Here is a 60,207-nt window from a genome sequence, read left to right on the forward strand (position 1 = left end):
GGCTTTGCTGAGTTGTTAATATAGCTGATTTCTGTTCCCTGTTTGGTTGTAGTCAGGTGATGCCTGGCAACTGTTTGATAAATGTTTGTTGAATGAACTGATGGAATGTGTAAGTGGCAGGATGGAACTCCATTCCCTTCTCTCCAGGCTTCTAACACACAGTTGAGAGTTCACACGTAAAATGGAGACACCTGATACAGTCTGAGGGCAATAAACACGTGTCTGTTCTGTGGCTCAAGTTCCCAGGGACTTCCACTTACATGGTGATTTATACCCACCAAAGGTGTCCTCCTTCCCAGAGGAGCAATATAAAATAATATAGAATATCTGAAATATACAATATGGTATGGACATGATGTCCGTTAAATGAAGAGTAGGGTGATTTCTTCAACTCAAGAACAGAGAAAAGGTTCAGACCACAAAATACGAAATGAACACTGAAAATTTTCACTCATATAGGTTATGGTTTTAAAGGACCATACTGAATGAAATGAACTTAGAGCTACTAACCATGAATTTACAACATTGATATGACCTTTATTATAATTAATATTGTATTACTCATAATATTATATATGAGGTAAATTTGATAGAACTACCTTTTAATTATACCTATGGTTACTATCAATTTCACAACTGCAGGTTGCAGTGGTTCATGACATTCATTATAATTACGTTTCCACTGTGCAAGTGTTAGAGGAACTCCTTCAAATTATGAGATGTGATGTGTGACTTACAACACTCTGGGGACACCCATTTGTCTCTCCTTGGAGATGCCTTCACGGATGGAGCTCAGATAAATATCAGAACAGTCCCAAAGCTCCCTTACCATGCCCCACCTTAAGGAAGTGCTTAGTTGTTTATAAATTTGTCCAAACTATAACTTCTTAAGGACAAGAATTCCAGGATCTTCCTCCCTGGGTTTCCCAGCAGGAGATCTGTCCAGACTGAGTTGTCATAGTACACTTCCTCTTGACGCAGAGCTCCCCCTTTGATGATCTCCAGGGCACATTCTTCCTTCGGAGACGCATCGATGTTGAGTATCCCAGAAACGGCCTTCATGGCTGTGTCTGTAGAATTATGAGAGAAGAGTGGGGTTATCCAAGACCAGTAGAGTCTACAAGGTGGAAAGTCTGCAGACAGTAACAGCTTAGCTGTTAGGGGCTGTTTGCCAGTACTTGTTCTACAAGGCCCACGGGCCCTCTCAGGAGACTGGGTACATTTAGGGCCTGCTGTGCAAAGAGAGGCTTAGAGTTAATGTGGGCCCTGTCTTCTTGGATGAAGATCTGGGGCTGGAGGGAGGCAGTTAGAGGTGATTGCGAGATTTAAATCATGCTTCTCTCTTGAGTATTTTGGTGGGGGTGAGGGAGTCATATGGGGGAGCAGAATGAGGATAGAAGTTATATCAAGACCCACTAGCTAATGGAAAGTGTCAGTGGGCAAAGCCGAGTGCTGTATGACAACAATTTTCTAATTTGTAAAAGGAAGAAATGGACAAGAATCCAGGCCTTTGCTTTCTGTCAACACGAACCACTTTGATTTTGGAAGGGAAGTTACTTTATCTCTTCCAAATTTCCATATCCTTCTGGCACAGCTTCTTTTTCTCTTTCTATCCTTGTTTCACTGTGTGTCTTTCTTTCTTGTTCTGTAACTACTACTCAATGTACTCAATTACTCTTTCAATAAAGTTTTCTTCTTGTACCTATTCTAGATAAACTTGCATTTGGACTTACAGAAAAGTTGTAAAACTTGTGCAGAATATTTCCTTGTAGGCTTCACCCTGCTTCCCCTAATTATAACATCACACATAACCACTGTACAATTGTCAAGGTACAATATAATTAGGGCAATTTTACTAACTAAAACACAGACCTTATTTTTTGCACTAACATCCTTTTTATATTCCAGGATCTTAGCCAGGATTATACTTAGCAGTCATTTCTTCTTATTTTCTCTCCAATCTGTGACAGTTCTTCATTCTTTCCTTGTCCCTCATGGCCTTAACACTTTTGAAGAGTATTGATCAACTGATTTGTAGAATGTCAGTTTAGGTTTGTCCATTTTTCTCTCTTTTTTTAAAAAAAAAAGATTTTATTTTTAAGTAATCTCTGCACCCAACTGGGACTCAAAGTTACAACCCCAAGATCAAGAGTCTTCATGCTCTACTGACTGAGCCAGCCAGGTGCCTCTGTCCATTTTTTTTTCTGATGGTTGGAGTGAGGTTTGCATTTTTGGCAAGAATATCACAAAAATGATGTTGTGTCCTCAGTGCATCATATCAAAGAGTTTATGAGGGGCACCTGACTGGCTCAGTCAATACAGCATGCAACTCTTGATCTTGGGGTTTTAAGTTTGAGCCCCATATTGGGTATGGAGATTACTTATGAAAAAAAAAACGTTCATGATATCAATAGTTCTTATTACTGGTGATGGTATTAAGAGTAACAAACTTGTACTTGATAAGCCTCAAAAAGGAAAGTAATGGCCATTGAGTGTTCTTGAGGATATGAAGGGTTCAGAATAGGGTTAAGTGATGAGTCTGGTGTCACTCGGCACCCTTGGTGGTCAGAATGGAAAGAAGTATCAAAGGATAGTCAGAGGCTCTCCTAGTGACAGAAGTGCTTCCTTAAGTGGAGACTGGTGGTCTCACTGGCTTTTAGTGCATTACACACGAGTCAAGGAGTTCAACGCCTTCTTGACCCACAATGGTAAGGCAGGCAATCATCTGCAGGCTGTTTATTCCACTCTCTTCACCTTACCTGTGTTTATGAGGCCGAGGATACAGAGAGTGATCGAGACATTGACCTTGGTCACTGAATGTTCCATCCTGATAGAGGAGAAAAACCCATCCAGAGCAAACTTGCTTGCAGAATAGGGTGCAACAAGTGGACTAGCCATTTTCCCTAAATAATAAGGAAATGGGTTAAGAAGGTGACCCATTTTAGCTTTTACAGAGATGATCTTTGCTTTATCTGTAGTAGGATTTGTGACCCCTATGGACTCCTTTTACTCTTTGAGGCACAGTTTCTCTTTACTCTTACAGAGATTATCATGCTATGTTGAATTTCTGAAAGAAAAAAAGATTATTAAGGTATCAAAGAAACTCCCCTTGAAGAGACTGGGGTGCGAAGTGGGGTGGGCTGCAGGAAAGGCTTCACTGAGGAAAGACTGGTTAGACTTTAGTAAGGGTGGTAAATAAGTGGGACTACAAAAGAGCCATGTAATCCCACAGCCGCTAACTCTGTTACCTCTGACCCAAGACAGCAGAGATCTTAGGGTTTGGCAAGAGCTCTCTGCCAACACAGCAACCTATTATTGTCTTTCTATACAAGGGAAATGGAAATCCTTGTCTTTGCTTTTCTGCTTAGAAGTGCTTTTCTTACTTTCATCATTCTGGTTAATTCTCAGCCAGTTTGGGAAGGACATGTGGACATAGGCCCAATAGGGTGACCTATTCATTATAACCTTTCCAAGAGGAGGGATTAGAAGGGGCCTGAGACCTTAGACTCTTTGCTGAGCAAAGAGTTATAATAGCTACTTTAAAATTCTTTTTTTTGAAAGATTTTATTCATTTATTTATTTATTTATTTATTTATTTATTTATTTATTTAAGAGAGAGAGAAACAACATGAGAGGGGAGAGGGTTAGAGGGAGAAGCAGGCTCCCCGCTGAGGGGGGAGCCTGATGTAGGACTTGATCTCAGGACTCTGGGATCATGACCTGAGCCGAAGGGAGTCACTTAACCAACTGAGCCACCCAGGCGCCTGCTACTTTAAAATTCTTGTCAGCTAATTCTGAAATATGGGTCATTTAAAGATTGATCTCCATTGATTGCCTTTCCTCCTGAGTATCAGTCATATTTCCTATTCTTGTATGTGGAATAATTTTGCAATGTATTCTTGATATTGTGAATGATACATTGTAGAGTCTCTGGATTCTGTCATATTCCTCCAAAGAGTATTGATTTTTGTTTTTGTTTGTGTTTTTTTCAGGTCAGCATTTAACTTGGCTGAAACCCTGTGTCTCTTGCAGTAGGTTCCAGCTAAAGTCACTGTTGAATTATTTAATCTTAATTGACTTCTTGGTATATACATTACCCATGAGTAATTCGAGGGAAAAATAGATTCTGTTAGAGTTTATATATAAAATTTGGTACTCTTCCACTGTGGCGCTTGCCTTTCCAGGATGTTCCCCCTCTACTTTCTGGCTGCTACAGAAACCCTAAACTCTTCTTTCTGGTTCTTTAAGGTAGTAAGATGGCAGATGTCTATCCCAGATATGGTGTTGATTGTGGACTGCCCCTAGGCATAAGTTATAAAACTGGGAAACTCACCTAGTGTCAGTTCCCCCTTTCCCCTTTTCAAGTGTCAACAACTCTCCAGTTTTTGTCAGCTTTTGCTTTTTCTCTCCAGTGCTTTCAGTGGTTGCTTTCTATATTTTGTCTAAAGTTTGATCTGGGGCTGGCTGATTTGTTAGGTATCACTCTGCCATTAATGGAATTGGAAACTCTATAAGTTCTTAAATGAAGTTGCTTGCCAAATCAATGGAAAAAAATGACTTATTCAATAAAGATGCTGGGAAAGTTGGTTAACTCATTGGAAAAAATTATTAGCTCCTCGTTCTATATCATATATCCAAAAAATTCTAGATGGAAAGTATGGCAGATGTTATTGTCTACCCAATATCCATTTCCCTCTTTTTAACAAAAAGGAAAAAGGGAAAAAGGAAAAAAAATACGATTTTTTCTCAGGACAGCAGTGTGTTCAGATAAAAATATTTATTTCCTCAAGATTCTCTTGCTCTTTTGTGTGGCCAAGTGATCTAGTTCTGGCCAATGAGAAATCTAACAGAGGGGGGTCTCCAGGAAAGATATTAATTTCCTGATGAAATAGGTGGATTCAGGTGGCATGCAGTTTTTACATTTTGCCTCTCTTCTTTCATCCTAAATATACTTCAGATGTGATGCCTAGAATTGCAGTGGTCATTTGTGAACTTGAGAAAAGGTACATGTTAAGGATTATAGCACAGAAATGTGGAGTGAGCTTGGATTCTTGAAGATATAGTAAGTCCACCAAACCAACCCTGAACTTATTCCCTGAGAAAAAGGAAGCCCTATTTAAGTGATTGTAAGTAAGTTTTTGTTATATGTGTAGCAGAATGCATCTTCTGACTGATAAAAAATAATTCAACAGGAAAGAAGATACTACAGGAGAATATTTATCAGATCCTTGGTTATGAAAGATCATTCTAACAGAAAAGTAAAAAAAAAAATATGTAAAGGCACAGAATATTTGATGATATAAAATGTAAAACTTCTGTATGTGAAAGCAATAGCTATAATAACATCACTATAAAGGTAAAGGGTATGGGGCGCCTGGGTGGCTCAGTGGTTAAGCGTCTGCCTTCAGCTCAGGTTGTGATCCCAGGATCCTGGGATCGAGCCCCGCATCGGGCTCCCTGCTCGGTGGGAAGCCTGCTTCTCCCTCTCCCACTCCCCCTGCTTGTGTTCCCTCTCTCGCTGTGTCTCTCTCTGTCAAATAAATAAATAAGATCTTTAAAAAAATAAATAAAGGTAAAGGGTACATGATAAACTAGAAAACAATTTGTAACAAAAGTTTAATATCTTCAATCTGAACTTCAATTCTTCATGTATTAACTCTTCAAGAAAAATACAAACAAATCTCTTTAGGGAACCACTCCACCTCCATTCTCAATCATGAGTTTTGGCTTGGAATGACTCTACAGTCAAGTTCCAGGAATGGGTGTGTGTGTGTCACAAGATGTCCAAACAGAGTATCTGATACCACTGGGTTGTTGACTAGTCTAGGACTGGACCAAAGACTCCATCAGGGCTTCAGGACACACTGTTGGTTGCCTAACCAGAATTTAGTTCCCCTTTTTTCCCCTGTAACTGAACCCCAGTTGAATTCATGTTTCCACCTGTTGTGGAGACTGCTAGCATGCTCTCAATATATCTTTTGCTCTTCTTCTTTAGTAGTGGAATCTCTGATGTGATCTGGGCAAATAATTATCTGGGATAAAGTCCACATTTCTCAGCTTCTTTGAGCCAGATGTTGCCAAATGACTAAATGCTGTCCAATGGGTTGTAAACAGAAATGTATTATGTGATTTCTGGGATATGTCCTTAAAAGAAGAAATCAGTCTCTTCCTTCCACTCCTTCCTCCTTCTTGGTGCCTTAAGGTAGATATGATGGCTGTGGCTCCAGAATTATCATGAAGTAGAAGCCACATGTTGAGAATGGCAGAGCATTGAGAGAGGAGGGAAACTGGGTAACCATGGAGCATCCATCCTGGCCCTACTTCCAGGGTACTGCCTACCTCCAGATTGATTTACCTTTTAACTTATTTAATCTACTTCAATTTTAAGTTTTCTGCATTAGAGAGCTGAACCTAATCGTTACTGATAGTCCTTCTTACTTTTATGCTGCCCATGTTCCAAAGGAAAGTTGATACTATCTCTAACACTAGGGGTGGGTTTGTATAATTGATTTAATGCAATCTCCTGGCCCATAATTGACACAGGAATGAGCATGTGCTCCATTTTGGACCAATGTCTTGAGGAGAATTTTGTTGGAGAGTCTGAGAAAATTCTTTATTCTTCTGGGAGAGTTTCTTAAAGTAGTCATTTTGTTTCTCTTCCACTGGAATTTTTGTGCATGGGTATGGGGGCTAGAATTACTGTAGCTATCTCACTATCAGCCTGGGGATGAAGTCATACATGGAAGGGAGCAGAGCCAAGAGAATCATGGGGACATTGAGCTCGAGCCAAGTCAACCTTAAATCTGGACTTCCAGTTATGTCAAAAATGTTTTCTATTATTTAAGCTAAAAATAGACCCAAATTATTTATAAGAGTAGCATAGTGGTTAAAAGTATGAGTTCTACAATTAGATGACCTGAGTGTGAATCCCAAGTATGCCATTTCTTAACTGTTATATGTGGATAATAATACTAAGCTGAAATAATCCATGTAATATACTTAGTGCAAACTCTGGCACGTAGAAAGTAGTATGTGCGATCGTTATTCGTATTCATGTTTCAAATTGGTGAAAAAGTATGAGCTATTCAAAAGATTATGTTGGGACAAAGAGGCTACTTGGAGAAAAGTGCCCTTCTGGGCACCTGGGTGGCTCAGTTGGTTAAGCGACTGCCTTCGGCTCAGGTCATGATCCTGGAGTCCCAGGATTGAGTCCCGCATCAGGCTCCCTGCTCAACGAGGAACCTGCTTCTCCCTCTGGCCCTCCTCCCCCCCCTCCCTCCTCTAAAAAAAAAAAAAAAAAATCTAAAAAAAAAAAAAGAATGGTATTGTCTTAGAAAAAAAAAAGAATGGTATTGTCTTAAAAAAAAAAGTGCCCTTCTAATAAAAAAATTCAAATTAGGGACGCCTGGGTGGCTCAGTCGGTTAAGCGTCTACCTTCGGCTCAGGCCATGATCCCAGGGTCCTGGGATCGAGTCCTGCATTGGGCTCCCTGCTCAGCGGGGAGCCTGCTTCTCTCTCTCTCTCTCTGCCTTCCACTCTCCCTGCATGTGCTCTCTCCCTCTCTCTCTCTGACAAATAAATAAATAAAATCTTTAAAAAAATTCAAATTATATTAGATAGTATATGTGGAAAGTAAAGTAAAAAAAATGAGGGTCAACATATGATCTCAAGGTAAGAGATACTTTTTAAAGCATGAAATTAAAGCCATAGATTATGAAAGAATATATAAGTAAGTTCAAATATATAAAATTTAAAAGGCTTCAGAGTTCTGGAAATGCTCACCATTGCCTTCCTACACACATACCCTTCAAAAAGATTTTGCCTTCCCAGCCATAGAAGGTCAGGCTAGTGATAGCCAATATGCACAATGGCTTGAACATACATCATGATCTCTCTCAAGATATTGAAATAAGTGATGCAAGGATTCTAATTAGCTGCTGTTAGATTTTGAACTAAAAAGTCATGTAAGGTTGGGACTGGGGTAGCCATTTCCAGCCATGGAAAAGGATAAGCAAACAGAGAAGTAGCCGTATAGAGCAAACAAAATAATCACAAAAATTGGAGCTAAATAGGAGCTAACATTTACTTAGCTCTTATGTGCTAGTCTCAAGGCTAAATAATTGCCTAAAGTTGCATAGTTAATGAGTAGGAGAACCAGGAGTCAAATCAGGATTCAAATTTGACTCTAGTGGCTCACAATTTCAAACAATAAGGGATATTTTCTCAATAGAAGCCACTGTTGTTTTTTTTTTTTAAGATTTTATTTATTTATTTGACAGAGAGAGACAGCAAGAGAGGGAACACAAGCAGGGGGAGTGGGAGAGGGAGAAGCAGGCTCCCCGCTGAGCAGGGAGCCTGATGCAGGACTGGATCCTAGGACCCTGGGATCATGACCTGAGCCAAAGGCAGAAGCTTAACGACTGAGCCACTCAGGCACCCCAGAAACCACTGTTCTTTATTTTATTTTATTTTAATTCCAGTATAGCTAACGTACAGTGTTATATTAGTTTCAGGTGTCCAATATAGTGATTCAACAATTCTATACATCACTCAGTCAGAAGCCACTCTTCTTCATTTGAGTATTTTTCAGAAGCCATGTGTTAAATCCAGCCATTCCTGAGTTGGTGAAGATTCTCTCTGCTTGACAATTAAGCCCCCAAATAGGCAAAACTTATGAATAGTGTTATTATTTTCACTTCTAAGCTGACAGATGAGGCTACCCATAGGGCTACTCACTACTAGTCCCTTTGTGTTAGTTTCCTAGGGCTGCCATAAAAAATTACCATAAACTTGGTGGCTTGAGGAGACAAAAATTTATTCTCTCATAGTTCTGGAGACTATAAGTTCAAAACCAAGCTATCAGCAGGGCCATATTCTCTCCAAAGGCTCAAGTGGAGAATCCTTGCTTGTCTCTGCAAGCTTCTGATGGCTGCTGCCAGTCTTAGGCATTCCTTGGCTTATCGATGCATCACTCCAATCTCTGCCTCCATCTTCACATGGCGTTCTCCAATTTTGTCTGTGTCTTACTTTTCTTATTAGAATGCTTGCCATTGGATTTAGGCCCACCTATATAACCTGGGATGATCTCATTTTGAGATCCTTACCTTTATTACATCTGTAAAGACCTTTTTTTCATATAAGGTCATATTCACAGGTTCCAGGCTGACATATCAGCTCACTATGCCCTTCTAGATGATAATAAAGATATTGTTTATGGTATTTTATGTATCTGTCCAGGTAGCGACAGGGATGCAGAAGCAAGAGACCATGTGAACCTATAGTCTGAATTCCTGTAGCAGTGATTTTTGTCCCACTATGGGAACTTAGTGTATCCCACTTTCTGCTTTAATTATGCCTTAGGTTATGGTCAAAGCACAAAAAAGATCTTGAATTGTTTTGCACAAGAAGAGGAGAGATTTTTGTTGGTGGTGGTGTTTTGTTTGTTTTTTGTTCCAGAGAAGAGGGTGAGAGAAGAGAGAAAGGGAAAGAGGAAGAGAGGAGAGAGGTAGAGAAACAGCAGGACATGGCAGAAAATTTCCTGAAAAATTCACCAGATAGATGCATGGCTTAAAAAAATATTTTTAAAAGATTTTATTTATTTATTTGAGAGAGAGAGAAAGAGCACGAGTGGGTAGAGGGGCAAAGGGAGAGGGAGAAGCAGACTCCCTACTGAGCAGGGAGCCCGATGCAGGGCTCCATCCCAGGACCGCAGGATCATGACCTGAGCTGAAGGTAGACGCTGAACCGACTGAGCCACCCAGGTGCCCCTAAAAAAATATTTTTAAATGGTGAAGAAAAATACTGAATTATTGGACAAAGGTCAAGATTGGACAAAGACTATTGAAAACTCTTTAACCTTTACTTTGAAAACTATGCATGAGGTACACTGCAACTGCCATTGACATTCATTATAACCAAATTTTATCTCTTAGATTTTGTGACCTGCCATTGATCTGCAAACCTTTAAACCAGTAATTCTCATATTCAAATATGGAGAGATAGGGCACCTGGCTGGCTCAGTTGGTAGAACACGCAACTCTTGATCTCAGGGTTGTAAGTTCAAGCCCCAGGTTGGGTATAGAGATTACTTAAAAATAATAAAATCTTAAAAAAAACAAACAAACCCAAATATGGAAAGAACCTGCAGATTTGAGTTTATTCCCCTCCCAGAGTCTTCTAGTCTGTATTCTTGGGTGAGGGCTGCGTTGAAGGTCTTTATCCATAAAGCATATTTATGGTGGGCTTTGAGGGTGGATGTGGGCGCAGGAGATGCATGGTGACATAAACTCATTGAACCTGATCTAGGAACTCCCAGAAGAAAGGGGGAGGGAAGGTCTTTGGAAGGGGCTGAAGTCTTATGATAGCAGCTGGGTGAGTTATCATTAAATTATGAGTTATTGTATCTCTTTAAGGCCCAAACTAGTGTGACCTGGGAAACCATGTGTCCCAAATCTAAACTGGATATTTAGGTGAAGAAAGATATTGGACTAGCCAGGAAACTTCAGACTTCACCTTCAGGAGGTAGGTTGTGAACTCTGCTTTGATGACAGAAGGTACAGAAGGGCCAGGGAAGTGGGGATGGCTTGTACAAAGACTAGAGGTGGGGATGAGTTAGTTCCAATGAGAAGCTAGTAGAACAAGAAAAATAGTAACACAGTTCATTATATTTTCTCCTCTTCGAAAGTATAGGCTAATAAGCACTTGTCCAAAACCCATAGGGCCTGATGTGTTAAGGAATTCAGAATTATTTTTGGATTTTAGGAGGTGATATGGGGTTTATACTGTATATTACATAACACTCCCAGTAGAGTCTGGGGAGGCATGCTGTAAGCAAACACATTATTATTTCTGCACTAAAATATTTGAAAGTTCACATTGAGATAAAAGCTTTAAGTAGCTTCCCTTCAGTTCAAGTTAAATTAACTATAGAGAATTAATTATGGGGAAAAAATCCTTAGTGTTCTGAGCTCCCCCCGACCCCAACCCTGACCCCCAGCCCATAGCTTTTTGGATTTTGGAGTTGCAGATAAAGGATTTTGCAAACCAGTCTAGGCTCACTAAAGAAAAGCTGAAACATGTCAAAAAGTAGAAAAAAGAGATAAGAAGGGAGAAACACTCCTAGGTGCTTGCTATTCCAAAAACAACCCTGGTGCGTTTCATTCAAGTCTGTTTTCTATTCACGGAGCTGTTCTTAAACATTTTCCCACATAATGCTGTTTCGCTTGTGTGAGGGAACCTCTGCATTCTGCTATATGTAAAATATAATTAGAAGTTTCAGAAAACAGAAGAGGGCAAGGCCCCTCTAAAAACCCAGATTTTTATTTTTTAGAAAGGTTCTGTGAGTTAAGGGGCCCTGGTCAAGATGGAATAAATAACATGTAACAGGATGTTAAAAATTGACTTCTCCTGCTCTAGTTTTAGCCGAGGTTCAAAGGCTGAGAGCAAACTGGCAAATGCCTCCATCTTCTGAAGGGAGCTTCCAGACTGCCTGTGTGCTTACACAGTATGTGGTAACACAGATAAGCAAAAACCCGAAAAACCGCAAAACCAAAAATGTGTTTGCAGCATGTAGACCCTCAACCACCTCGAGGGAAGAAAGGGCCTGAAGGCGCAGAGGCCAGAGGGAATGGAGTAGGGGGAGGAAATGAGCCCACGTCTCAGTGACCTTCCAAGGAGAAAGGGTGGGCCTTCCCCTCCTGTCCATTCTTGTGAGAGAAGCTCCAAGGGCAGCTCATGGAGAGCTTGTCCCGAGGAGTTTGAGGGGCACCAAGGACTGGGGTTTGACGCAACCTGAGAGGTTCTGCTTACAATGGGCAAGGCCACTACAGAGCGGGTGCCAAACTGTGTCATACAGAAGGGAAGGAAGGCTTCTATCCAGCCCACAACTCCGCTTGCCGCCACCCTAGGGGCTTTGTCCTAGCGCTTGTCCCTTCTTCCCCAGAGTCATTTCCAATCCTGTCCCAAAGGACAGCCCCAAGTGGTGAGTGTATCCCCCTGTATTCCCACTGAACTCCCAGGGCCTCTGAGGGAAAGACATCACATAAGCACCTGCTGCCCAAATCACAAGAGAACTAGCAGTGTTCCAGCAGAGGGCTTCCTAAAGAACCCACAAAAACACCCATGCAAGAGTCGGGTTCAGAGAGCATGAGCTTTGAACATTTGCTGTGGTCAGAGCTCAGTGGTAGATTAGCCGGGTGCCAGCCACGTAAGGCCTTACCTATCCTGAACCTCCCTTCTTCCCTGTGCCCCCCTCTTTTCTTTCAAACAAGAGGGGCTAGAGGGAGTTTGGTAAGTGAGGAGGAGATAGGGAATGGGAGGAAAAGCTGAACCCATCTCTCTTTCCTAGAGGCAGGCTCAAGCTTGATCAGGGGAGAAGCTTTAGTGAAATTACTTGTGACTGGACGTTTTAATTACTGAAGTGAGACCTTTCTTGAGACTAGAGGCAGCCAGAGGATCTTTTATGATCCTAGAGCACTGCCATCTGCCTGCCATCACATCCAGGTTCAGGGATGAGCTAACCCATAAATGGGTCTGCGGGAACAAATAAAGTTGTTTTCCGATTGCAGCCCACAAGATTCACTTGTTCAACTACCAGTTAGAAAACATGCCAGAGTATGAGCTTAATGAAATCAAATGAACAAGTAAATAAATGTACTAATTTGCATGAAACTGTCATGAAAGTGAGGGGGTAGAAGCCTGAGTGCTTCTGCCCAAGGTTAAGTTTTGTTTACGGGGGGTAGTGGCGGGGGGGAATGGAGTCATCACAGCAGAACAGATCTATGTCAGCTCCATTTCTCTCCTGGGAAGTTTTAGACCGCAGAGAAACAGAGCTCTGGCGATCATATTTTCTGAAGCAAAATATGGGACATGGAGTCTGACAAGTAAGAGTGCAGACTTGGTGATGAATGGGACATACTGTTTGCAATTAGCTCTGTCCCAGAAACGCTGGGACTTCGCCACTGTAGGAACAGCAAGAGCCAGAGGGCTGGCAGCTTAGCTGTGTGCTGGAGCTTGTTAGCTGAGAAGAAGAGGTCAAAAGCAGGCCTCAGTGCTTTTGTTCATCCACTCCACACCCTCCATCCCCAACTGCCCCGCTGAGATTTTGAAATTACAGTATTTCCATTTCAAAGGCAGATTTTAAACTGCTTGAATTGAGAGCTCCAAAGAAAGTGTGCAGGATGTAAAAGCTTCATTTCTGCCTGCCTTCAGACTTTCAGAGTGACCCCAGGCAAATGCGCCACGTCTTCTACTGAGCGAGCCCCAAATTGGGGTTCACCATGCCCTGGTGGCTTCGAGGCTGGGAACTCATCCTGGATTCTGCCCCTTTTATCCAGCTCTTCCTAAAAAAATGTCCTGAGCTTGGCCCCTCAGGGTCTAACCTCTTTAGTTGTTTGGGTTGAATTGGGTTCTAAAGATAAATCCATCTTTGTACTCCAGGCTTTGGAGAACCTGGGGTGTCATTGTAAGTAGTGAGACAACCCACAGCCCAGTGGTAATTGAAGCAATGGGCATGAATGGCGATGCCCAGAGAGAGTATGTTGAGTGAGAAGGGAAGAGGGCTCAAGATGGAAAGAATCTTAAGGAAACCCACAGTAAGACTTCGGGATGGGGCGCCTGGGTGGCTCAGTTGGTTAAGCGACTGCCTTCGGCTCAGGTCATGATCCTGGAGTCCCGGGATCGAGTCCCACATCGGGCTCCCTGCTCAGCAGGGAGTCTGCTTCTCCCTCTGACCCTCTTCCCTCTCTGTCTCTCATTCTCTCTCTCTCTCTCTCTTAAATAAATAAATAAATAAATAAATAAATAAATAAAACCTTTAAAAAAAAAAAAGACTTCACGATGAAGAACTGAGACAAGGCATTCAGGGTGGCCAGAGGACATGACACCCGGGGCCGGGGGTGGGGGAGGTGGGGGACTGTGGGGGGTGGGGGGGGTTTGGCTGAACACAAAAGAGGAGTATGTGGTGTTGAAACAGTGCAAAATGCAGCAGAGATAAGTAAGATAAACCTGTTAACTGGGCTTTTCAAGGCAAAAGCTTTTCTGTGAAGGTACAAGGCCATGAAATGTGGTTCCTCCTATTGTCCTGAGCATGAACGCATCTCCCAAGATGAGAATAAAAGAGTAGATTTCAAGAGCCCCCACAGTTGAAGGGTGGGCCCTACTAGTTCCACTAGCATTACCTAATCACCCACATCCAGCCTAAATAGTTGTGCTTGGAGAAAGGAGAGATGTCATTATCATGTGTGTTCATCCACTGGGGGTCAAGGAGGCATTTGCATTCCCATCACAAAAGAGCCTTTAAGATTATTTGGAGGACTTTGCAAGTGTCCACTGGAGTTTGGGAACTAGTTGAGTGCATTGTGGGATCAAGTGTATCGATAAGCATCAGGCTTCTCAGAAACCAAATGTGGAGCCCGTGGAGAGGAGCTGGCCTGGGGTTATCTGCCCAGGGATGGTGGGGTGGACTGGGCCAAGGGGGATGGGCTGATCAAAGCCTTGGAGCTGAGGAAGCCAAAAGGAGTGAGCTGGAGGAAGTATTAGCACATCTCCTACAGGAGATCTCCAAGGACCCCATGAGAAAGCCCCACAAAATCCACCCTCATACCTCTTCCAAGTCACTAGATCCCAGGAATTTTTTTTCTTTTGAAATAATTTCAAACTTAAAGAGTTGGAAGAATAGTACAAAGGACCTCTCCCTTCCCCTTCCTGAACCATTTGGGAGTAATTGCTGTAATTGAGGTAATTGCTGACCCAATGTCCCATGGCCCTCAATATGTTAGTGTGCATTTCCTACACAGAGGGACATTCTCAGACAAAACCACAATGCAACTATCAAAATGTGGAAAGTAATTTATTGGTTTCCTAGACCTGCCGTAACAAATTACTACAAGCTGGCTGCCTTAAGAGAACACAAATTTATTCTTTCACAGTTCTGGAGACCAGAAGTCTGAAATCAAGGTGTTGGCAGGGCTTCATGCCCTCCAAAGGTTCTAGGGGAGAGAGAATCCTCCCTTGCTTCCTCTAGCTTCTAGTGGCTGTCAGCATTCCTCATGGCTATATCACTCCAAACTCTGCCTCTCCCTTCACACAGCTCTCTCCTTCTGTCCATGTCTTCTCTTCTGTCTAAGGACACTTGCCATTGGATTTAGAGCCCACCCAGGTCATCCAAGATGAGCTCATCTCAAAATCCTTAACTTAATTACAGCTGCAATGACCACTTTTCTGAATAACATCACATATGTAGGTTCAGGGAGTTAGGACATAGACACATCTTTTTGAGGGTCACCATTCAACCTACTACAATATTTTGTAGGGTGGTAGGGTGTTTTTGTTTTTATTTAGTTTAGTTTAGTTTAGTTTTTTAAGATTTTATTTATTTGAGAGAGAGAGAATGAGAGACAGAGAGCACGAGAGGGAAGAGGGTCAGAGGGAGAAGCAGACCCCCCGCTGAGCAAGGAGCCCAATGTGGGACTCGATCCCGGGACTCCAGGATCATGACCTGAGCCGAAGGCAGTCGCTTAACCAACTGAGCCACCCAAGCGCCCTATTTAGTTGTTTTGTTTTTATTTTTGATAATGACCACCCCAAGAGTTGTTAGGTGCTATCTCATTGTGGTTTGGATCAACATTTCTCGGATAATTAGTGATGTTGAGCATCTTTTCATATACCCATTGGTCATTTGTATGTCTTCTTTGGAGAAATGTCTATTTAAGTCCTTTGTTCATTTTTGAATCATTGTTTTTCTGTTGTTGAGTAGAGTGGCACTTAAGACTGTATAAATACCGTGTTCTTATTAAACTTTTACCTACTAGTTTTGGCATCCATTGATGCTTTCTGGCTGAATTATTACTATTTTTTTTAATTATTACTAATTATTTCTAATTTCATCACTCCTCCTAATATTTCTCATTTAGCTTTCCACTATATGGAAATGCCTTCTCCACTCCCCATTTGTTCATGTATTTATTTATTTCATCATGGATTTTTATTGTATCTTACAGGTTATAATCTGTTATTGTCATTATTTATTTGAATGTCCTAATGGTTCCAGGTTCCAGATTGACTTATAAAATTCAGAAGATACCTCTTCTTTTGGAAGGGGGGGATTTGGAGTTGGGAGATTGAGAGACTGGGAGGGCTGGCCATGGAGCAGAAGTTCAAAGTATATCAAGAGCTGTTAGGCTGAAGAAAGGGCTGTGGCAGCCAGGTTGAAGCAGGTGCCAAATGAAGCAGAGGCTAATGGTGGGAGAAGAAAGGGGAGCAGGTGTGCTGAGACAAGCAGGTATGGCAGAGCCATGATATCTCTGGGAGAGCCTGGCCTGGCCTGACTGCCTGGCAGTGTCTCAGCTACAGGTGCCATAAGGCCAGCTACCTCCCCAGGGATGGGCTGAGACAGGTGTATGTCCAATGTGGGCCAGTGATCTGGCCCCCCTTCAAAATAATATTCTTTAAATATTGTTTAATCTTTATTTAATGTTACTTGCTTTTCTAATGCTAGAAATAAAGGATTTAATATATGCACCTATTACATGGGAGTTCCTGAACCAGACAACTTTGTGGAAATAGCAAATAATTTAAAACCTGTATAATAAAATGGACTATGCATTCAATGGATCCTGAACTTTCAGTTGGCTGTGATGGCCGATTTCAGGCACACATCAGTGGGCTGTTTTTAGTGTTGGTAGCTTTGCTTGCAGATTGGTAGACAACCTGGAAAAAATCCTCCAGGAAATGTTTTCCTACATACATCTGTGACTGGATTGATGGTTATATCTTGATAGATTCTCCACATTATGTCTGCTGAATGAAATGATGGAAGCACTTCAGAGGCTATTGATACATATTGCCAAATTGCTTTAGACAGAATGAACAACGAGGAACTAGGCTTTTAAAGATCAGTGGTGGAAACCACTTAAAACAAAACAAAACAAAACATACTCTTCCCCACCAGGAGTATATGAGAGTGTCCAGCTCACAGCTACTCTGTGGAGGGAACACAGTTCTCAGCAACTGACAACTTTGTAGGCAAACAAACACCCAAACAAAACAACAAAAATCAACACTCCACTCCCACCATGGCATTTAGTAGTTTGAATTTGGTAATGCAGTAGTTTCAGTCACTTGAATTTGCTTGTTTACTTGTGAGATTGAGCACAATCTCTGTCCTCCCCTCCCCCCGCCCAAGTCCGCCATTATGGGAGGAGAAATATTTTGGTTCCAGTTACCATATAGAGCCCAAACCCTTACTTTTTGTTTTAAAAAAAAACTATTCTAATTTTTCTAATTATCCCAAGCTCATTGTGTAATAAACAGCTCTGAAGTCTATAAAATGAAAGGTAAAAGCCCCTTTCTTTAAACACAGTTGGGTTCATGCTATATATACTGTTTTCTAAATTACTTTTCTTTCGGGGTGCCTGGGTGGCTCAGTTGGTTAAGCGACTGCCTTCGGCTCAGGTCATGATTCTGGAGTCCCGGGATCGAGTCCTGCATCGGGCTCCCCGCTCAGCGGGGAGTCTGCTTCTCCCTCTGACCCTCCCCCCTCTCATGTGCTCTCTCTCTCTCATTCTCTTTGTCTCAAATAAATAAATAAAATCTTTAAAAAAATAAAAATAAATTACTTTTCTTTCAAATATTATTTTTATAGTCAGTATGTGTAAAAATTTACATAGTATTTCACTATAATTTAGAAACCTATCGCTGGGGATGGATATTCAGATTGCTTTCAGTTTTTTAATAACTATAAACAATGTAACGATCATTTACACGGGAATGGGGTCTCCACAATGATGCCCCTTGCATCACTCCCCCTTGCCTTGCCTTCCTTGTTCCCTGCCATAGCCTTGGCATCTGGCACTGTGTGTGGCTCAGAGTGGACCCGCGATTCATATTTTTTTGAATAAATGAATGACTGTATTTCGCGAACACTTTTGCAAATTTATGCATAGAATAAATTTCTCAGATGTAAAGTTATGCTCTCTCTCCCCAAGCCTTCCTCATCTTGAAATATCTTAAATGGACCTCTACTTATTTAAATCAATACTTATTTCAGCAGGAATTCCCCTTGGTTCAAACCAACTGTCTAAAGGTCTATATGTATACCATGTCAAATTCACTTTTCACTTTAGTAATTTTATACTTAGCTGAGTTTAAAAGATATGCCTTTGTCAACATTTGCAACAAGAAGCTGCATATGAAATCACTTAGGTGTATTTATTATTAGAAAAGTTTTGCTAACATCTCAACGGGCAGGGGCATGGGAAAACAATTCACAGAATAGAAAATATAAATATCCCATAAACACATGAAAATGTAATTAATTCACTATTGGCCTGACTTTTATTAAATATCCACTATAGGCCATGTGCCGCTGTAGGAAATAAGATATCATGGAATAAAAAATAGAACACCACTGCTCTCAAAGGGACAGGGACCTCACATTCCATGTCACAAATAAAAAAAAGAAATTAAAATTATGACTACTAAACACCTTTTTCTTGTACAGACAAACTTGTCAATTGCCGAAAACTCTGTGAACTCTACAAAGTAGGTGTGAGAGGAACACTCATGTCTATACTTAGGGTGGGAACGTGGCATGATGCTCATATTCATCTAAATTTGTTTTCATTTTTGCATATTTAAAAAAAGTCTAGTCTTGGTGGGTGCCTGGGTGGCTCAGTTAGTTAAGCGACTGCCTTCGGCTCAGGTCATGATCCTGGAGTCCCGGGATGGAGTCCCGCATCGGGGTCCCTGCTGAGCAGGGAGTCTGCTTCTCCCTCTGACCCTCCCCCCTCTCATGCTCTATCTCATTCTCGCTCTCAAATGAATAAATAAATAAAATATTAAAAAAAATAAAAAGTCTAGTCTTTTTGGGGTGCTTGGGTGGCTCAGTCGTTAAGCGTCTGCCTTTGGCTCAGGTCATGGTCCCAGGGTCCTGGGATCTAGCCCCACATCAGGCTCCCTGCTCGGCGGGAAGCCTGTTTCTCCCCCTTACTCCCCCTGCTTGTGTTCCCTCTCTCACTGTGTCTATCTCTGTCAAATAAATAAATAAATAAATAAATAAATAAATAAGTAAGTAAATAAAATCTTAAAAAAAAAGTCTAGTCTTTTATTTTTCCTTTTATCTAAAGCAGTTTGGAAATATGTACCAAAAGCCTTCAAAACGTTTCTATCATTTCACCCAGTAAATCTAGTACTAAGAATTTATCAAGGAAATAATCATCATCTCAGCCACACATTTACATAGAAGACATTTATTACAGGATTTCTAAAATAGCAAAACATTGAAAGGAACCTAAACGTCTGGCAATAGGAAAATAATTGTTTTATATCTCTATCTCTATCTGGAAAGAAATTTTCCAAAATATTGGCATGGTTATGGATGATTTTTACTTTCAGTTTTATACTTTTCTTCTTTTTTTCAGATATTCATAGAGTGTGTGTGTGTGTGTGTGTGTGTGTGTGTGTGTGTGAATTTTCAAATTATGGAAACATTTAAGAAAGTTGTTGGGGGCATTGGTCTTTTCATTACTTTGTGCATGTACTTCACAGTCTTTTATGAGAAATTTATTTCAGATATTATTTGCTTCCTGTAGTACCTCCTTCTTTTGAATAGAATCTTATCTATATACTGACCCTCTTCTTTTTCTTTTTGTTAAGAAAATTCAAGAGGTATGGGGCACCTGGGTAGTTCAGTTGGTTAAGCATCTACTTTTAGCTCAGGTCATGATCCGAGGGTCCTGGGAGCGAGCCTGCATTGGGCTCCCTGCTCAGCAGGGAGTTTGCTTTGCTTTTCCTTCTCCCTCTGCTCCCACCCCACTCGTGCTCTCTTTCTCTCTGTCAAATAAAATCTTTAAAAAAAAATTCAAGAGGCAAATTGCGAAACTTAAGCACTGCACCTGCGTAGAGTCTAATTTTGGCATTTTTAAATACTTTTTTTTGTTTTTCGGGTTTATTAAAGTATAGTTGACACAAAATGTTACATTAGTTTCAGGTGTACAACATAGTGATTCAGCAGGTCTTATATTTTTCTTTTCTTAAGATCTAGTTTTCTATTTGTATATTTGCAAATAGAGTGTATTTGTTCTAAGCCTTCTCAAACTCCTTGGTAAGTAAATGTAAAGACATGATGGTAGAACCCTCCTATTTTCACCAGGAAATGCACTGGAACAAAAGCAATAGTCTAGCAGGGTTAAGTAGACATGATTATTTAAGCTCTAACCAGCCTTTCAGGGGGAAAAGGTGGACCAATGGTTGTCATGGATACCATTATCCTGTTCTCAACCTGTACTAAATTGTTACTGTCTTCAGTAGGGAGTCATCTTTCCCCCTTGCAAATCTCCACTTGCCCCTTTTGCAGGACTGGTACAACAATGAACCCGAAGATGAGTCCAACAGGTTCTGTCTCAATCCTTCAGGTTTGCCTAAACACAACCTCTTGAATTTAGGAAACCATGGCTCCTGAAATTTTTATGTACAGGTTGTTGATTCTTCCTTGAATCTCTTTTTTGGCCTTCTTCCAGACCCTGTAGGTGACATATCTATAAATGCACATACCTCATCTCTCCCGTCTCCCCCCCATTCTCCTCAAAATAGTCCAAGTCTGCAGCAGCACCTATATCCTGCCTACATAAATACCTCTCTTCACATGTATAAACATTTCCACTCACCTTGGAAAGTGTGGTTCCTGAAAATTACTTCTGAGGTTATTGGATTTAAGGTCAAAGATTCATCTTAGAAAAATATAAAATAATTGGGTGAGGGGATAAACCACCCCTTCCTACTCTAGTTCCTAGGCCCCTTTGCATCCAAGACCTTGACCTTGGCCCCTCTTCTCCCCACTGCACTCTAAGGCATATCCATACATTGAGGCATTGTCTGCCTTTCAGGAAAAAGTGGGTATGCAGAGCTGAAGGCGGGGATGAGATTAACATCTGTGTATTCTTGTCTTGATACAAAACACCATTATGGGTATTCCAAATCCTGTTAGTTGATATGTGTAGTTGAGAAACCTGTTTTATTTTTTGCCCCCCTCTTTGTAATGTTGAATTCTTGAAGTAGGTTTAGACCACACAGGCAGCCCGTAACCCACAAACAGGTTAAGGTCCAAGACTTCATACACTGGTTTGAGTTTTCCCACAAAAGCATTGTCTTATGAGGTATTTGCCCCTGGCTAGTCATCTCATAATACGCCTGAAATATTATACGTCTATGTAAAAAAAAATATATGAAGCAATGCTGGAAATGAGTAAACCAGAAAAGGAATACATTTGTATAAGACTTTAAAAAGTACATACAGAAAGTCGATCTTTTCAAAAGAGAATTGACTTGGAAAATAATGAATAGGTAACCGGAGACACTTATGGAGCTCAGAAAGAGAGCTCTGGGCATTCCGAGGTGATCGGCAAGGTTCTCTTATTCCTTTAGTTTTTCATTTTGAGTATTTAAAGAAACCCAGGATTTTATTATGTGCGGTTGCACTTCAAAATATGTCTTACGTTTTTCCTGATACAGAAGAATCAGTATCCCTACACTTAATGCTGGCCTGGTTCGGTTAGCCTTTGTATTGTAATTGTTAGTAGTATCTGTATCACCAATAAAGCTAAAAAAGAGAGAGGGGGAGGAAGTAGAATTTTAAAGGTTTTCCAAAATGTATTGGATAAGAGGAAAAGGAAAGGGTCTGGCGAGAACTCACAAGGACTTCATATGAGGTGAGGTCCCCGAGAAGAGAAGGGGGCGGGAGAATTGCAGGCTTTGTCCAGGAGTCCCGAGGGGCAGAGAAGCAGCCTTAGAAGTTGGATTCTGGCTGTCATGCATGTGACTGATGTGATGGGCCCTGGTTACAGGGTTCACAGAGCCAAGGGGTATGAAAATGCGGTGGCCTTTACTTTTTTGAAAATTGAACCTAAGTCAAGATGACCCATTTTGATTAATGGCCGATAAACTTTTTCCAGATGTTTTCAACTGTTCTCTGCCCAATTCAAAGTGATTTCTTTTCCAGTCACATTGGAGTAGTAATATCTCTGTCTCCATTTGTTTCACAAATACCATCTAGGCATTCTCTTTCTATACTTCCCCTTGCCCCACTGTGTCCCGCACTGCTGCCTGATGGAAGGGGTTTTGTTTGTATGACGGACCTTGAATCTGGAAAGATCAAGTCTGGAGTGTGAGTGTATGGTGTGCAGTAGGCACATGGGGTGGCCTGGAGGGACTACCGCCCTCTGATCTTATATGTGTCTTGGCACGGGTGACGAGGGAGACACCCCTAGTTGTTTATCAACATTGGTGTCTTTCACAGAACTAGAACCCCTGGTTTTCAGCTGGACACAAATCCACTTTGAATAAAGACCACAACGGCCACCAGCTGTGGCAGAAGAGGAGTCTACAGCTTTCAGGTTGTATCCTTCTTTCTCCATTTTCTGTAGCTAGAATTCTGATTCGTGCTAATAATGAACCATCCTGGACATACAGGTGAGGGTAACGCCCCAGGGATGGCGGCTCTGAGACAGAGAGGTTCCTGGACAACTTCCTGGGACAGAACTACCATTGTCAGTCTTGGACTGCTTACTCCAGGCTGCTTTATGAAAGAAAAGTAGATTTTGATTTATGTAAGTGTAAATATGGGTGCTTGTTATAGTAGCTCAACTCATAGCCAAACTAGCACGTGGTGGAAGGAGGGGAGACTAATCAATGTAACTAGATATTATATATACATAGAAACTTGATGAGTAGGTGCCCTAAACGTGGGTGGATGTGGACCATAAGGAAACTCCCAGAGGCAGCAATAGTGTCTCGATGCTAAAGCATATTTAAAGCTGAGGCTTTAAAGAATGTATTAAAAGTATAGGATTTCTATGTAATGCAATACCTGGAAATGCACTGGGGATAAAAAACAATTGCTTATCACCATAATTCAATAAATGACTTAATGCATTCCCTGGAAGGAATGATTAAAAATCTATCCCAATACTCTTTGGCTGACCTTAGGATCAATTTGAGGATTAGCATCCCACATTTGTGGAATTCAGATTTTAAGGAGGAAGGATTAATGAATGTGCTTGCTGAATGTTTAAAAAAATATAGCATAGAACAGAAGACTTCATCAGCTAGGGAGAGAAAGCAGTGTCTGTACTTGACAAGTTCACAGACATGTTTCAAAGCAAACAGGCTGAACTCTTTGGGCTATACAAACAGCAGATGTAAAGGATAGTCGTTCAACTAGATTTCCATCTCTGAGTCCACACACATTATGAAGCGACTTTTGGTAGGTGTAGAAGATGTGTGGAAGCAGGGGTTATCAGACTTTCCATCAGGCCCTTGGACTTCTACAGTAATTCTTGTTCCTTCTGAGACCATTAAGACACCGTGTGCATTATAGAAAGTTACGTTTCTCTAGCCAAAGATGAAGCACACTCTTTACCTAGAGTGGATATATTATTTAATCAACTTAAATCATTAAAGCCACCTACACCATGACTGATGTGAGGGTTTTGGCCAATGCCTAGGATGGATTGGGGATGTGCCCAGCACCCTCCCACTCAGTATGCATCCGGAAGCTCTCCCTTCCTTTCAGCCTGGAGAGAGGCTGTGTCTGGGGAGGGGTAGGGAGTCTGTGTTGTCTGGGAAGCACAGGGATGCATATCAATCACTCTGTTTGGCGGGTAGCACAGACACACTGCCCTTTTATCCCATCACTATGCAGGCCTTTCCTGTCCAGGAAATAGAATTCTTTACAACATAGATGGTGTTCTTAGTTACAGTAATAGCTCGTAATAGTTTGTGACATACTTAAGAGTTACAAAGTCTGCAGGTTATTTGTTTTTACATTGCCAAGAACCACATTTAGATTGCAGATTTTAATCCCGGTGTTTGCCACATCCTCTGACTAATCAACAAATAGGTGTGGGACATCTCTCCGGACCCATGACAAAACAAATCCCCCGTTTTAGCTGGAAACTCTCTAGCTCTTTATTGGTGATAACTTCTGATACTACCACCATCCAGAGTCAACGACCTTTCTTGGTCACAGTGTTCTCTTCATGAATCTATCTCTGTACACACTCTCCCTACCCATTGGTGTTTCAATAGGACTTTAAGGTACTAAGTTCAGGTTTTGGAGAACACTCCCAATTTAGGCAGATCTGCTAATACGGTGTATTTGTTTCTGTTCTTCATTTCATTTTGCCTTAGCCTAACGTACATATCAGACACTTGTATGTTAAAATATTCCACTTCTCAGTTCTACCTTTGCATCAGCTAACTTCACCAGCCTGTAGCTTTTGGTCATGGCAGAAGCAAAATCATTTTTATCCATCGTGACCAGGTCTCTCCCTTAGGATCGGGATGAGCTGTATCTCCACAATCTCTCCATGTCCCTTTAGACTTCCATTTGTAGATCACAAACCACCAAGTTTCTCGTGGGCACTCTGAATTACTGCTCTTTCTCTGTTACTTCCAGGGATCTTGCAGCCCATCTACCTTGAACAGCCCCTTATTTCTCATGGTCCCACTTGTTTCTAACAGGGTCTCTTTCACTCGGCATGCATGCTTCTCATTGAGTTTACACACTCAAACTGCACATTCCTACGCCTGCCTCTTCATGCACAGGGGCAAGCTGTGAATCAGTTTTTGCTTAATATCACTGGGAAGATTGATTGGTTGATTTTTCGCTGTGAACATTTAAAATGCTAGTTTATATTGCGTTACTTCTCTGCATGGAACTGATAAAAATTCACATTCACTGCAGAGCCCCCACCACCATCCCTGGCACGTCTCCCACTCCTGCCTTCCATACTGCTCCCTGCCCCACTCACCAGCCTTCGAGGAGACGACAACAATGCTCCCATTGCTCTGCTTCAGCATGGGCAAGGCAGCAACGCTCAGGACCACGTAACTGAGGAAGTTGACTTCCATGTTTCTGCGCACGAGGTGGATATCACCACTAAATAGATTCATAGAAGTGTTGGTGATGTGGTTGAGAATGAGCATGTCTAGTCCCCCTGCAAGAGATGGCTGTGTTGAGAGAAACCATCTGGGGGGCTACCTCTCCTCTCATTCTCCCCCTCCCCAAAGCTCCCTGGTGGACCCTTAGAGCAGAGTCCAGAAGAGGAGGCAGGAGAAGCGGCCTCACCCATGAGCTTCCCAGCTTGGGCAACAAATTGCTCTGCGAAGGTCACATTCTCCATGGAGCCAGCAATGTAGTGCGCTGAGGCTGCTCCAAGCTCCAGGCAGTGGGATACCACCTGCAGGGGCATAGCAGCAATGGCGTCAGCATCGGCTGCAGACTTTGGGGGCAATCTCAGAAGTAATGGGGGTTTAAATGAGAACTTGCTCACAACCCTGTTTTGAGAAGAATGGTGGGATATGTGCGCGTGAGCTTGAATTCAGTGAGTGTGTGTGTGTGTGTGTGTGTGTGTGTGTGTGTGTGTGTGTTGCTAAATGCAACCTGACACGATCTTTGTCCTCTGTCTTAAGTATTTCAGGTAAGGTGTAAATAAAGAAATCATCACTGTGCTGGGGTTTAAGTTCATGACTCATGCTTTATGAGTTTCTGTGAATAGATGTACCTGAATTCATTATTGGCATGGACGCTAGTTTCCATGTGAGTAGCCCTAAGTTTGTGAATGTTTGCATCCTTGGGTTTGTAAGTCTGAGTATATGAGAAAGCATGTGTCTGAGAGTCTGAATGGGGATGAGAATATGAATTCATGAGTAGGTACCAGAATTTTGGTATCCGAGCACACATCTATATATCCGTGATTCCATGTGTAAATATGTGTACATAGGCATGTCTACGAGTATGGATAGACAGATAGATATAGATATATAGATGTGTGTGTGCATAGGAATGAATGCTTAAATGCCGTACTTTTATATTCCTGTGGGTGTTTGAACCTGTGTGTGTGTGTTTGCATCTGTGTATGGATGTGCCAGCTTCCGTGTGTTGGTGTGTGTATGTGACATGAGGGGGTACATGTGTCTGTGGGCACAGAACCCTCACCTTCTTTAGAGTTTCTTTAGACCTTGCTGTCACCACCACGTGGGCTCCCATTTTTGCCAGATGATAGGCCATCTGTTCTCCGATCCCCTTGCTGGCCCCTGTGACAATCACTTTCTTTCCTTGGAGCATCTCTGTGAAACCCAAAAGGAAGTGAGGACCATACCCAACTCAGCAGCAGTCTTCCTTCCACTCTGGATGTGGACAAACTTGTATCAATGTCTAAAGGTTATGAGCCCAGATCAACTTTTCTCAAACTGCATAAATCAATGAAGAAATGGTTCAAGTCTTTCATAAACATGCTCTGAAAGGGAGGCTTAGCTTGACTGCTCAAAACAAGCCTTCTTGCTGTCCTTCTTAAAAATGTCCATAGACAGAGGCTTCAGCTAAGACACTGGAGTTCGAGACATTTCTGGACTATCCAATTTTACTCAATTGAAATAAAACTCAAAAAGTCATCAAAACATATGTGCTCATAGCGATTCTAGGGATTTTCCCTCACTTCTATTCAGTCATCAACTCCAGAGTCCTTTCTTGTCTCCCACTTATCAGTCTCTCCTTAGAGCCCAATTATCTGGCTGTGCTGTAAATTTTGGAATTACCCTCATTTTTGTAGGGAATCTGAAATTGCTTTCCATTGAGGGTGCCAAATAAAGCATGGACTATTTGGCAATCTGCTGGCTACATGATTACCCCTCCCCACACTGCTATTACCCATAGCCCATGTCTGGAAGACACAGAAATACAGTCCCACCTCAGGGTTCCTCTTGTTCAGTAACTTTGGGGATCAGAAATTCATCTGGATACTCAGAAATACTCCAGCCACCCCTGTGTTCTTTATCTATTCCTCCAAAATTAGATACATTCGTACTTACCTGGTCTGAATTCCTCACTCGCAGAATAGTAGTAGTAGGCCAAGAAGAACCCCAGAATGGGGGGGAGATATTTTTTCATAAAAGCCATCAGACAGAGTCCTGGCCCGAGGAGCCCTGTAGGACACACAGAGAGAACCTACAGAGCCTTCTACAACCTCCTAGGCAGGCAGCAGCCTCTGAATTGTGACATCAGGGACGGGGGAGGCTGGAGTAGTCTCAGGCAGTGCTAGCCAATTTCCCTGTCAGAGCGGCGATTGGCTTTGGGTGGGATCCCATTTGTCCCTGGCAGCCTGTGTGGTGGATTTCATAATGGACAATGTTTACTCCATTTCATTGAGCAAGAAGAGACTTCCAGATGGCCAAGCTCATGACTGTACAGGACTGGATTCTTGAACATCCCTACCCAGAGCCCATCTTCCTCTTAACACCACTTATGCCAAGAATCAACGGCCTTTCAAAAGTGGTATGTCAAAGGCAGAGAGAAAGTGTGTGCGGGGCTTCTGGGGAAATGTGAGTAATAGCAAATTCAAGCCAAATTCAAGCCAAATCTCACTCTTGGCCCCACCTCCCAGTCGGAAGCAATTAAAAATAACAGCACAAAACAGAAAAATAAGCTGAAGGAAATAATGTGCACATTTTGGGGGGAAAAAATAGCAAACAAGCCCTATAAGCCCCACACTCAAGTTCAATGAACAAGTATTACAACATCAAAGGGGAATGCAAGCCAGCCAGAACCCAGATGGCGGGAAACCCAAGACCAGTTCAAGACTCTCAGGCAAGTGCAATGGAACGTACACTTATTACTTTAACAGCAAATAAAGAAGAAATAGTGAGTGCCAAAAAAAAAAAAAAGGCACTAAGCTATTAAACTGGGTCTTGTAAATGTTATAGAGGAACAAGACACATGAAGATGTAAGGAAGAGGAGATCTGGTCCAGAAGCAAAAAGAACTAGCACCATTGAAGCAAAATTAGCCCCCAAAGCCCACATCCAGCTAAAGATTGATCGAGTAACAATCAGAAGGCCAAAGGGGGAAACCCCTAGTAATTTGGAATGTATCACAGAAATATATAAATAACCACTTCAGTATGTTTGTAGCAAGAATTCAGTAAGGAACAGTCCTCAAAAAAAGAATTTAAGATACATTATTGTTAAGTTTTTCAACTTCCAACCAACTAACCAACCAAAAAAATTCCCACATCACAGAGCAAATATAGAATTCTGCAAATTATCAATAGAATTGAGAAAACCATTGAAATGTTAGGGTAAGAATGGATACCCGTGTTTTGGGAGGAGGAATGTGGGTTGAGGGCGGGGCTTGGGGGTTCACAGAAGATTAAGAGAAATTGAGTTATGACCCCAAGTACAGTATATGGAAACACTCACTGAGTTTTCACTTCAGAGTAAGGGAAAATAATTGAAGACCCAGAGGAGATGAAATAATTTGTCAACAAAGGCTCACAGCTGTGAAGTTCACTTCCAGGAAACAATGGAGATTTGACAACAGTTGAGGGCTAGCTAGAGCTCAAGGTTAATGGAGGACAAAATAGAAAAAAAATATAAAGAAAATTCAAGTGGGAAATGACATTACATCCTGACAGAACTACAAGATATATATGCATAATTTTATAAGGGGCTTTATGCTGCCAAGACATGTTACAGACTAGACCCCATTTTCATCTCCAGAGGGAAGGAAATTAAAGTTTTATTTTCTTAGTACTATCCTATTAATAGCAAAATTATAGAAAACAATGAAAAGTTGCTTTAAAATATGATGCTGCTGAAATGGAGAAAGATGGACAGAGAAGGTAAGCTTATTATCTGATAAAAAAAAAAAAAGACTTTAGGGCGCCTGGGTGGCTCAGTCGTTAAGCGTCTGCCTTCAGCTCAGGTCATGATCCCAGGGTCCTGGGATGGAGGCTCCCTGCTCCGCGGGAAGCCTGCTTCTCCCTCTCCCACTCCCCCTGCTTGTGTTCCCTCTCTCGCTCTGTCTCTCTGCCAAATAAATAAATAAAATCTTAAAAAAAAAAAGACTTTAAGGTGCACTGCAGAAAGCATAGATTTAAAGAAAGCAAAAATAACAATGAGTAAGACAAACTGCAGGTGATAGAACATGAAACAAATGCATCAACTATTGCCGATTGTTGGCTGAACTAAAAAATTAAGTCCACATTGTGCTGCTCAAAAGACCTGTTTAGACACAGGCACATAAAAAAACACAGACATTTTAATAATTAGTTATTGTGCTAGAAAATAAGGATAGAGAAAGCATTCAATAAGTAATTTTCATGAAATAGATGAAATAATTTTTAACCAGTAAAATGCATTTATTAGAAATGAGGACACCGTGTAATGGAGATGATATATTAAGTCTTAGCAGTTCTCAAAATTTTTGGTCTCAGGGTCCCTTTACAATCTTAAAAATTATTGAGGCTCTCCACTTTTGCCTAGAGGCATACTTTGGAGATATTGCAGGTTTAATTCCAGATCCCCACCATAAAGCAAATATTACAATAAAGTGAGCCCAATGAAGTTTTTGGTTTCTCAGTGCACGTAAAAGCTATGTTTACACTATACTATAATCTTTTTAGTGTGCAATAGCATTATGTCTTTAAAATATCTATACTTTAATTTAAAAATACTTTATTGCTAAAAATGCTAACTATTCTCTGTGTTTTTAGCCAGTTTTCACCTTTTTGCTGCTGGAGGGTCTCCCCTCAATGCTGATGGCTGCTGACGGATCAGGATGGTGGTTGCTGATGGTTGGGTGGCTGTGGCAATTTCTTAAAATAAGACAAGACTAAACTTTGTCACATTGACTGACTCCCTTTCTCATGAATGATTTCTCTGTAGTATACAATACTGTCTGATGGCATTTTACCCACAGTAGAACTTCTTTCAAAAATTGGAGTCAAGCCTCTCAAACCCTGCTGCTGCTTTATCAACTAAGTTTGTGCAATATTCTAAATCTTCTGTTGTTACTTCAAAAATCTTCACAGCATCTTCACCAGTAATAAATTACTTCTTAGGAAACCACTTTCTTTGCTCACCCATAACAAGCAACTCCTCATCCATTAAGTATTCTCATGAGATTGAAGCAATTCACCCGTTATCTTCAGGCTCCACCACTAATTCTGGTTCTCTTGCTATGTCCACCACATCTGCTGTTACTTCCTCCACTAAAGTCTTGAATCCCTCAAAGTCATCCATGAGGGTCAGAATCACCATCTTCCAAATTCCTGTTAATGTTAATATTTGAACCTTTTTCCATGAATCATGAATGTTCCAAATGGCACTAGAATGGTGAGTTCTTTCCAGGAGGCTTTCAATTTACGTTGCCCAGATTCATCAGAGGAATCACTATCTATGGCAGGTATAACTTTATGGAATGTATTTCTTTTTTTTTAAAAAAAGATTTTATTTATTTATTTAAGCGGGGAGAGAGAGAGACAGCACAGGTGGGGGGAGGGGCAGAGGCAGAGGGAGAAGCAGGCTCCCCCCTGAGCAGGGAGCCCAATGTGGGGCTTGATTCCAGGACCCTAAGATCATGACCTGAGCCGAAGGCAGATGCTTAACCAACTGAGCCACCCAGGTGCCCCAAAATGTATTTCTTAAGTAAAAACACTTGAAAGTCAAAATTACTCCTTGATCCATGGGCTGCAGAATGGATGTTGTGTTAGCAAACATGAAAACAACCTTAATCTAATTATACACCTCCATGAGAGCCCCTTGGGTGACCAGGTGCACTGTCAATGAACAGTGATATTTTGAAAATGTATTTTTTTTTTCTGAGCAGTAGTTTTCAACAGTGGACTTAAGTTATTCTGTAAATGGCTGTGCTGTCATCCAGGCTTTGTTGTTCCAATGCTAGAGCACAGGCAGAGTAGAGTTAGCATAATTATTAAGGACCCTAGGGTTTTCAGAATGGTAAATGAGCACTGGCTTCAACTTAAAAAGTCACCGGCTGCATTAGCCCTTAACAAGAGGGTTATCTTGTCCTTTGAAGCTTTGAAGCCGGGCATTGACTTTTCCTCTTTAGCTGTGAAAAGTCCTAGATGGCATCTTCTTCCAATAGAAAGCTGTTTTGTCTACATAGAAAATCTATTGTTTAGTGTAGCCAACTTCAGTAATTATCTAAGCTAGATCTTCGGGGTAACTTGCTGCTTCCCTTTGAAGTTTTAGGTTATAGAGATGGCTTCTTTCCTTAAACTTTATCAACTAACCTCTGCTCCTCCTGCAGCTTCCTCACCTCCCAGCCTTCATAGAATTGAAGAGACTTAGGGCCTTGCTCTAGATCAGGCTTTAGCTTAAGGGAAAGTTATGGCTGTTTGAACTTCTATTCAGACCACTCAGAGGTTCTTCATATCAGTAATAAGGCCCTTTCGCTTTCTTATCACTTGGGCGTTTGCTAAAGCGGCATGGTTAATTTCCGTCAAGATCTTTTCCCTTGAATTCACGTCGGGTCACCTGGCACACAAACACTTTCAGCCTACCTTGGCTTTCGACACGGTAGCTGTTGAAATGATTATGATTTAAAGTGAGAGATGGGGCCTCTTCCTTTCCCTTGAACACTTAGAGGCCATTGTAGGGTGATTGGTTGGCCTAATTTCAGTATTTTTGTGTCTTGGGGAATAGGGAGGCCTGAGGGGAGGGAGAGAGATGAGGGAACAGCCAGTTGGTGAGGAGTCGGAACACTTTTGATTAATTTTGCCATCTCACACGGGTACAGTTTGTGGGGCCCCAAAACAATTACAATAGTAACGTCAAAGATTGCTGATCACAGACCGTAACAAATATAATAATGAAAAAGTTTGAAATATTGTGAGAATTACCCAAGTGTAACACAGAGACCCAAAGTGAGCAATGTTGCTGATAGACTTGCTTGATGCAGGGTTGCTGTAAACCCTCAATTTATAAAAAACCACAATTACCTGCAAAGCGCAATAAAGCAAAATGCAATAAAATGAAGTGTGCCTATATGTGGCTTTTACTATTGATATTGATGTATTAGAAATTGAGAGTGAGGGGGTGCCGGGCTGGCTCAGTTGGTACAGCATGTGACTCTTGATCTTGGGGTCGTGAGTTCAAGCCCCATGTTGGGTGTAGAGACTACTTAAAAAATTAAAAAAAAAAAAGTGGAGGTCCCTCAAAAAGAAATTAGGACTGAGAATTTTTTTTTAAAGTAAGCTCTATGCCTAATATGGGGCTTGAACTCACGACCCTGAGATCAAGTGTTCCATGCTCTACCAACTGAGCCAGCCAGTCACCCAAGAGTGAGAATTTTTTTTCAACTCAAGAATATATAAGTATACATGTATTATGCTTTGTATTACCACAAAACCTGTAGCTTCTAGAAAACTCATGAAAGAATAAGAAAAAAGGCAAATAATGTCTTAGTATGATTGTGAAAATAGTGGACTTCTCAAGCCCCCGAGAGGGTCTCAGGGATGCATTCGTGCCACACTTCGGCCAGATTATGTAATAAACATTGATCCACGATGTGTCCGTATCTTCATGCCTCGTTCTCTCATTAGCTTGTAAGCTCCTGGAGGATGCGGACTGGATCTTTTTATCTTTGTCTCTTTCCATATCCCCCTAGCCCTGCTCCAGGATAGGCATTCAGTGAACTTTGCTGTTTTAGTGTTTCTGAGGTGCTGCAGCAATGAGAAAATTGCTATCTTTCTGCAGCCTGATTTAATCCAGGGAAATCACTTGGATTCGGCATTCTGGTTAAAACCTTCAGCCCCACTCCCTGCTCCTCTTCTAGTTGTTCTCAACAAAGTAAAAATAAATAAATAAATAGACAAAAGGAAATATGAATGTTTCACCTAGCAATTGTTTTGAGTCATATTTTCACTATTCAAGTAAAGTTCCTTTCACTGCCATGGCAATGAAGCTATAGCTGTTTGCTCCACTCCTTCATGCTGGCAATCCCTTGTAATGCACCCACCATGTACACTTCAGTGTAGGCTTTCAGTGAAATACCTAAACACAACCTGGCAGTTTTCACAAACTCAGAGTGGGTCCCTCTCAGCTGGAGGCACATGTCCCAGCCCAGTCAAAAATTCTGATTTGATCATTCTCACCTGAATAAATGGGTCAAGAAGTAACAATGTGAGAAGAGCAGGACATTGAATGGGAACGGGACCATGAGGGATGGGCCAGATCTGATAGGACTAATAGTGGGTGGCAAAACTGTGAGGGGATGTAGCCAAAGAGGAATTTCCATGCATCTGGCATAAGATGTGGATCGTGAAAGGTGCATCTGTCATTTCTGAGGCAGCAGCAGCTGTGGGGCTTTTCAGGCCTGTTCAGTAGCTTTGGTAAGTGGTCTCTTCTTTTTGCAAACTAATCCTACCAGGGGAAGAGTGGAAGATCTCAGAGTAAAAGATGGGTGAACCCTTTCATTTTGGAGATTCTCCCTTCCCTGGGAAAACACCACTAACATGCTGAAACAGTAAAGGATCTTAGCATATTAGAATGCATAAAATTCTCCCTTTCTCTTTACCTTTCCCATCCATCCCAATCCAGTTTCTCAGGTCTGATTATTTTAGGAACTCAGTCTGCGCCATGGCTGCCAAGATTTGTTCCAAGCTATGGACACGACCACCACTTTGTATCATTTTATCCAAAAACACAGGTTCCTCCACACTCCCTCCTTTCTTTTTCCTCTGTGTTTATCTAATGAGGTGTGGGGGAGAAGTTCTTTGTCAACCCTTCTGCATGACCTCACTCCTAATGGACAGATTTTTCTCATCTTTTCTAACTAATGGAATCTCAAGGTCGGGGAAAATGAGCTAGGAATGGGATAAACTGCGCTGTGTATGTCGTCCTGTCCTCACCTGTCACATATGGTCTGTGGCCAGGAGACTGTTGGGGCAGACTACCTGGAATCCATTTGTGTGGGAAAGCCAAGAGCCTCTTGGGAAAGAACAGGTACTTGATGAGGCCCAGAGCGTGGTCTAATCCCTGTCCCTCAGTGGGAGTGGGGCAGAGACAATTCTAAACATGCTGTAGTTGCAGTTTTTCAGGTTTTTCCTTTGGCCTAACTCCCATGGATTTGCATCTGAGTATGACGGAGAGATAGGGCCCACCTACAGTAAGTGAAAAAGTTACTCCCTGGCAACTTTGGTAAAACACAGGTAGCACACGAGGAGCAGTGGAAGAGACCCACACGGCTGAGATGGCTGACTCCAGCAAGGCCACCACATAGCTCACACATTTGGGCTTTGGCCCATCTTGTGTTTTTTCTTGGTTATTAAGTCCAGCTTTCAGGAAGCACATCAAGGTAGCATGACAGCCTCAGCTGGGTGGGTTTCTTTAGGGTGCCCGTGCCTTCAGCATTAGAGAGAAGCCATTTCCCTTTGGTGGGAAGCAGGTTTGCCAGATTAGCAAACAGAAATACAGGACACCCAGTTAAATTTGAGTTGCAGAATACATTTTTTAGGATATATATAATCAACAAATATATATAAACCATGGATATGTATATAAACAAAAAATACATTTTGGGGCTATGTATAACTCAACTATTGTGTTAGGGAGGAAGATTTTTTCTCTGCCTTTTAAGGTTCTCTAGCTGGTCTAAGAATCAAATTGACATAAGACAGATTAACAGGAGAAAGTCAAAACAAAAGTTTAATAACATGTATGCCTCCTATATACATGGGAGAGATCCAGGAAAACTAACACCCTAAAGAGGCTGAAGCTACCCCTGAAACACCATCTCCAGCTAAAAACAAAAGATGTTGAGGGTGGGGAGTCAGGTATGAGAAGTTACCAGGAAAAGTAAAGTACTCAAGTGTAAGGTTGTTATGCAGATTTAACATCTGGGGTTTCTGCTTTCTCCACTGATAACAGTTTCTAGAGAATTAAGAGTCACCTCCTTCCTCCTGGTCCTGAGGGATACACCCTTACAAAGGGGAGATTTTTCCCTTATACATGTAAATGTCTGTTACAAAAAGGTAACTGCTACTTGGTTTTCAGAGCTTCTCTTGTGCCCGTGGTTTATTAAAAATAACCAACTTAGAATAATCAATGTGCCAAAAAGACATATCTTGGGGTGGCAAAATTTCCTTCCCTACAACTAAAACAGTATTCATTGTTTATCTGAAAGTCAGGTTTAACTGGGCATTGTGTTTAATCTGGCAATCCCAGAAGTGGCACAGAGCTCTGGGAACACTGGGAAACTAGGCCTTAGGTGTCGACAAAACATTCTTGACCATGGTTACTGATAGCAAAGGTCAGACTGCCTCATCCACCTTCACACAATGAAACCCAGCAGTCTGGCCACTGACAAGCCCCCAAAAGGGCCCTAAGTAGGAAGGAGGAAAAGAGACATACATGGCATATGGTGGCTGAGGGGAGATTTCACCTGCTAACATTTATTTAGTACTTATATGGGTCAGGTCCCATGAATGAGAAGCAAATAAAATGCTTTCTAAGTCCTGGAACTTCTTCAGGGGAAGTAAACGAAATGTATAAAGTGCTACTAGTGATACGATGGAAGTCTATGGTAGAGGCTGTGGAGGGTGGGAAGAATTTCCTCTGCTCTTCAAAGTCATACTAGCTGGACTACTCATCAAATTGAGAAAAGACAGATTAATGGGAGAAAATCAGGTTTAGTTTTGTACATATGGGGAATCCACACAGACATGGATTCCAAAGACAGTGAAGCAACATGAGGCTTATATGAGCTAAGCAGACAGGTGGGGTTCTGAGGATACAAAGAATGGGGGGAAACATTAGCAGGAGGGTGAAAGGAGATATTTGGAAAACAAAGATTGTCCTATTATGCAGATAAGTTTCTTAAGTAAAGAGGAATCACATCTATAGCTCTCTTCTGGGTATAAGCAGGCAGTTGAGGGGAAGATAAAGAGCTTTACCTAAATCTGCTGGGTTTTGACTGCTTTTAATTCAAGATAATGTTCATGCCATAGTGGCCCATCTTGGGGCAGTCTGCATGTCCCTCCTCTGAAACTTCCCTGACACATTAAAAGTTGAGCTGGTAGATTGTTTCAGCTCATTGAACCAGTCCTGGCAATAGGTCAGTTTAGTTAAACTCATTTCAGGAGGGTGGTAATTCAGGTGTGTCCTCAAAGTTAGGCCTGTGGTTTAAACAATAAGGTATTAAATAAGAGGCATTTCTATGGAAAAGAAAGAAAAACAATGGTTAATGATTGGATCAAGTTATAAACCGGTTTCTGAGCTCTGAGGGTAGACAGTAGAGAAAATTTCTAGCTGTCAAGCTTGAAGCTTCTTCAGATAGTGTGAAAGCGGCCAGTGACAGATTTTCCTCATTTGTGGTGTGAATGTCTTTGGTGATATTTTTGCCCACAAAGCAGCAGGCATGAAGATGGCCTATATGTGAGCTGTTGTGGTGATTTCTCTGAAGTTTACATCAGGTTGTTCATACTTAGTTTGCAGGGCTTCAGGAAAAAGGGCATTTTAGTTCTCAAATGAATCCACCTCAGGAAGTGGGAGAAAAATAAAAAACATTAGTTTGGAGGGCTGTAGTCAGGCGTTGGAGGACACTAGAAGAAGTTGGGATCTAGTCTAGTTTACAGTGAACAGTATCGGAATCTAATATTTACTCAGGTCTGTTGCTGACACCTATTTTCTCTATAATCACCCCCATTTCTACCAAAGATAGCCAAATTAATATTTTGTTTGCAAAATAAGTCTAGTTTCAAAAACAAGCAAGCAGGGGCGCCTGGGTGGCTCAGTTGGTTAAGCAACTGCCTTTGGCTCAGGTCACGATCCCGGGGTCCTGGGACCGAGCCCCACATAAGACTCACCCTGCTTGTGCTCTCTCTCTCTGTCAAATAAAATCTTAAAAAAAACAAAAAAAACAAGCAAGCAAACAAACAAAAAACACACGGCCTGATTATTTACATAAGTGCAGCAAGAACAGCAGTTGGCCATACAGGCTTTTCAAAAACCTGCTTTGGGGCACCTGGCTGGTTCAGTCGGAAGACTGTGCAGCTCTTGATCTCAGGGTCATGGGTTCGAGTCCCATGTGGGGTGTAGAGACTCTTCAATAAATAAAACTTAAAAAAATAAAAATAAAAACCTGCTTTGCTGAAAGTTTTCATAAGGTGTATCTAGACTGAATTCTTAACAGTCTTTTGAGGCCAGAGGCCAAGTTAAATACTTACCATCAGATTTTGCCTGTAATACCTGTGGATTTGGGGTGAACTCCTCTCTTCCTGAGGTCCCCAAAATATCCTGAGATTCCTGTACCTGCCACAAAGTGACTTTCCTCACTGCACAGGCTGCTGGGAACTCTGAAAGCAAGGTACCAGGCTGATATTTCCAAGGGACTTTATTGGCTCCATAAAGTCAGCCTTAGTTCTTTAAAGCTGTCTGGCCATATCTGAGTCTATGTATGTCTCCCTAAAATAGGAAATTCCAGTCAAAATTCTTGGTAATATAACCAATGTTTCCAATTGTATCTTGTTATAAGGAGAACAGTTTCTTACTGAACTTATGCAAATTAATATATTGCCATGAAAATATAAGAATAGTCACTGAGAGTTTTTAAATTCTGGAGAGACAAGGTAGGGAGAAAAAGATAAATGTTCCAATTCTGCTTACAAAGGTATAATTTATCACACTGCTATAGGTCAGTCAGCTTAAGAGAAAAAGTTTCCTGAAATATGGAAAAACAAAACATTTAAAAATGTCAGCAATGTTTAAAGCAAAGTCATAAAAATGATAATTATCCTCTTCATTCAGTCCCAAGTTGTTAATTCTTTGAATCCAGTTTTTCCAGTAGTTTTGGAAATTCTTACCTAGTCAATTTTATGATCCTAAGATTATCAGAAACCTGTACTCAGAGTTTTTTTGAGTCTCACGTAAGCATTGAAGTAAAACAGTTAACTGTAAATGACAAGACTTACAAATGACCACAGTTAAAGATCTGATTAGACTTCATTACAATGCAATTGACAAAGAAATTTGGTTATTTCTGTGACACACAACAGTCCAAGATAATAACATACCAGGACATCAGATTCCTAAGAGTTTCATACAATTTTTAGAACACTTAGTTTAATAAGATATCTGCATAAATATAACCCAACAGGATTTAGTATCACTTACTTGACAATGCTTCCCATGTAATTTAACATGCCAAATAAGCCTACTTAATTTAATTTCTCACAAAATCTTTGAAATGTTCCAGGACTGCTCTGGAACACGTCAGTTAGAGTGTGGTCAAAAGATTTCATTTTGGGATCATAAATTATTATGAAACAATATTTAATTATGTATTTAACCAAATTGACAATAAAAGATTTCAAAGGCAAATACAGGAGGGTAAGTAGTTGTAAGCAAAATTTAGCCTTTTAAATATTAAGACTCAGTTTTCTTAAGTAATCAGACTCGATAAATGTAGGAAATTATTTTGGCAAAACAGAGGGTGCTTGTTTTCCAGGCAGATAACTTTAAAGGTGAAGAAAACTTGTTTGCAACTTCTTATTAAGAGCAAACCAGTAGTTCAAGAAAATTTGTCCTTTTACCAAAGAGAAAGACAAAATTTTAATTTTGCCTCAGTGTATTTTTAATATTAAAACTCATTTACTTACTTAAATTGACTCTAATCTTAGCCAGTACCAACCACACATAAAATCCTTTCCAGATTCCTTTTCCATAAACCTTCTGCAACATTTTTACACTCGGATTTTGTCCTAAGTTTTCCCTCTTTAAATAACCAGCCTCACTTTAGGACAAAAGTATTTCTTTCCCCTCAACAAAAATGTGTTCCCATTCCTCATGCTTCGTCGTCGTCTTTTTTTTTTTTTTATCCCCAGAAACACATCTTACTTTCCTTGCATACAAAGTTATTTCCTTTATTATTTTCAGTAGTCTTAATTAATTTATTAAAACTTTTCTCTTAGAAACCTTAATTTCTAATGAAAACTCTGTAGTAAGCAATTTGTGAACTGTTATACCAGTATTCTTTTCGTTGGCAAATTTATGAATACATTTTAAAATTTCAAGAAATGTATGCTTTTTCATAGTACAACCTTTCAATAAAGCACAAATCATGTTTACTAGCAGACCTGAATTTATCGTTAGTTTCTCTGTAATTAAACAAAAGTAAATAAACCAATGTTCAGTACTTAATGTTTTATTATTTTATCTTATTTGGAAATGATCTAGATATTCAACAAATTTAACAATGTATCATTTAACTTAGCAAAAGTTTATAAAGTTTCAGGTTATGAAAGATTTTGGAAGCTATTTAAAAGTTTACCTACAAAACTTTTATCTTATTTACATCTATTTAATTTACTTGTTCTTAACAATTGTGTTTAGATTACCCACAAGACATGAGGCATTAGACAAAGTCAATGATTATTTGAAGATTCTTTTTTCTTTTGGCAAATTTTGCAACCAAGATACAGTATGAACTTATTTGACTTTCAGTAAATATAGGCAGAATAAAAATTTTGCATTTAATGCTGATAACTCTAAAGATATGTCTATTTTAATTAAACTAACAACTTCAAATTAGCTTTTTATTTTTATTTTTTTTAAAGATTTTATTTATTTTTTTTTGACAGAGAGAGAGACAGCGAGAGAGGGAACACGAGAGGGAACACGAGCAGGGGGTGTGGGAGAGAGAGAAGCAGGCTTCCTGCCGAGCAGGGAGCCCGATGGGGGGCTCGATCCCAGGAACCTGGGATCATGACCCTGAGCCAAAGGCAGACGCTTAACGACTGAGCCACCCAGGCGCCCCCAAATTAGCTTTTTAATACTGAATATTTTCCAAGATCATGTGAACTGGAAAAACATTTGGGTTAGTTTCTCTTTCTGAGCTTTAGAATGTCCAAGTTTTACAAATGCTTGCCTTAAAACCAATTTAAAAGAGCTCTTTGGCAAATTAATTTTAGCAATCCACCTGGAGGTAGAGAAAATACCTCATATTTACAACATATATGGACACACACTCAGAGAGAAATAAAATCTTAGAGCTTTTATTTTTACTAATATTTGTGGACAAGACAGAAAGACCCAATTTTTAAATACCTCCCTCTATTTATTTATTTATTTTTCCTGATGAAAAACTCTCAAGTTTGTATTTCAAAGAATGGCTTAGGTCCTAGGGAAGATGGGGGTAGAAGATTTGCATCACAAAGGCAGAGAGTAAGTATCCAAGTTCTCTCCGAGGTGGAGATTGGGAGCGTATCTGCCTATTATCAGAGGTGCTAGAGTCTGGGCATGAGAGCCCTTTTGGCAGTTTTTATTTTAAAAAGGCTTCCACCCTCCCTTTTTTTCCCTTCAGTCTCAGGTAATGGTGGGCTGTATTTACCTTTTAAAGACATGATAATATTTATAATTTCAAGGGACATAGAAAGAATGCAAAATGTTTTTCCCCTTGAATTTTGGGGTAATTGCTATCAAAAATTTACTTTTTTTTTTTAATACAGGGGAATTTTGTTCTGATATTGTGTTTATACTTACAAACATTTTGAGAGGAATAGGTGAGGTTTGGGGTTTGGTAAAGATGGGTGGGCTTTGACTTTTATTTTTAGAGTTGCATTTCTGGTTTTTTAGAGATTTGTAAGACAAAGACAGTTGTTTCTAATTCCCCCAAAGAACTGGATTACAGCCTGAATATCAAGGGACTGGCCTGCTTTTTAAACTAAATTTCCTTCTTTATATCAGGAGGATTTTTAAGTAAAATGGGAATCAAAAGACTTATGCCTTTGTAAAATCTGTATAAAGTATTTCAACAAAAGCCTTTTTTTCCTAGGTACACAATTTAACCTTGGCTTCGATTAGTCCCTGAATATTAGCCTTTTGAGATCATTTGTAGGAGGGACTTGGAGAAATTTTGGTCCTGTTTCCTCTGTGGAAGGGAGGTTATGAATAGTCATCAACCAATTCCTCTCTAAATTTGGTAGGATTTTCTACGGGGGGGGACGCCTTTATAATTTAAAAGATCTGCTGCTGTCCAGGCAAAAGAATTCTTCTGCAGTGGGGGATCTAGGACACACCTGTAAAGGACACGGCAAGGAAAGCCTAGAGCTGGCAGATACCGATTATAGAGTCCCGGGAGGCAGGATTAAAGCCAGCCTCACTGCCAATCTTGGGTGCTTTTATTAAGTTCATTTGCTGGCATTGAGCATTTACCTAAGCAACTTGCATACTTTGAACCTAGAGAATAGGCTGGATGCTCCCTGTACATCTTGTACGGAAAGGGAAGTTAAAGCAAGCAGATTTTAGGAAAATTTGCATTGGATGTGAACATTTATTTTTTTTATTTTTTTATTGTTATGTTAATCACCATGTATTACATAATTTGTTTTGGTGTAGTGTTCCATGATTCATTGTTTGTTCATAACACCCAGTGCTCCATGCAGAATGTGCCCTCTTTAATACCCATCACCAGGCTAACCCATCCCCCTACCCTCCTCCCCTCTAGAACCCTCAGTTTGTTTTTCAGAGTCCATCATCTCTCATGGTTCGTCTCCCCCTCTGACTTACTCCCCTTCATTCTTCCTCTCCTGCTATCTTCTTCTTTTTCTTTTTTCTTAAAATATGTTGCGTTATTTGTTTCAGAAGTACAGATCTGTGATTCAACAGTCTTACACAATTCACAGCGCTCACAGTAGCACATACCCTCCCCAATGTCTATCACCCAGCCACCCCATCCCTCCCACCCCCGACCACTCCAGCAACCCTCAGTTTGTTTCTTGAGATTAAGAATTCCTCATATCAGTGAGGTCATATGATACATGTCTTTCTCTGATTGACTTATTTCGGATGTGAACATTTATTTTTGTCTTAAGTCTTAATTTCTGTTCTTCCATCTTGTCAAAGGAATCCCTAAGGCTATCTGTTATACTAATAAGACAATTGAGAACTCTCTATAAAGAATATTTTTCTTTTAAATATAGCCAATTTAAAGGATCCATCATCTGGCCATTGAGTAGGATCTCTTAACAGCAACCCAAACCAATAAGCCTTGTAATGGCTTAACCAAAGACCCAAGAGGCATTCAAGGAGGGCAAAGATGATGCAGCCCCCATGATCCAAAAGTTTACTCCCAAGATTAGTCTAAGAAAGAAAAGGTCTTCACCGCACAGGCAGTAAGGATGGTGTACTGAAAATGGTGTCTCTGGTCTCCCACAAAATCATAAGACACCTCCAGTCACAGACCGCTAATCTGTGACACTAGGCAGGTGCTATTGAAATGGGACTTTCCAGCATTCATAAGCAAGGAAGGTTGAGAGGACAAAGGTTCCTATGGTCTAGAACCTCTCATGACAAACACCACTGAGAGGTGGCAAGGCCCAGGATGAAAGGTGGGGGGGGGGAGAGAGAGAGAGAGAGAGAGAGAGAGAGAGAGAGAGAGAGAGAGTCAGAGTCAGATCCCCAGTCGTTTTGACTAGCCACCAAGTTATACCCCGGTAAGTACACCGTCTAGATGATGGAGACCAAAGAGAATATTCTCATTGGTCACAAAGCCAAGCTCTTAGGACACAGAACAGGACAAAAGGAAAAAAATTTATATGCACTTTAACAGCTATAGCTAAAGCCTTGGGTCTCTTGTGATGTGGAAATACTGGGGTTCAGAGCAAATGGTCAAGAAGAATTCTTGAGAATGTCTTCAGTGCAAAAAGGTGGTTTTATGAAAGCACAGGGACTGGATCCATGGGCACAAAGAGCTGCACTGGGGTCATGAGAAAGTGGCCAATTGTATACTTTTAAGTTGGGAGGGGGTTAGGGACAGCACAAACCTCCAAGGTGTTCTGGAAAACAAGGTTTCCAGGATCCTGAGGAGGCTAGCTATTGTTTGGAAAAGGTCACTTATTCCTGTTAAGTGAAAACTCAGTCATGAAACCCTTCAGATATATATCAGTGGCACATATGCTTAGAGGATGATTGCTAACATATATCTTGGGGGGTAGACATAAAGGAAGTTTCTAAAGGAATTTCTGTAAGTTTAAAGTAGACTCACAGGATCCTGGGGGGCGGGGGGGTGTCAGGCTAGGATTTCCTTTTGTGCTTAGCAAAGTGTCAACATTGAGGCAGCTGAGTCCCTAGAGGAAGGTCACTCTGCCTGTTCGAAGGACTCGTCAATGGGCTGTATGTAGTAAGGAAATTTAATTTTTCTTTTGCCTTTGTTTCCTGCATCATTCCCCCCTGAATAATTTTGACCCTTAAGTCTTTAAGGTTGCCGAGGTCTTATCTTCTGTAACTTCCTTCTGATGAACAGGGGCATGGAAATGTCCCTAGCTGCGGGTCAACACTGGTCAGCTGGGGGCTTATATATATAAGAGGTAGGGAAGGCAGAGGCAGCTGAATTCAAGGGAGACCACACGTATGGATCTTCCGGAGTAGAAAGGAGCATCTGTTGGCTTGAGGTTACGGCAGTAAAGGGGTCTTGGCACCAGGTGGAGAGACATGGGAGAAAACAGCAAAACAAGATTAGAATAACAAAAAGAAAAAAGAAGCCCAAATAGAAGTCCTTTGGTAGTTGACAAAAATCCTCTTGAGTCCTGGAGTTGAACCCATCATTTAAGAAAGAGAGGGATTGGATTGCTTAAAGTGCCAATTTGAGTATTCATGTCAGTTGGAAACCCAGAAATGTTTTTGTGATAATCTGGAACGTACACCCAACATTCCGTTTTTATGACAGCACACATTCCACCTTGTGCAGCAGTTAAAACATCTAATGCCATTCTAGCTTGTAAAACTGCTTTATGCATTTGTGTTACTTCAGTATGTAATAGGGAAATGCTATGTTGAGTGTCATTGAGGGCTCTGACTGTGTACTTATTAGGAGCTTCCATATGCCACACGACATTCTCCAGTGCCAAAGAGGGAACAAAGATGGATGCTAGGTGGTCATACCAATGAAACACAGAACATGTCCACCATTGCTTGAAATTTGGAGGTTGGCTGAGTTGGTAATGGTTTTAATAATGTGTCTATGCATCCAGGCAAAACCCAGAGTACAGTCGCCTATCCAGCCTGGGGAAAGCCATGGCCACGAGTCAGAGCCACATAGCCACTGGGTCCTGTTAGGAGCCAGCCATCTTAATTCTGGGCCTCCTTGAACTGCAGTCAGGATATCAATGGTTATTCAGTTTTGGAGGGCCACCTTTCCAGAGGATTGTGGATGCCAGTCCCAATGTAAAGAGTAATTAATCTTTAAGGCCTGAGCTATTTGCTGGGTTATTTGTGCAATAAAAGATGGTCCGTTGTCACTTTGTAGGGACAGAGGGAGTCCAAATCTATGGACAATATCTCTTAGCAAAGTTTTTTGTCACCTCAATGATCTTTTCTGTTTTATGAGGAAAGGACTTTATTCATCCAGTAAAGGTGTCTACATAAACCAATAGGTACTTACATCCTTTACAAGGTGGCATTTGTGTAAAGTCTAATAGCCAGTCCTCTCCAGGATATGGTCTCCGCCTTTGGACTGGCCTTAAAAAAGGGTGGGGGTGAGTCGCACCCTCTGGATTTGCTTGTGCGCAAATAGCACATGATTGACAGACCTGTTTAATGGTCCTGGTTGAGCTAATTCCATAAATGTGTTTTAAACCATTTGTTCCAGGGCCTTTTTACCCAAATGGGGAGGCTGGTGTAAACCCTGTATTACCTTCCATTGGTTTTTTGTGGGTGTAAAGGTTTTTCTCTCTTTTTTTTTTTAATTCTTTTTTTTTTTAAGGTTTTATTTATTTATTTGAGAGAGAGAGAATGAGATAGAGAGCACGAGAGGGAAGAGGGTCAGAGGGAGAAGCAGACTCCCTGCTGAGCAAGGAGCCCGATGCGGGACTCGATCCCAGGACTCCAGGACCATGACCTGAGCCGAAGGCAGTCGCTTAACCAACTGAGCCACCCAGGCGCCCAAGGTTTTTCTCTCTTTATCAAGAAGCCAGTCCTGTGCATTTTTTTAATATCCTCATTCCCGGGCTATGTGAATTTCTTGGTCTGAACAGACGAGAGTTACGGACTTTATTGGAGGTAAGACTGGTATAAGACTTAAAATTTGTTTATTTTGGGACGCCTGGGTGGTTCATCAGTCAAGCATCCGCCTTTGGCTCAGGTCATGATCCCAGTGTCCTGGGATGGAGTCCCATATCAGGCTCCTTGCTCAGCAGGGAGTCTGCTTCTCCCTCTGCCTGCTGCTCCCTCTGCTTGTGTTCCCTCTCATGCTCTCTCGCTCTCTCTCTGACAAATAAATAGATAAAATCTTAAAAAATATATATAAGGACACCAATTTTATTTATTTATTTATTTTAAAGATTTTATTTATTTGTCACAGAAAGAGCACAAGCAGGGGGAGAGGCAGGCAGAGGGAGAAGCAGGCTCCCCGCTGAGCAGGGAGCCCAATGTGGGACTTGATCCCAGGACTCTGGGATCATGACCTGAGCCGAAGGCAGACGCTTAACTGACTGAGCCACCCAGGCATCCCAGGACACCAATTTTTAAAAATGTGTTTATTTTGTGCTGCCTGCTTAGCTGCACGGTGTGCCAAATTGTTGCCTTCAGATTCTAAGGTCAGATCCTTTTGCTGTCCTTTGAGTTGAATTAAGGCTACCTCCTGAGGCAGGTGTAGAGCCTCAAGAAGAGTCATAATTTCAGGCCAATGTTTGATTGGGGAGTTATGGCTTGATAATAATCCCCTTTCCTTCCAAATTGCTCCAAGGGCCTATAGGACTAGGAAGGCATACTTAGAGTTGGTATAGATATTAATTTTGAGGACTTTGCTAATTGCAAAGCATGGGTGACCACTACTAACTCTGCTTTCTGGGCAGACATATATACTGGGAGGGCTTTGGCCTCAACAGTCTGAATTAGACTGACTTATGGAGTACCCAGCTTTCCTTATCCCCTTTCCCATGAAGCCACTGCCGTCAGTAAACCCACTGTCACCTGCATTTTCAATAGGGGAATCTTTTAAAAATGGTCTGCTAGAATAAACAAGATCAGTAATCTCTGAGCAATCAATCATGTTCTGACATGGAAATGCGGTGGTCAGGCCCGGGCATAAGGGGAGCTGGGTTTAAAGTTTGACAAGTTTTAAGTATTATTTCAGGTGTATCTAAGAGCATAGCCTGGTAAGTCAGCCTCCCATCATCCATTGGTAGCTTTTGGTCTCTAAGACACCCTGAACCTGATGCGGAATCATCACTGTCAGGAACTGTCCCATAGCAAGGTTTCAGGCTTCTTCTACCAGGAGGGCTGTTGTATGCTTGGCTAAAGCCTCTATTTGCAATTTTACATCAATAGAGGTAGTTCCTAGGACAAATATGGCCAAGGGATAAAACCATCAAGAAGCCCTCTTTGTTTTAGGTCTAGCCTCAACAATATCCTAATTACGAGAAATCACTGGCAAGTGGGAGAAGACTTGTCTCAGGAGATGAGGGCATCCCCAAGTGCATCATCTAATCCAACCATAAGGAAAGTGGGATCATCCATTATCTCCACAAGTCCATAGTTAACCCCATGGAGTGGGGTACACTCTGGCTTTTAGGGAATGATACTGTCATTCCAGTCATACAGAACTGGTCAAGGTGCTAGTTGAGTCACACAGTGGTTGGGGAATCAATCCCATTTTCCAGCTGCTCAAATAATCATTTGCTCCAGAGGTCCTGTTATTATATCCCCACAGAATAACAAGCATGAAGATTGTCTATACATGAGCTATAGTAGAAATTTCTCGAAGTTTACCTCAAGTTGTCTAGCTTGGGCCAACTTGGGCAGTCAAAGACAATCAGAACTAGAACTTAACAGCCACAGAGGTATGTTATCGAAACATAATTCTTTCTCTCTATAATCATCTCTATTCCAGAGATAGCCAAATCAAGACTAATTTTTTTGAAAAACAAGTCCAATTTTAACAAACGTGGCCTAATTATTTACATAAGTTCAGCAACAATAGCAATTGGCCATATAGATTTTTCAAAATCGGCTTTGCTGGCACTTTTCATAAGGAATCCAGATGGAACTTTTCGTAGTCTCTCAAGGCCAGAAGCCAAGCCAAATAGTTGCCATCAGACATGCCTGCAATACCTGTAGATTTGGATGAATTCCTCTTCTCGAGGTCCCCAAAGTATCCTGAGGTTCCTGCACCTACCAGGAAGTGACATTCTTTACTCACCTGGTGAGGCTGCTGGGAACTCTGTAAGCAAGGTCCAAGGGGCTTTATGGCTCCATGTTTCATAAAGTCAAACTCAATTCCTTAAAAGCTGTCTGGCCATATCTGAGTCTCTGCATGTCTCTCTCAAATATGACATTCCAGTGAAAGCCTTGGTAATAATGTTTCCAATGGTGTCCTGTTACAAGGAGCACAGATTCTTCATTGAACTTATGCAAATGACTATGATTGCCATGGAAGAAAGAATACTTACTAAGACTTTTTGAATTTCAGAGGGTTCAGGTAGAGAGAAAAGTTAAATGCCTCAGTTTGTTCACCAAGGGAAGATTTTATCATATTTTTCTAAGTCATAGATATCTTAAGAGAAAGTTTCCTTAATCTGGAAGAACATTATAGAGAACCAGCAATATTTTAAACAAGAGTCACAAAAACTATAATCATATTTCTCAATTCATTTAGTCCCATGTCACTAATCCTTATTTAGTTTGAATGCAGCTTTTTAGTTCTGGAAATTCTTACCCATTTCAGTTTTATGATCTTAAAGATATCAAATACCTGTATGTGTCCTAAAAGTCCTTTTTATGAATCTCCTTGAAGATGAAACATGTTTTATCAGAGCATCAGAACACTTATAAATGACAAAAACTCAGAAAAGGACCTTGTTAATGATGTGATATTGATGAGGGAGCAGAAGGCTAGCTGAAGACAAAGCATCAGCTGACACCCAGCAACCTGCCCCCACCCCCCCCCACTCCTGGGTGGGACATGTGTGACATTTTTCCAGGGATCTCAAAACTATCTTAGTTTTAATACCTTGCTAGAGGGGAAAACAACCTTAACTCGACAGTGGCAAGGCCTGCGGTATCTTGTAGGTATCCTGTAGATTCCTTCCTCTTTAGCATATGAAAGTTCTTTTGAAACTTCCCTTTTCCTGACTTCCCCCAACTCCCAAGTATATCATCAGCCACCCCTCACAACCCTGGTATAGCAGCTCTTTCTTCGCCTGGGTCCTGTCTCCCTGCTTTAATAAAACCACAGTTTTTCCCCAAAGACACCTCAAGAATTCTTTCTTAGTTGTTGGCTCCAGACCTCACCCCACAGAACCTCACCTATATTTCAAAACCCCATCAATATGAGAGTTCATTATGATGCAATTGACAAGCAAATAAAGTTATTTCTGACACAGAACACTTCAATCATCAGAATATGGAGTGATGACTTTATAACAAAATGTAACATACCAAATAAACAAGCCTAATTAGTCAAAGAGACTTCATTTATGATTTAAATCTTGGGGAAGTTCGTTAAAACCTTAGCAAGTTTTAAAGCACATGCCTAAATAGGATTATAGATCATCAAAGATCTGATAAAGACAGAACATAGAAACTGGTTTTTCTGGGCAAAGAGAAAAAAACTTTGTTTACATGTTCTTATCAAGAGCAGACTAAGAAAACTTGCAGAATTTCAGTCTTATACCAATGTATTTTTTTGAACATTTATTTATTTCAGAGGGGGGGAGTTTGAGAGTGGGAGGGGGGAGGGAGGGGGAAAGAATCCCAAGCTGACTCCACCCTGAATATGGAGCCTGATAGGGAGCTCAATCCCACCACCCCAAGGCCATGACCTGAGCCGAAACCAAGAAACCAAGAGTGGGAAGCTTAACCGTCTTAGCCACCTAGGCGCTCCACCGGTGTATTTTGGAAAATCCATTCATTTCAGCCTTAGCTCATCCTGACCACACTTAAAATTCCCTTCCAAAGATTTCCCTTCACAAACCTTCTACAACTTTCCTTTGCATTCAGATTTTGTCCCAAGCGATTTCTCTCAAAACAGTCTCAGGGCACTGGGTAGGTCAGTTGGTTAAGTGTCTGCCTTTGGCTCAGGTCATGATCCCAGAGTTCTGGGATCGAGCCCCGCATGGGGCTCCTTGCTCAGCGTGGGGCCTGCTTCTCCCTCTCCCTCTGCCGCTCCCCCTGCTTGTGCTCTCTCTGGCTGTCTCTCTCTCCCTGTCAAAGAAATAAAATCTTAAAAAACAAAAACAAAAACAAACACAGTCTAGGACAAAATTACCTTATTTTACCTTCAACAAAAATGTATTCCCAGTCCTTAGATCGTTCCTATACATACAGAGTGGCTTCCCTTATTTCCATCTGTCTTAATTACATTTAGCCGAATTTTAACTCTTAGAAACTGCAGTCTCCAGTGAAAACTAAATAGTAACCAATTGTGAACTGTTACACCAGAATTTTTTAGATGGCAAATTTACAGATACATTTAAGCACAAAGCAGGTTTTCCAGCAGACCCAAATATCCTTAGTTTCGCTGCAATAAGAAGTCAAAAGTGGATAAGCCTTATGCTTAGTGATCAATGCTTTAGCACTTTATCCCATTTGGAAAAGACCTAGATGTCCAATGAATTCAATCCCAATTTAACAACCAAACAAAACTTTAAAGCTTCAGGTTACCAAAGATTTTGAACGCTATTAACAATTACCCATGAAGGGACGGACGCCTGGGTGGCTCAGATGGTTAAGCGTCTGCCTTGGGCTCAGGTCATGATCCCGAAGTCCTGGGATCGAGTCCCACATCGGGCTCCTGGCTCAGCAAGGAGCCTGCTTCTCCCTCTCCCTCTGCCTCTCTCCCTGCTCATGCTCTCTCTTCTCTCTGTATCTCTGTGTCTCAGATGAATAAATAAAATCTTAAAAAAAAAAAGAAACAATTACCCATGAAAACTTTGAGACAGACAAAATTCGCTATAGTCTTAAGTCATCTTTTTGCTACATACTGCAACAGAGAAAACGGGAGCTTATTTGACCTTTAGTAAACCTTGGTAGAATACAAGTTTTATACTTAATGCCAATAATGCTAAAGACCTATCTTAAACCAACAAACTTAAATTAGTTTAAATACCAAATTATGTTTCACCTGGGTCCACTTAAAAGTCAAAAGATTTGTCCCCCATTGTCGATTTTTACCTGGGGCACCGGTGGGGAAATCTGAAGTGGGAGATGTTAAGTCCAAGGGGGTGCTCTTCGGTCCTTGACAGCAAGGGTAGAAGAAGTCATCGGTGCCAGAGGCACTGAGGATGGTATAGGAACCGGTTATACAGGCCATAGCCAAGGTGCTGCAGAAATTGGGGTGGGGGGCGGTAGGCAGAAGAGGCTAGGTGCTGCCAGAAGGCAGAGAAAGAGGGTTCCTGGTTCTAAACCTCATTAGCTGACAGATGAGCAGATGTCATGTTTTTGTTTTTTTCCCACCAAAGTGGAAATACGTAGTTCATGTTGGGCTGGAGAAGACAGGGCACTTCCCCGAGGCAAAGGGAGTTTTGGCAGCTGCTTGGGAATATTCCTTAAAGTCCTCATCCCGAGGTAGACTAACCACAGTTGGCTCCAATTATAGCCATTAACCCAGGAAATGAATGAGGGAAAAGCCCCCGCATCTATTAGGAGGAGGAACAGTGAGAGAGGGTCAGTGTCTCTTTCATCAGGGGTGGCCTGTTTCCTCCAGCAACCTGGGTTCTATCAGGAGGAGGCCTATTTAGGTAATTATCATCCAAGATATCAGGAGGGAGTTTACCGGCCTGGTTACTGACTAAACACGTTCTGGAAGAGGCCTTTAGGTCCAGGTCCTGATTTACAGCCATCAAGGCTTGGACCTAGGGTACCTCTGTCCATTGCCCTGTTTCCTGAAGAAGAGATCTGATAGATCCTACTGAGGTCATGCAGCATTACAGGAGAGCAGTCCTTTCTTAAATTTTGCAATCTGAATTGTTTCCAGTGGGTTGAAAGGCATTCTGAGGGAGAGTCCTTGGGAACTGAAGAAGAGAGAAGGTCCATTACCAAGAAAATCCCCACCCACCCCTCACTCCCAGGTGGCATCCCACGCAGAATAATTTCAGAGGTTCCTGGTGTCAAAGTGACCCAAGGTGTCCCTTGAATGAAATCGTTATCATCACTGTCTTGCCATTAAAGGCCCTGCAGGAGGGATGCTAGCGTCCCTCTGCTTCCCCATGGCGATCTAGACTGCAAAATGGGTGCCAGTGTATGCACCAAGATACCGTGCCTTGCCTAGCTGTGAAGAACCCACCGTTTTTAACCCCTGGAAAACATTAGAAAAGTTTTACAAGGGGAAATTAACCAAATTTGTAATTTAAGTAGTTAGTAGAGGACATTGATGGAAAACAGTAAAGATAGAACTCCATCATGGTCTAAGTGACATTCCAACACATGTAGACTTTTACAGCGAACTTCCCTAGGAAATGGTCCCTGTTTGGGTTTTAATTCAATCAGGTACTGGTTTTGGCCAGCTCTGAATGGAGGTCTCACAGCCAGAAGTGACGAGACCAGAGATGTGGAAGGCATCACATTAGACCAATGAGGAGGAACTTCACGGGGGAGTCTTAAAGATTGGCAGCCATCCTGGTGACTTAGGTGGCTGTCCCATGCCCAAGACAGACAGCTTTGTATAAGGCCAGGAATAAAGAGAGGGCATCAAGTTTCTGGGTCTTATTACCATTCCAGCTATGGAGTAACTTCCAGCCAAAAGGCAGGCTTTCTCCACCCCATAGACTAGCCACGGACTAGAGGATTACAGCATGAACAATTGACGTGAAAGTGTTCCAATAAGACCATACTCCTTAAAAAGCCCTTGAAATGAAAGTAAAGAAAGAGAAGAGAAAGTACTCACCCAGTTTGCACCTTGGAGTCCAGGTGAGAAGACTTGAGCCACATGTTCAGACACCAAAATGATGTGGAAATGGTGGGATTCAGAGCAAACAGTCAAGAGAGAATTCTTGAGAATGTCTTCAGTGCAAAAAGGTGGTTTTATAAAAGCATAGGGACAGGACCCATGGGCACAAAGAGCTGCACTGGGGTCATGAGAAAGCGGCCAATTGTATACTTTTAAGTTGGGAGGGGGTTAGGGACAGCACAAACCTCCAAGGTTATTTTGGAAACAAGGTTTCCAGGACCCTGAGTGAGCTAGCTATTGTTTGGAAAAGGTCATTTATTACTGTTTAGTAAAAACTCAGTCATGAAACCCTTCAGATGGCATATCAGTGGGCCATATGCTTAGAGGATGATTGTTAACATATGAAACTTCCCAAGGAATTTCTATATGTTTAAAGTAGACTCATAGGATCCTGAGGGGTCAGGCCAAGATTTCCTTTTGCCCTTAGGAAAGTGTCAACATTGAGGCAGCGGAGCTCCCAGAGGAAGATCACTCTGCCTGTTCGAAAGACTCGTCAATGGGCTGTAAGTAGTAAGGAAACTTAATTTTTCTTTTGCCTTTGTTTCCTACATCATTTTGGAGCCACACTACTACCTAGGAGGGATGTGCCACAGGGTTGGGGACTGTACGCTGTTTTACAGTGTGCTACACTGCAGGGAAGCTGGTGGGCAACCCTAGTGTCAACCTAACCCATTCCATGACAACAGACACAAAGGATGCAGACAAAGAAAAACAAAGACCATCTCTGGAAAGAAATGGATCAGTAACCAGAGAGTAGTGTAGCATATTTAACCAGAGTTGCTAGACCCAAGGAACTAGTTCCACAAATATTTTCTCCTGCTAATCCAAATGTAGAAGGAGGGAAAAAGGACTCTGACTACTCTCACTCCACCGGACCCTGCAGATAGAGATTCTGGGAGACCGACATGGTAAGAAATCTTACCTTCTCCCAGCTGTATGTCAGATGTCCCAGGATCTTTGAGCAGCAGCTGTGTCTGGGGAGAGCCGCATCCAGGGAGTTAAAGTGTCCTGTTGACTACGTCAACTGTTGGGGAGGGAGAATTTCCTTTGCCCTTCAAGGTCCTTCTGCTGGACTAAGAATCAAATTGACAGATTAACAGGAGACAGATTAACAGGAGAAAATCAAATTTACTTTCAGACGTAGAGTGAATCCCCACAGACACGAAATTCCAAAGACAGTGAGGCAGCCTGAGGCTTTTAAGAGCTAAGGAGAGGGGTAGTGGTCTGAGGATACAAAGGGGAGAAGGACCATTAGCAGCAGGAAGGCGAAAGGAGATGTTTGGAAAACAAAGATTGCCCTGTTATGCAGATAAGGCAGAGAGGAATCTCCTTTATAGCTCTCTTCCTGGTACAAGCAGGAGTTTGGGGTGGGGGTGGGGAGCAGATAAAGAGCTTTTCCTGAATCTGCTGGGTTTGGATTGCTTTTAACTCAAAATAATGTTCATGCCAAAGTGGCCTATCTTGGGGTGGCCTGCCTTTGGCCGCCCCAGGGTGTAAAGAAGGAAACAGGCTGTTCTGTGTGGGGGACAGGCAAGTAGGCGAGGCTCTAGAGGCAAGGTTAACCTTGATCCATATTGAAACAAGGGCAGGAACGCTCCAGGCGATGAGGAAAGGTAACAGTGAGCACTGACTTGGGTTCCAGGAGTGTGTGTGGGGGAGGGGAGGGCTGGTCCGTAGAACATTCCATGCAGAGGAAGCTGTGTGAGAAAATAGAAGGAGGTGTGAAAGAGAATGGCATGTTTGGGAAACTGCAAACAATTCCATATGGCAGGATCACTGAATTTAAGGGGTGGGGTGACATGGTTAGAAATCTGCCTAGAGAAGTAAGCAGGAATTGCATCTTGGAGGGTTTTGAATATCTACGGCTGGAATCAGTAGTTGTGGCCATTCACTTCCAGACTTGGAACCTCTGCACCCTGGGGTCTCCATCCCTGTTCCAGATCTCTGCCTGTTTACTGGCCTTTTGTCTTCCCTCTTACGTTGTGTCAAAAATTCTGGGTCCCCTGCACTACTCAGGCTCATCTCCAGCCTCACTCCCTCCATCAACATTTCACTCCTTCTGCATGCTATGCCTGAGCCTCTGGAGGCTTCTGGCCTCCTGGAGCTATGCTCAACGGTGTTACCGGGCTCCCCCAATCCTGCTAGATTTTTCTATCGTGACTTAAACTGGTTGGTTCTGTTTATATTTACCTGACTTCTCAGTAGCCTCTCTCTCCTGCTCCAAAGCATCTTCCCTTGGATCCTGTCCATTTATATTCTCTGGGCTTTCTTCCTACTTCTCTGACTGCTTCTTCTCAGCGTTCTTTATAGGCTTCCCTTCCCTTTTGGATTCCTTGAATGTTGGAGTTGGCCTTGATTCTGTTCTCACTCCTTTCTTCTCTCTCTTCCCTGTGGGGTTTCCCTCACTCCAATGGCTCCAACTACTATCTTTGTGTTGATGAAACTTAAAAATGTCTACTTCCTGTGCAGCATTGTCTCCTAAGCGTCAGGTGGCGTAACCAGCTGCTTACTCAACCTCGCCTTTTTAATGCCTCCTGAACACCTCAGACTCAACATGCTGAAACTGACCTGATTTTTTTAAAAACAGCTTTTTTGAAGTATAATTTATATACCAGAAGATTATCTTGTGATAAGTGTACAGTTCAATAGTTGTTTTTTTTTTTTTTTTAGATTTTATTTATTTATTTGAGACAGAGAGAATGAGAGTGAGAGAGCACATGAGATGGGAGAGGGTCAGAGGGAGAAGCAGACTCCCTGCCGAGCAGGGAGCCCGATGCGGGACTCGATCCCGGGACTCCAGGATCATGACCTGAGCCGAAGGCAGTCGCTTAACCGACTGAGCCACCCAGGCGCCCCTACAGTTCAACAGTTTTTAATAAATTTGCAAAGTTGGGAAACCACCATGACGAGAGAATTTTAGGACATTTCCCTCACCCCAGAAAGATCTCTCTTATCCATTTACAATTATTCCCTGTTCCCATCCCCAGCCCCAGGCAGCCAATAATTTACTTTCTGTCTTGCATATTAGTGGAATCACATAATATATGATCTTTTGTGTCTGCCTTCTTTGACTTTAGCATAATGTTTTTGAGCTTCACCCATATCGTAGCATGTATCAATACTTTGTTCCTTTTCATTGCCAAATCATATTTCATTGTATGGACATACCATATTTTGTTTATCCATTCACCAATACACAGACATTTGGAATTTCCACTTTCTGGCTATGATGAACAGTGTTGCTGTAAACATTGGTGTGGAAGTCCTTGTCTAGACGTGTTTTTATTTCTCTTAGGTATATACCCAGGAGCGCATTGCTGGGTCATATGGAACATTTATGTTTACCTTTTTAAGAAACTGCCAAACTGTTCTCCAATGACCTTGTTATTTTATTCATGATCTCCTAGGGATGTGCTCTACTCCATCTAATTCTTCTTCAGTGGTTCCTTATTGTTCTAAGGATAAAGTCCAAACTCACTATTTTAGCTTTGGAAGTTCTTCATAAGTTTTGAAATCCTTTCCTAGGGACTTCTTATCTACCCACCTCCATTCTTTTCCTTCAGATTCTACCGTTCACAATCACCCTCCCTACCCTCCCTTGGACAAGGTAACACTGGGCATTTCTCATATCACAGCTGCCATCACTTGGTATTGGGGGGGTGTCTCAATGAGATGGGAGAAGTCACAGCCTTGAAGCTTTGGGAGGTCAAGGAGGATGATAAAGTGCCAAGAATACATTGGGTCTTGCTTATAGGAATTCTTTGAGACTGTGTCAGAGGGTTCTGAGGAGCTAAGGCCAGAATGCTATGGGTTGGAGAGTAAAGGCACATGAAGAAATGCAATGTTTAGTGTGAGCCTGGGGGTACTTTTGAGGAGCTTGAGAAGTATGCAGATCTGAAGGAAGGTTCCGATTGTTAGGATAGCAATGGAGTTAAGCTTTCATTCAAATGTTTTTGAGCATTTTTTTCCGTGCCAGACACTGTGTTAGGCTAAGCACATGTTCAGCTTGTGGGAAAGGTCTGAGTCCACAGACAGGTATGATTGACATGGCTCTGGAAAAGGGGACTCCAGGAGGTACAGTGAGGGCAGATCCACTTCCAAATTCAGTGAGCTCCTCAGCCTCAGGTGTTCCTTTTCTTTGAGTTTTGGGAGGCAGATGATTGTGGTGGTCCCGTTCATCCGTATCTCTTGGCAGGAGCGGGAGGAAGAAGGTGGGGAGGAAAACTCCTTAAGTTCTCCTTTTCCTCAGGCTTGACTACAATACGTACCCTCCCTGTAATGTCTGCCTCGCCCTGCTCCCTCCTGATCTTTACATATTCACACATGTAAGGCAAGAACGTCTTTCCCCGGTTGGTCGAAGTTTCCATTTTCTATCTGACCGGGAGGGTTCAGGAAGTTCGAGGGCTTGGAAACCGCCCCGGGCGCGGGGGGTGGGGGGCAGATGACCTCATTGGCATGGAATGAGTTTTTAGGTTTAGGATGCTAAGAGTTTTAACAGGCTTCTGCCAGCAGAGGGAACCCCAGGGTTGGGAGAGAAAGATCCGAACGCAGAGTTTAAAATGCGAAGGGGACACGTTTCTGGAAATGTTTTTAGCAGTCCCGAGATATTTATGGGTTAAGTTCAGATAACAGGGAATGAAAGAGGGAGGGAGAGAGGAAGAGAGACTCATAATACACTGACATATACACAGAAACAGTCACACACACACACACAATCACATATCCCGCTCCGCTCACCCCTCCCTAGACGCACTCACAATTTCGGCTCCAGTCCAGTGGTTCCTGAACCTTTGCTGTGCAGCTGAATCATCTGGGGGACCTAAGGGCAGATTTCCAGGCCCCCTCAAGGCAGGTGGAATCAGAATTGGCAAGGGCAGGACCTAGGCATCTGTATTTTTACAAAGCTCCCCAGACTTTGCTGAAGTGAATGTGGAGAGACTGGTGAGCTGCTCTGGGTAATTAGGTAAATACTTTAACTATAGCTTGTTCAGAGACTTAATTTAATGGCTCCAGGCATCAACATGTTGACTGCTAGCTAGAATGTAATCCAAGGGAGACCACTGTTAGGACTGAGCCATTTTCTTTCTTATTTTCTTTTTAAATAATTTTTATGTTTATTAATAATACAAGAGAAGGGTTTAAAAAAGTCACATGGCACCAAACGGGTTATAATGAATAACAGCAATCTTTGTTCCTCCCTTCCCTGTGCCCTAGTCTCATTCAAAGGCAATCTTATTTTTTCCCCCCTCTGGGAATCAACTCCATATTTTTAAACAATATCCTTTTATTGCTGTTCCTTGATTTTGCAATTTTAGAAATTATGTATTTGACTGCCTACTAAGGAATATTAGGACTTCGCTTTTTCTTATAACGCTCGCAGACTCTCGTTTCCTTCCTTTTAGATTCCTAATACCATTATAGCACAATTTTTAATTATATCAGTAGTGTTTATATTATTATGACCAATTGTTTACAGCACACATTTCTTTCCTTCGGCTTTCTCCTTCCCTCCAGGGAGTTAATATTCGCCTCATTTTTGTTTGCTTACTGAGTCATCCATATTCTCCAAATCCTCTGGTAAGAGCTACACAACTCAAATAAATTGGTCAATTTCATCAGAAAATCTATCTAATTTTTTTCTTTGGAGACATCCCTCCTGGAGCCCCAAGTCGTTCTGTTCCAGTCTGGACTGGGAGCTTGATAGACTATTTTCTGGGACATTCCCTTTGCAGTCCACCTGGGAACTCAGCCTTTTTTCTCTCTTGGCTCACTTCTTTATGAATGGTAGGGAAATGTTTTTGACACCTTGGATGCAGGAGTGATATTTCACATTAAACATCTTATGTGGCATGAATCCATCAGACCTTGGCCAGATAAACACCAGTGAGGCAGCTCTGTCTGCTTGTCTTTAGTTTATATTCCCCTTGACTCAGTTTGTCTGGGTAAGGATTTCTAGACTGAAGGTGATTTTCTCTTGGAATTGGAAGACTCGGCTACACTGCCTTTCAGTTTCTAGCTCTGGTGGTGTTACTGAGAAGTCCAATTGCTCTCTGGATTCCTAATTCTTTTGGTTAAGATCAAGTGGATTCCTAATCCTTGCTTTGTGAACTGTTTTTCTTCTCTTTAGAACTTTGGGGATCCCTTTATTCCTGCGGTTCTAACATTTCTAATAATGAACTTTGCAGAGAGGTTTTTTTTTCTTTTTTCCATTCATTGTTTTGGGCACCCAGTGGATCTTTTCAATGTGGAAATTCAAATCTTTCATGGGAAATTTTGGAGAAATTATCTTTTTGATTAATGTATTCCCTTCCACCTTCTCTTGTTCTCTTCTTGGAATTCTTATTGGAAGATGCCAGAGATCCTGGACGGATCCTGTAGGTTTCTTACTCTTTTTGTCCTTTCTTTCATCTCTTTCCCTTTTTGTCCTGCTTTCTGGGAGATTCTGTCAATTTTATCTTCCAGTTCTTCTTCTTCTTTTTTTTTTAAGATTTTATTTATTCATTTGACAGAGAGAGAGACAGTGAGAGAGGGAACACAAGCAGGGCGAGTGGGAGAGGGAGAAGCAGGCTTCCCGCTGAGCAGGGAGCCCGACGCGGGGCTTGATCCCAGGACCCTGGGATTATGACTTGAGCCGAAGGCAGACACACTTAACCACTGAGCCACCTAGGCGCCCCGAGTTGTATTTTATTTTAAAAAGCTCTTTCTTGGGACACCTGGATGGCACAGTTGGTCAAAGTGTCCTTCTCTTGGTTTTTGCGCAGGTCGTGATCTCAGGATTGTGGGATTGAGCCCCATGTGGGGCTCCCCACTCAGCACAGAGTCTGCTTGAGATTCTCTCCCTCTTCCCTAACCCTCCCCTCCCGCTCTCTCTAAAATAAATAACTAAATCTTAAAAAAAAAAAAAAAAGCTCCTTCTTGTTCTCTAGTATTTTTTAAACAGTGGCTTCCTGATCTTTATTCATGGATGCACTGTCTTTCCTTATCTCTGGGGAGATTTTAATGTTGCCATGGCTTTTCTTGTTAGTGATTTCCTCTGCTCTCTGGATTACCTGTGTTGGAGTCTCCATCTTCAATGCCAGAGGCTTTCATTCCGTGCTTGGTGATCCTTGGAGTCCATTCCTTGGCTGTTGGAAGCTTTGGGTTGTGAGGGCCTGGCTTGCCAATTGCTGGATTCTACTGCAGGATAATCCAGAGAGTGCTTGGTAGTTTCACTGAGGGACCCCCAAATGTCAGTATCTATGGTCTTCCTTGTTTTGGTTGGGCACTTTCTACAAGGAGGCATCTTGGATTCTTCTGCCGTCCTGCAGGCTTGAGTAGGGTGAATGGAGAGGAGGATAAGCTGAGCTGTTCCTGGTCCGGGAGCTGAGCCAGGATAAGGGGCTGGGGAATCCCATCTTTCAGTACTGAATCTTTCTCTAATCCGTCTGTTTCTAGCTCTGTGCCTAATCCCACCCTGTCCTGTGCCCAGTGTCCCTGAGCCTGGTGCCTCTTTGGCCAGTGTCTCTAGAAAATCAACTTCCCTTTTTCACTGGGGGACAAGAGAGGGAATCTGGAGTGTCTCCTATTCCCCTCCTAGCCCCCGCCAATCTCTCGGGCTGTGTACTGAGATGCCCGATGCCCTGATCCCTGACATTCTCCTGTGTTCTTTGGCCTCTTGTGGGCTTCCCATCATGGGCCCTTGGGCTTCAGCAGTCTCCACTTTGCTAAGTCACTTATCACTCATCCATCCACTTTTCATCTTCCAAAGGGCGTTGACATCTCTCCTCTGCCGTTGTTTCTATTCCAGTTCTCTTTGTCCTTGTGGTTTATAGCATGTAAAGTCTTCTACTACGATCAGTGCATTTTGTCAGGAAGCAGAAATCAACATTTGTTCAACTGCCACGTTTAACCCTAGATAGCTCTTTTGAGTAGCTGGTCAGGCTTGATGTGATGGGAAGCTTATAATAGTGACATCTATTTCCCCCAAGTTATTTGAGAGTCAGGTGCATGGAAATGAGACGTTTATTAAATCATTTTAATGGAAGAAAATGAGGGGAGATATTTCATTTGTTCATTCATCCATTTTTCCCCCCAAATATTTATCGAGCACTAACATATGCCCAGACTGTGCTAGGTGCCAGAATATAAAATTTGAGCAATATTTGGTATCTTCCTTCGAAGAAATTATAGTTAGTTATAAGGACGGTAGGTAAGTAAATCAAAATCACAATAGTGTAATAATATGCTCTCATAGGGGTGTGCAAAGGGTGCTGTGGGAATACAGAGTAGGGTGTCCAAATCAGTCCAGGATGGTGGGAAAGGCTTCTGGGAGGAAGTGGCCCTGGAGCTAAGTTTTGAAGGATAAATACAAGTTACGGAGATGAAGAAGATGGGGGAAGGGCATCCCGAATAGAGGGAACTGTGTGTGTTCAGGCAAGGAGTCTAGAAATAGCACGACATGTCAGAGGAACCTCAAGTAGATTGACATTGCCG

At 41.8% G+C, this 60,207-nt stretch overlaps 1 protein-coding gene across 3 annotated transcripts; it reads right to left on the minus strand.

Moving 5' to 3' along the window:
- Positions 1-512: 512 nt before the first annotated feature.
- On the minus strand, positions 513-52,781 carry HSD11B1 (hydroxysteroid 11-beta dehydrogenase 1). 3 transcript variants are annotated; one of them, XM_025877877.2, is made up of 7 exons: positions 52,658-52,781; positions 26,866-26,979; positions 25,994-26,124; positions 25,124-25,235; positions 24,807-24,992; positions 2,760-2,903; positions 513-1,070 (listed from the first exon to the last, which is right to left on the minus strand). In XM_025877877.2, exons 2-7 carry the CDS (start codon positions 26,951-26,953, stop codon positions 853-855), a joined length of 879 nt encoding a protein of 292 aa, XP_025733662.1. In that variant the 5' UTR covers positions 26,954-26,979; positions 52,658-52,781; the 3' UTR covers positions 513-852. The 3 variants fall into 3 exon arrangements, with proteins under 3 accessions (XP_025733662.1, XP_025733663.1, XP_073756339.1); XM_025877878.2 differs by lacking the exon at positions 52,658-52,781 and having other exon boundaries at positions 26,866-27,062; XM_073900238.1 differs by lacking the exons at positions 2,760-2,903; positions 52,658-52,781 and having other exon boundaries at positions 26,866-27,064.
- Between the last annotated feature and the right edge of the window lie 7,426 nt (positions 52,782-60,207).

Source organism: Callorhinus ursinus, unplaced genomic scaffold, assembly GCF_003265705.2.
Source record: "Callorhinus ursinus isolate GAN/ISIS: 27379988/994484 unplaced genomic scaffold, GSC_fseal_2.0 scaffold13, whole genome shotgun sequence".
Taxonomy (NCBI): Eukaryota; Metazoa; Chordata; class Mammalia; order Carnivora; family Otariidae; genus Callorhinus; species Callorhinus ursinus.

What these genes read in the sequence shown, in the direction of transcription:
- HSD11B1 (XM_025877877.2), bottom strand. Translation starts at nt 26,953, where the DNA reads ATGGCTTTTATGAAAAAATATCTCCCCCCCATTCTGGGGTTCTTCTTG. An exon ending in GAGTGAGGAATTCAGACCAG is followed by an intron (nt 26,125 to 26,865) that starts GTAAGTACGAAT and finishes TGGGTTTCACAG; the next exon opens with AGATGCTCCAAGGAAAGAAA. An exon ending in CCAAGCTGGGAAGCTCATGG is followed by an intron (nt 24,993 to 25,123) that starts GTGAGGCCGCTT and finishes CATCTCTTGCAG; the next exon opens with GGGGACTAGACATGCTCATT.